This window comes from Acyrthosiphon pisum, chromosome A1 (assembly GCF_005508785.2).
Source record: "Acyrthosiphon pisum isolate AL4f chromosome A1, pea_aphid_22Mar2018_4r6ur, whole genome shotgun sequence".
In the NCBI taxonomy this organism is placed as follows: Eukaryota; Metazoa; Arthropoda; class Insecta; order Hemiptera; family Aphididae; genus Acyrthosiphon; species Acyrthosiphon pisum.
In genome coordinates, this window is record NC_042494.1 from 114,789,563 (window position 1) to 114,846,018 (window position 56,456).

The following is a 56,456-nucleotide window of genomic DNA, read 5'->3' on the forward strand; positions in this document are numbered from 1 at the left end:
TCCAGAATTCATTATACAGTATAAAATTGTTTGGAAATTGAATCCCATTCATGTGAGAGTCAGGAGTCTTTTATTGTTTTTTATTCTGAGCCAGACCTGTCAGAGAAAGCAGACAAGTTACGAACTTGAATTTATAAGCTTTTTAAATGACAAAAATAAATCACTGAGCTGCTTAAATAACTATCCAAAAATAAAATTATTATTTATAAATAATAATAAATATATTTCGCTGGATTTATTTTAGATATACACCATCAGCCTCACGATTACGCCCCTATTTCCGAATTCCTCAATATTGATACGCTTTCTAATCGGAGAATCACTCTAGGTTTCAAGTTTCTGAATGGATTGTTGTCAGGTAACATAGATTCGCCTTACCTTTTAAGCCTTATTAATTTTAGAGTACCTCAACGTTTTTCTCGAAATAATGCTCCTTTCTACATTCCTTCTTACACCTCTAATTATTTAGCGAATGAACCTATCACAAGATTAATGTCTCTTGCCAATGTTGACGCTTCCCGCCTCTGTTAATGCTTATACCATACCTATGTATATCTTTATAATTATAATGTTTTTTTTTTGTTATCTAGTACTTATAACTAGAATTTAATTGTAAATCTGTATATTATATCTAACTTTGTTTTTCCAAAGGGCTTGACCCGTAAATATAAATAAAATAAAATAAAAATAAAATAAAGTAAAACACAAGCCTAATTGCTTCAGCTTCTGTTCAACGGCTATTTGCATTTTCTAGGTTTATTCATTATCCGTGCAGATCTAGCATGTCAGATGAAACTTTCTAAAAATTAGTTTCATTAAAACGTCACCAAGGGTTTTTTTTCAAAATATGGGATATAAATAAAATTTAAACATTTATAGTTAATACCACATTGCACATTTATAAATTATTTTTTTATTGTATCCAAGGTTATTTAATTTAAAGTTAATAACTAACATTGCCAATTTATAAATATATATTTTTATTGTGACTAAGGTAAATAAATAAATATGAATAAATGTATATGGTATCTTGTAACTTATATGTATCTCAGATACATGAATCTTGTATCTTGTATCTTGTATTTATATACTTTTTTGAGGCATTTTTCCCGGCCCTGATTATACTCAATTCTTTGTATGTAAGTCAGCTTTGGTATCCCACTCCCCTACCCCATCTAAAAAGTCTACTAAGACATTTGTCATGGATAAACAAGTGCATCAGCAGGATACAATCCCACCCTGGGCAAGATAAAAATTACTTATAATCTAATATTAGCCATAGCAATATTGATATTAAAGTACATGCAGTTAAAAATTCCCAGGGGGGAAATGGCCCCCTTAGTGCCCATGTAGATAAATTAGGTGATCGGTTCCACTTAGTAGGTAGGTAACTACCATATAAAGTATACAATTATTTGGGAATAAATATTAATATACAAATAATATATAAGAATTATATTGATTACCTATTGATTTGTAAAATAAACGCGTTTTATTACATAATATTATTACAAATAATAAATGTGAGGGGGACGGAGTGGCCGAGCGGATTACTGCGTCGGTTCAAATTTCAAAGCTGTGTGGCTTTTCTATTTGGGCAGGCAACTATCTAGTGAGAGGCTGCCATCCCCCGACTAGGCATGGCAGAAACCTACGGGTGCAAAGGCGAAAATTGGAGGGGCTAAGCCCCCCAAACTTGGCCGTAGCTCCGCTAAAAAATCTAAAACACACAATTTAAAAATGCTATATTGCAATGGTCTGCTTGCCTTTAATATATTCAGCCCCCCCCCCTTTTGACCAAGTCAAAAGTTTAAATTGCGCCATGTGAACTTTTGACCAAGTCAAAAGTTTAAATTGCGCCATGTGAATAATATTATGATTTAAATGATTCCATATTTTTATAGATTAGGTATAGCACATAGTATAGCAGCACAGCAAAATTATCTTATTTTTACTATATAAGGTAATATGTACATTGTACATTTGTACCTACTACAGTGATGGCAAATTATTTTGACGTTATGTGCCAGAAATTGCTTTTTTTTCGAGCGTGCCATTAAATTAAAAATATATTATATATAATGTTAATGTATATGTATATTAAATTCAAAATTGTTAGAAAAATTTATTGTAAAATTCGTTAGCAAATTAACATTTTTTAAATCTTTTTTGAAAGACGTCAACGATACTGAAAATGTACTAACATTTTGATGTAATTTATTATTAAAAATAAAAATAATGTAAAATAAATATTTTAATTTTTCGCGTGCCCTCAAATTTTGTTCGTGTGCCACCTTGTGCATGCGTGCCATGGATTTGCCATCCCTAACCTACTGCCTACCCCAAGGGATATTGTTTCACGAGAAAATAACAATGTGCCTAATACCTACCTAAAGTTAGTGCATAGCATGCATGTACATACGACCTACGTACATTGATGATTGACCTTGTCACCTTGAAATGAGATAAATCTCGTATTCTCGAGTATCGGTAGGTAATTTAAATATGATAATAATATTCTGGCAGTTTCCTCGAAGAAGACTCATACTAGTCTACCAATACTAACAAATGCCAAATATTATATATATACCTATGTGAGCGGACAGCGGTGAGCTAAAAGGTAAGAAGAAGAAAAGTACTCTTCAAAAATGAAATATTAGTTGATTATTTATCATATTATTATGTTGTAGTAAATATTAAATAGGACAATTCGAAGAAATATATTATATTATGTAGTTTTTTATTTAATTTGTATTATATACAAACACAAGTACTTAGTACCTAGTGGATATTTCATATTTATAGGAGTCACAAGCAGTATTAACTAGGTAAGTAATATTTTTTATATTGAATTTGTCTAGTGCCCGTGGGGCCGGCGGGTAAGTACTTGAGTATTGTAACATTTCCGTATTTATTATTATTTACATGATGTCATCCGGGATATTATATTATGGACGACGGCGGTTGAATATATTATTATATTTATATGTTATGTGCATAATATGCATACCATTAGGTACTTAGGTAATACCTACTTGTATCTTAATAATATATATTATGTATTTATATGGCTACAGTAAAAATTTAAATAATACCTATACAATCTGGACAATCGGAATTAAATTTAGATGAGTTCTATCAGTTTAGAAATATTGTATTATATAGGTAGGTAGGTAGATAGTAGATACCTTTATTTTTTATTTTATCATTAGGTATACTTATCTACCAAGTTTAGTACAAGAGCGTAATGCCATGGTGAATGAGATTGATTTTCTAATCGTAGAACACTCATTTGGTTTATCAAAAACTATTGAGACGTCGGTTTAAAACCTCGGCCGCGGGCGGCATATTTCTTCGGGCAAGTCACGGTATCCGGCCGTCCGGGGAGAATAGTGCCGCCATCCCTCACCCGGGCATGAGTGCATGACAGATACCTACGGGTGCCCACTATAAAATCTGCCAAACTGTGTAAACGTGTTTAAACCTACAGTACCCTCCCACACAGTTAAAAACCACCCAATAGCCTAAGTTGCCGTGAGTTAACTAATAAAAAAAAAAAAAACTATTATTTTTTTCACAAAATTTTACATAGTTAAATTTTCACTATTTTCTATTGTTATAGTTATTTAAATTTTGAATGGCAACATACAATTTTAGTTTCATATTCCGATCAAAATATTATTTGGAGCACCTATTTAAATGTAATCAAATTTAATTTCTGACGAGAGTTTAGTTCAGTAGGTAGTTAGTTTGTACAATGAGTGCAATAGTTGGACTAACTTTTTGAAGTTATCGTCGACTTATGTAATGAATCGTCGTAGGTAGAAAAATAATGTCCAATAAAAGTTTAGTAGTGGAATATAGTATAATAACGTGTTCTATTATCATATTTGTATATTAATTTGTACGTAGGTAGGTAGGTATATATATATGTATATTTTAATATTTCACATATTATTATAATTATAATAAATTATAATATTATAGGTTGTATAGTATTACATACGTTCAAATGATTGGTATATTATACCTAGGTATTTTCATATAATTAATGTTTTTTTTAGTTAAATATATTTTATACTTTAGTTAACTTTCAATTGTGTTTTTCAATTGGTTTCGGGGCATGTAAAACGCGTTAACTGCGTGTTTTATAATATTTTAATGTACCTATCATTATTTCCAAGGTTGGAATAGAATATAAAATTATTATGGTTCATGATTTTAATATTAAAGTTAACAAATTGTACACAGACGCGCTTACCTATACCGATACGTGCAACATATAATATTATTTGTTTTATGTCAGTCGGTATATAGGTACCTACTGCAGAGCTGTGTGCCTGTGTGAGCTCTGTATGACTGTATTTACCTAAAGGTATACCTACATATTTATTTTATAAATACATTTGAAAATGACCGGGTCCATTATCATCCATATTATTATTAATATTTAATATACGGTTTGTACAATTTTTATGCAATGGGAATTTAATACAGGTATAGGTATGTTTCCATCATATCTATATAGTATATATAGTCTATACACCTACAATCTACATATTATAAATACTTATATATGTATATTAATATATTATATTGGTATCTAGTATACATTATTGTGTTCACATACCTATAATTATTACTGTTATTATTAGTTATGTATTAAATTTAAATAATTAAAATACCTATGAAATATTCGTACAGTATGAAGTAACTAGGTAAGGTAGGTACCTATAACTCTATGTATTAGGTTCATGTTTGGTCTCTTAAGTATAAACTATAAGACCAGTTTATAATAAATATTATATAAAGTATGGATATGAGTATTTGGATTTAAACGCACTTAAGTATTAGTTTCATAGATCCATCACCATGCAATATAGAATAATATTATAATACCTTGAGGCTATATAGTGGTGTAGGTACAATATTGACTATTCGATTAATGGTATTTTTACGATCATATTATAAGGACTAGATATTATGCAGGTATCTATGTCCTATACAATGTAAATATTATTTTATAAATACGCAGTAGCAGATCTAGCCATGGATGCTAGCATCCCCCTTGGTTTGTGTTGACCTTTTTGTTCGGTAAAAAATTATATAATTTATTATCATTTTTGTGCCTGATAAATGTGTAAAATTATAAGAGTCGTAGCATGAAAGAATTCTAGATCCGCCCCGAGAAAATTATAAATAACAAACTATCAACTACTTTTAACTACCTATAGTTTTAAGTTAACTCTATCATGTAATCGATAAGGCTTCCGGTCACAACGATGAACAATACGAATTTATTATATACACCCACAGTTGAGAGTGGTGGCCAAGTTGACGCTGTCTATACCGATCTTAAAAAAGCTTTTGATACTGCTGATATTAAAATATTATTATATAAATTATAAACTTAAATTAATGGGTATCTATAAATAAATAAATATGTATCTCGTGTATGTGTGTGATGAGGGACATCGTAATATATTACGTATATAATATTATATCTATTATTATACAATTACTGTACGAAGAGTGTTAGGTAGGTGCCAGGGCTTACTTGAAAGATTTTTATTTAGTAAACGCATGATTAATTTGATGCACCACTCGCACGGCCCCACGTCAACCCCACTAAACAAGAAAATACCTACCCATCACGCGCATTTTTCATTTAAATACAAGCAAAATATATCCAAAGGCACGTTAAAATATACCCTGTTAAGCCAGCTCACTGTTGTACCTACATCACACGTTGCAGAAGTTATTCATAGTTTGCAATTTCACATGTATAAGCTATGCATGTACCGTAGAACGGGGTGAAGTGGACCAGTTTTTGGTATATTTCTTAAGATTCCGAAGAATTTATTTGATCAAAACGATTTAAACGTGGAATATATAATCTATACGTATGAATAGGTACAACTACCTATTCATGATTATTTTGAAGTTTTTTATACTTTTTTTTGTTCTAAAAAGTGGTCCACTTTACCCACATATGTGGGGTGAAGTGAACCAGGTATTTGATTTTTATTAAAAACCACTTAGACCAATACTAGTTTCGAAGTGGACCACTGAATAGCATTTTTTTCAACATTTTTTTACACCTCTTTTTGAGCATTACAATTTTTTTCCCTGTTTATTCATAATATATGCAATAAGCTAAATTTAGAAATATAAAATTTTTATTTAATCATTTTCGTAAAGAAATTTGATTTAATTTCAAAGATTTAACTCTCAGTGTTAAATTTTGTTCTGTGTACTTCAAATTATAGCGAAAATTATAATTTTTCCTGTTACTTCTTGGTGTTTTGAGGGGGTCCGATTTACCAGGCGTTTTTAAAATTGTCTATAAATTGTTTCGCCAAAACCTAAATAACAACAAATTTACAATTATGATTGAAATAATAAATTCATATGAACTTATTGATAAGATTATTAAGAGTGAAAATTTTCAATTTAGTTGCTTACTTTTGAGATATTAATGACTTTTTAAAGACTTCCAAATAAAAACAAAAAAGTAGTTTTGGTATCAAAATTATTTTGATGACATATTTTTTACGTATTGTTCTTATTAGTATCAAAAATTGTTCGGTTACATATTGTTTTGTGGGTGTAGAATTGATTAAATTAATTTGGATAAAACTATGTCAAAGTTATGATGACAAACATTAAAAAAAATGAGAATGGGCCACTTCATACCAGCCGGTTCACTTCACCCCGTCCTACGGTACATTATGTTTGAACATAGTAAAATAGGTACATATTTAGCTACAATAATATGGCAGTGCCTTAGCCAGGATTTTCCTTTTTGTATTGGGGGGGGGGGGGCTGATAATTTGTCATATAAGGTAGAGCAAACTAGAATCCCTTATATACGTTTGGTATGCTGATGCCGTGGGTACATATCTATAACATTTTACAATTTTGCTGCAACCTCCATACAGTGGCGTACCCAGGATTTTCAAATGGGGGGGGGCTAAACAAAGTAAATCAAAATTTAACATCATCTTAACAAACAATTTTCAATAAAGTCTTATAGCAGTTAATTGTAATATTTCATTATTATATACTTTTTATAACACATACATAATATATTAGTGATATATTTAATTAGTAGGAAGTAGGGACTGATTTATTATAAAAAATATGTTATACGATTATTGCTTATAATAGGTCGTTGTTACTTAAGATAATAGTACGTTCAACGTTGTATTCAACACTGTTTTTAGGAATATAATGGTTGGTACTTTGTATTTTATAATATAAAATGTATTCCATAACACGGCCAATGGGGGGGGCTGAAGCCCTCTAAGCCCCCCCCTGGGTACGCCACTGCCTCCATATAAATTATAATTTTAATACACGGTTACGTCTAACGCGTAATACCTAACATATGCATCCATAGAACACTGAATGCATTTTGTAATTTTCCTAAAACTTCGGGGATGGCTGTAGGCTACAGCCCTCTCAGACCCTGTCTATATAGTGTGCTGTAATATGCTACCTACTATTTTGTTTAAAAGACTGTCGTGAGTATAAAGCTCAATTAAATATTATGATCGGATAGTACTAAACGTTACATAATAATTTTGTTATAAAGTCCAATGTATTTTTCAAAAATAAATCGATTATCGGTACGTCAGACCTCTACCTAGGTGGGTAGGTAGGTATATTGGTATATTATTATATAGGTACAGTTTAAAATTTTAATATATAGGTACCTACATGTGTTTCAGCAGCTAGCCAATCGTCATTGATCTTGACGATCACAATATATTATTATTTATTATTGTAATTCTTATTATCGAATAGGTATTGAAACCATGGGCGAAAATATTATCATTACAATAATTTAGTCCTTGGTAGACAACGATCGGAATGAAATGTGCGCAGATGATGCGATAACTTAAATAATTAATTGATTAATCCCCATAAACTATATTATATTATTTTGTACGTTTACACTTTATAGTACCTATGTACCTATATATATCTAATATTTAATGTTGTGTTGTTAAGCTATTTATTTTGGAGGTCACGTTGACAATTTCATAATAATATTACAGTATTCATAGCGTTAGTTTATTCATAATGATATTAATTTACATTACAATAAACATTTTGTTTAAACAAGCTCGGGATTAAAAGTAACATATAGGCAGATTAAATAATATTTTATCTACAAGACTACAAAGTATACATAATATATTATGTATATTATTAATGTGTTAAAGATTAATATTATGTATTTTACCTAAAGTAATATTTATAAGATAACACTTAGCTTTTGGCCGTAGCTGCAGGTTAATTATTTATATTAGTAACATGTAAAAATTAATATTATTAAATAAGTATAAATAAATTATAGATACGTTTTGAAAATTTTGTCAGAAATTAGAATATAGCTAAAAGCAGTGGACACCTGAGTTGTAGACATTATTATTATTAGATGAGTTATTTGAAAAACAAATTATTGATTATTTTATAATAAATGTGTCGTGTAAATATATATTGAGTACACATTAAATTATAATTTCGATTTAAAATTGCATTTCTTGATTTTAAATTAATCCAATAGGCACCTTTTAATTATTATATACAACATCTATGCTTAAATGGCATTTTAGATAGATTTTGAACTATTTTGATGTTTTTTAAAAAAACATTAAATAAGGTAGGTACCATTTTACGGTATATAAAATATAAAATATTTGTGTAGGACATAATCGTCATACACATTTAATTTTAGGTCAAAATAATTATTAAGGGTGAATACTGAATGTACCTACGTCATAGTGTCATACACATTTATACCGAATTTACATGATTAGAATGGCATAGAAACGTATTAAACGTAATGTTATATTTTTATGCTCTTTGCCGTTCTATTTATATAACATAATATAAATCAATGTCTAATTTTATTATTATTATCAATTTAATATTTTAATAATAATTTGTATGGTATCAACAACATTTTTTTATCTGTTTATTATTATATTAATGCTGAAAGTATTTGTTTAAAAAGACTATTATAACACTGTTAATATCAAAATTTTTTTATACACATTACATAATATTATATGATAATAATTAATGGAGGTCTATTATTTTAATTTGCCTATATAATAAAAATATTTATTTTAAAAATCGTATATTATGTATATTAATTAGATAATATTTTTTTTTACATTATTTATTTACTATTTTTTTTTTGTTTGATGCCAAGACATAATAAAATAATAAAATTGTTTCTATAAATAAATAATGAGAGTAACACATCGAGTATGTAATGTAGCAAGGTTTATTTTTTTAAAAAATATACAACAAAAGAAAAAGTATTACCTTTTTTCTATTAATAATATACACGTCGGAGTATTACAATATTATTTATTTGTGTAGTCTAAAACAAGTACAATTTTTTAAGTCCATATATAATAATAATAATAATAATAATATTTTAATGAATACAATTATAAACAATACATAATTAATCAAAATGTATAATATGAGAGTTATGCATACAACAAGCTTATGCTAACAAAAGTGTGTGTAAATAAATTAATCTAAAACTAAAAAAAATAATAATAATAATAATAAGGAAATAAGAACATGAAATACATTTTACTGGCCTAGTCCGTTGAGAATGTTTGTCTTTCAATAAATGATTTACAATAGATATTTACGTGCTAGGAACAGGTAACCAATACAATCTTGCCTTAAAAGTATGTATTCAAATGTTTTTTTTACTCCAAAACTACTCTTACATAATATTAATAATTATCATGGCAACCGCACGTCATATTTTACAAGCATTACTGTATATAAGTTTTTTTTAAATATTTTTTTAAATTTTTTTTTTACAACCTATTGTTAATTAATAATAACACATTTTATTGTCCGTCAGACATAGTATTGACACATATCAAACAATATATACACACTTATTATATAATATATAATATACATTATACGTAATATATTTTATACATTGGCGCTCATTGCCCACGTATAATGTCATAAATAATAGTATACGAATAATTAATATATTATATTATATAATATAATATACAAATATGTAATAAAAAACTACTTGTTGATTCACGTGATACGCGAGTAATGGCTTATAGTCATAGTTATTTTGACTATTATATTTTTTTAAATCATTTAAAAAACGTATATTACAATAATATAATATTATCTTCAGTAAATATTTGTGAATTTTGTTTTCAAACCGCTGACATTTCAAAATAAAATATATATATTATACTTTTTTTTATTGTATATACAGAAATCGAATGACGTAATTGCGAATATTTTAACGATTACATAGTGCGATATTTAAAATAATAAATATAATATCTATTAAAAATAAATGCTAGGACTGCCAATCGATAATATAAGTCTATGCTTTAAATTTACAATAGTTTTTTTTTGTTTTATTTTAATTTTTTTGTTTAGTTTTGTTGTTTTTTAATCGACGACCAACTCACATGACCACAAAGTCTTTAATACATCGGTATTATTGGATTTGTTCGCTATAGTTTATCTCAGTCTGTGTGTAGGTGTATTTTTATTCGGTTCGTTGCTCGATGACTAACGGCAACGGCTGCTGATCGATGGTGTTGCCCATTGACGAGCCCCCGGTACAATGGCTGTTCTTCACGAGCTCATCAATGTCTTCAACGAACACATTGTCTTGGTTGGAGTGGTCGATGGATCGCTTGTAACCACTTAGGCTCACCTGTTTGCAAAAACAAAAACCGTGACGCATTATTTATTTATTTATATTTTATTGTAATATTAACGCAGTTAATAATGGCAGTTACAATGTGGTAAGGAAATTTAATACAGTTGAAAACTTAAGAGAACAACTGTAAAATAATAAGTGCCCATAAGGATACATAATAATATATAATATATAAATACAAAAATAAGATTGTTCAGGCCATTCAGGGAGTGTATAGTATTGGATCTGAGGATGAGGTGAAGTTATGGGTGGTTATGGCCTTACGAAGTGGCGTGACTCGTGGTAGAGAAAGGAAGCGGAATGCGGGTAGAATAAGTGGGAATTCTAAATTATTATTATTATTACTACTACGATGTTAAAATACACCTCCCGGAAACCCCGTACTGGTATAACATAATTATAATTGTTATTATTATTATTGTTGTTGTTGTTAGTATTGTTGTTCTTACCTCGACGTTGTTGTTGGAAACTAACGGTGAATCGGGTGGTGACGAATTTGGTGACATGTCAGCCGGACTGGGTAGGTGCGAAGAGGCGAGTAGGGCGAACGCGTCGACACCCGATGAAGGAGAGATGTTATGTCCGGCGGCGGCCATCATTTGCTGCCGTATACCCTGCGCGACGGCGGCCACGGCGGCCGCGGCAGAGTTAGGCGACACGGGACCTTCAACCGACTGAACCGCGTTGTTACCATAGTGACCACCAGACATTGGGTCGGATAAACACTATATAAACATAAAATATCGGTATTGTTATTATAAGTTTCACGAGGGAAAAAATAAATCTTTTATAAAATATTATTTTAAATTAAAAACGTTTTTGTTTTTTTTTTTAATTTGCATAAATTTAAATTAATTTACTCCAGCCATATACTTTTAAAAGACAAATTGGATTGTATAATAAATTATTATTGGCCTTACTATTTAAGACATTACTTTAATGTAAAATAAGTATAATAATTAATAAGTAATAATAACAAAAAAATGTATTAATCTCGATCTAAATTTTAAATGTACAATAGGCGAGTTTAAATGAAGACTACAGGCATTTAAGTAAAAATTCAACTGGCTATTAACTGTTTTTTAAAATTGAATTTTTATGAAATTCTTTGTTAAGCAAATTTTATTTGTAAGCTTAAATTTGTTGTTTTATTTTTTTAATCTAAACAAAATTATTAAATACTAATGTCTATTAGAGTACCTACCTAATAAGTTACCATGATAGCTAATGTTCAATGCGTTTAATACTTTAATGTCATCATTAAACATTAATTTATATCTCAGTTTTGTTGTCAGACATTAATTGATAATTATAAAACCCATAAAACAGTGAACTAGAATAACATTTTACTGCAATAGGTATTAGGAATAGATGAAATTAAAAATAATAATATACAGTCGGTATTCAGAACAAAAACTTTATTATTTCAGTAAAACAAAATGACTAAAAATTAAAACATATTACCCAATTGAATAACTGTTATATTAGGTAAGCAAAAATGTTATTTTTATGTACAACGTTGAATTCACAATATTATAAATAATTTCTTTCAATAAGAAGTACTGTATATTATTTTTATTTTTCAAGTTGGATATTGTTTTAATATTAATTAGAATTGTATATTGTTTCTTGGAACAAAATTGATCATCAGGAAAATTAAGAAAATCATCAGGATATCATTTTGGGATTTAGTAAATGAAAATGCTTGGTTTTAGTTATGAAATACATAGGTACCTATATACACATTATAACTTGTAACTACTGTTAAAAATAATATGAAACATTTATCGGAGATAAGCTACTCTTATAACTTTTAACTCCGATAGCGTAATTCACGAGTGATGACTTAATACTTATTATTTATAATATGACGACGTCTAATCTTTCGTGATGTTGAAACATTTCATTTGTTTAAAAAAAAAAAATTTATACGGTATACACATAAGCGTGAGTTGACATTCGCGATAGAATGCTTATATACAATCCTGGATAGTCTCAACCCCCACTCCCTTACGATCACACCCTAAGCCACCCCAACCATACATGTATTAAAACAATACATTTGTTACTATGTTTATATCTGCGTATGTGTAGGTACAGATACCTATCTATTGTTGTGGAATAAAATTAAAAATTATTCAAATAATTATCATTATCGATTTAAAAGAAAACAACACGATATAGTTTGTTATTTCGACGTCCCGATAAAGTTGATGTAGATGTACATTGTACAGATATACTTGTTAAATATAGGTAATACATAATAGTATACAGTTTTGATGGTTGCACAAACTACTCGATGTTACAGCACGTTCGTCGAGAACTGTTTTGCTAGTAACCATCAAAATTCGAATGCATTATTAATTTGAAAAAGTTTTTCCACAAACCGCAGGAGGGACCGCGGCCCACTAAGCGACTTTTCCCCCTCACATATTATTGTGTAACTATTTGTAAATAATTTATTTAATTCCGTATATTTTTAATTATATTTAAATTAGGCTTTAGTCCATACATAGGTACACATATATATATATATACTGTACAATTATATAAAAAATAAAATACATAAATATAAAAAACCGACTCAATGGAATACTATTTCAAACACGCAACTGATGAAATTTACTTTTGATTACAAATAATGGTAAAATAAATAAGTAATATAACAATTATGTTTTCACTGTTTTTTTTTTTTTGTGACGTATTGTGCAGTACATTTATTATATGCCATTATCGTTGAATCATAAATTATAAGCTTTGCAAAACGTCCTTGATTAAAATTTAATAATGGTAATTTGTCAATATTTATTAAATTAAAGAATACCCACAAATTGTACACATAATTTATATTTTATCATACCTAAAAATATTTAAATCTGAAGAATATTATAACTATGTGTGAATATTTATTTTGATTCCAAGAAGTAAAATTATCTGTTTTCAATAGTTTACATTAGGCGCGTCCCCAAGGGAGGGGCGAAGGGGCGTCCGCCCCCATCATAACAATTTTAGATTCTGAGCAGAGTGAGGGATCTAGGGGTTTTACAATGGTGTTTATTTTTTTTTTTATTCTAATTTCTACTAGAAGGAGTGCTTTGATTTCAACATATCGTATCTTGTCTTTTAGCAAATTTGATCAAGATGATACTTTAGTGAGGTCATTTTTCGATTTTCACAATAGTTCTTAAATGCCACGGGAAAAACCACTGACAAATTACAAAAAAACCACTAAAATTGGAATTTTAATTTCTAAAGCTTTGTTTATCACCATAGAAACGAATAAAAATAACGATTTAAACTGTAATTTATAATATTAATCCAACTTACAGTCTATAATAACAATTTAAAATATCTAGACTGACAAACCTTGTCCGCTCCGAATCGTTTTTCGTTCAAATTTAATACAATCCATTATACAGTGACCCACTTGTAACCTACTGTACAGCAGATCGACGTCCACTTACCCGCTTTTTTTAATGTAAAAAATTACTCTCATTGTCAACGAAATAATAAAGATCAACATTTTAATTTACCATCATACCTATCTACCAAAGTAGAAAAATGAATCACCACTAAAAATTAAACATTAAAGGTGAATTTGTGAAACAATACTTTGTTACGTACACTTATTTGTAATGTAGTTGCATTAAAAAAATAAAACAAAGTCAGTAAAATGGACTTTAGTCTTAAGTTCTCCCAAACTATTGAAAAATACGCATAGGGTAATTATTGATTTAAAAAATAGATTCGCCCCCCCCCCCCTCTAGAAAACTATCTAGGGACGCCCCTGTTTTACATATGAATGTATATTATATAATTAGTATAGCAGACATATATTTTTTCTCGTATAAATTACCCCTATTTTAGGTACCTGACAACTATGGTTAAATATTACAGTTTTAATTAAATTAAAGAAATATATACATTTTTATATTCTTACCGGTATTCTTGGGTAAAGGTGTAATGCTTCTTCTTTGATGTTTTGTGCATCTCTGAACACAACAGTCCTGATTACATTTTGAATATGATCTTCTGGCCAAAATCCTAACAATATTCTTTGAGGACGTCCTCTGCCTTTAGGCCTTAAGTCTGTAAACATAAATATATATATATATATAAGAATTTTTACCTATATAATCTATTATTTTCTGATATATGTTATTATTTATAAAAATATAGAAATTATTAATTAGGACTTATTATATAAGTTAACTTAAAAGTAAATTATGTTCTGTGTTCAATACCTGTAATTATTGAAAATATTTTAGGTTAGATTTATGATTTATTAATCCAGAATGGTTCGTTGAATAAATGAATAGTTAAACAATGTGTGTGTAACTAGTTATTAATTTGTATTCTATCTGATAATTAAGTCCTAAGTTTTTTAATTATTATTTATAAAATAATAGTAAAGTATCTCAAAATATAGAATTAAAAATAAATAATAATAATTTAAATATATCCCAAAGAAAAATATTTTGAAGTATTTATTCGTAGGTATACAAACTACAAAGTAAAGTCAATATAGTTTTTCAAGAAAAATAATTACAAGTTTTATTTGATTGTTAATTTTTGAACAAAGTCATGCATTATTTATATTGACAATAATGAATTTTGCAAAAATGCAAACAGCAATTTTTCTCTATTTAACATAATTAGATACTTATAGGTGATGCAATTTATAAATTTGATCATTAGTTTCTTTAAGCGCAAAGGAGAATTACCGACATGATAGTCGACCAAAATGTGAAAAAATCATGATTGCTTTTATATTTAATATCACAACACACCACTATCCTGCGCCGATGTAAGTAGCGAAGCGAGTCGAGTGCCCAACACCCGGTGTCTGTATCCTGTCCGGCCTTTTCATATTATACATGTAAAAAAATAATGTATAATAATATAATGATTAATGAATTATAATTGTAATAAATTATAATAGTTATGTCAATTGGCATTGAACATTGAAAAATAAGATAAGCACATAATATTAAATTACACTTATTATTGGAAAAGTTTTTCAAACTATCCTTAAAAATAGGGTATTGATATATTTCATAGATAATTAATATATTAAAATATATTAAAACAATAAAAACACACACCTATTTAAAATTTTTTTTTTCACTTTGTAATTTATTGTTATTGATTTTTAGAGATATTCTTAGAAGTATTTTTTTTTAATTTTCTTTGAATATACAAACTATATTAATTAATTTTTATACACAAATTATCATTTAGTATGCTTGTTTAGTAAGCAGGAATGAGAAATTTTAATTGGAAGTATAAATCTTATTTCTGTGTAAAAAGATAAAATACAATTTACGGATAATGACAATTAATTTTCTTCGATTTGTGTAAACCACAAGAATAATTTTATTTAAAAATAAAAATCAATTAGTACTTCTCTCTATTTGAGTGTATATTTTTTTCTTTAGGTCTAATTATTTATTTAAAATAGGTATTAATCAATTATTAAAGTTATATTTGTTGTACCAACACAGATTGGCGGCTTTTCGAATTTTGATGAATTTCCGGGGAACCGAACAGCCAAGAAAAACATTAGTTGTTCGGGAAAACTTTTAATTAGAACATTTTGTGTTTTTAATTTTCTTTGCGAACACGGTCGGTAAAAAATGAATAAATCTTAAAATGTTTAAAATGAAAAAAAAAAATTATAACGGCGGTGAAGTGTGACAATATTTGGGGTTTATTTAGTGTCAACAACCGAGAACCACGGCTTTGGGCGATAGTCTGGCGGAGATTATATTTTGAATTTTTGTCCCTTATAGTTTTGAAACAAATTGTGTGCAACCGAAAAGAACATTACAAAAAATTAAAATATGGACAGGATATTTCTGGTATATTTCAGATAAAATATATAATATTTTAAAATTAATCTTATATTAATTCAAGGCTTCAAGAGTTAAAAGTTTAAAATCCAAAAATAAACATTTTATCAAATGAAATATAATTATATAAACCATGCAGTCCATGTACACAGAGTGTCGGACACTATTGTCTCTCGCCCTGGTGCTCACCTATACACTATGGTTTGTTGTGATATTAAATTTAAAAGTCATACAAATTACGATAGTATAAAAAATTGCAAGTCTTATAAAATATCATAAACGATGATGTATATATGCTTGTAAGTAAAAAGTTTAAAAAATAATAAATTCTAATACCGTGAGCCCAAGGTATACCTAACACATCCATAAGATATACAAGTAAATAAATAATCAGGGAAAAATTCAAGTTTCTATTATTATATAATTTTAAGAATAACTATAAAATTCCAACAAAAAATGTGTTATATTATACGTGCAAGTTTCAAAGGTAAGTACTAAAACGGGAAAGTAATATTAACGCGCTAGCTATATGTATAAAAACATTCGACACGAAATACGAAAATCGTGGTATATTTATTAATTTTTTTATAATTTATCTATGTAGGTACACAATATATATAGTAGACAGAGCAGATGCACTCGTATATGCACGGCAAGTTCATATATACATATAATATAATAATATAATAATACGCGGCCAAACTGCCACGACCACAGCAACGGGGACGCCGTGGGGTTAGAGTGGGACGGCGGCAAAACCACGAGGCGAGCTAATATGGTTAAAAATCGTACCGCCCCTATTTTCTATATATCATAACACACGCGACGGTGCCGGAGGGGATTGGGAATGATCGGTGGAGGGTGCATGCAGTAACTATACTCATTACACGTGTTCGTATTATACGTGTATGACGACCGACGACGACAACGACAACGATCCAGAGCATAATAATATATAATATTCTGCACCCCTCGCACATCATAATAGTGTATATAAATACATATAGGTAATATGTATATATGTGCAAGGGGGTATCGAGTACGAGTATAGCACGCGTGCGCACTGTTCGCACATATATATTTATGTATACCGCCATACGCCCTGGGGATTTTCGTAATACATATATGTATATTGTGTATATATATTTTATAATATATAGTGTGGTGACGTGGAAAAGTCTGGAAACTCGGGTCGTACCTATATACCATATACACAACTATACACGTCCTTATTATTTGTCGAATCGAAGGGTTTCGAAGATAAAAAAAAATTCGATAAGCTGTCCGCAGTATTTGGGTAGGTATTTATTATTACGTTACCAAAATTTGTTATATAGCTATAAAATATTAAATTATATATATATACGGGAGATCGCCCGGTTCTTAATAACAGCGAATCGCTGCCCCCCTCCATACTCGTCGACGAAGACGCATTATTTATATGAAATTCTACGATGCTCTTTGGAGTTTTACTCACAATAAACGACGACGATAATAATACATATAAGTACTTAATAATAATAATAAAAAGGATGAGTTAACGATCTGAAGAGACTAAAAATATTAGTGTGGTTGTCGGTCGAAGATGTCCGTAAAGTCTAAACGAATTAAATTTGATATAATATAATGGTTATGATGACCACGACGTTGTGAAGTTAATATTTTAATATCTAATGGATCAAAATGAATAATAGGTACCTAACCTATAATCTACATGGCTACATCATTCTAGCCTGAACAAAAAAAACACAAACGTACAAATCGTTAGGAAGATCAGAAAATAAAATAATTATTATATTACCGTTATTATACAAAGTAAATAAAGATTTGCCAAACATGCTTACCCCCATGTTTCCTTTAATAATGCATTTAATCAAATTTTTATTTTTGAAACTTTTAAGTATACTTAAGTATTTTAAATTATTTAGATTTTTATACTATTTAAGGGATGTCATGAAGCAATTCTTTTTTTATTATGAGAACCAACCTTTTTTCTGTAAATTGCTTTACAGGTGATTTTTTAGAAAATGTTGATGTATCTTAATCAAAATTCAAACGATTAGTATTTGAGGTATTACAATCTATATGCTAGAGATAATAGTCTTTAATTAAGTAGATTTAATATTGAATTTAGTATAATTTTTTATAGGTAATCTGACAATTTAAAAAAATTATAAAATATTGATATATTAATATGAATAACTATAATTTTTGAATTAAAGAAAACAGGAGGAAAGTAGGTAACCACTCTGTTGTATGATTGTACCTCGTCACTGAGTAGGTCACTGTAATAGACGTTTTAAATTTGAATTCAATCATAAATCATTGCACACGAAAAACTATTCTGAACGGGGACGGTCTGTCAGCCTATTATCATATAAATATATTGATATTAATTATTATTAATTATTATAGTAGTTTATTTTACTATTTATAGTAATATAGAATAAACTATAAATAGGCAATAGTATACAAACATAAAATTAATCTAAATGTTTGAAAATGTAATTGTGTACTTAAACGAAATATAATAATATTCGTTTAAGTATTAAATCACTAGGTACATAAAATATGATTAAATTATAACAAAATAACTAGAATTGTTAATGTTCGATTAAATATCAATTTTGTCAAGTTTGAACTTAAATGTCTATTAAAAAATCGATGTGAGCTACTCAAGCCTTGGCTATAAAAATCGAATTTATTAATTATTGTGATTTGACTAATTTTGTCAGAATTTGAATTTCAAATGCTTATAAAAAAATCTTGAATATTTATCTTTAATATAAATAGCTGTAACAAAAAATTATAAGGAATCTTGTGTTATAATCTTTTTTCTTAAAAAAATTGAATATTTCTGATGCGGAGAAAAAGCTCAAAAAGAGTTAAATATTTTGAAATGTTATTATGCATGGAAAATAATAATAGTATAAATAATATAGTTAGTGAATATTTTAAGTATCAAGGTTATTAATTTTGGAATTATAATAGGTATATCAAAAATTGATCGAGGAAAAGTAGTTAATTTACAGATTATCCAATGTTGTAAAAATGCTTATAAAAAATGTATGCGACTTTCCAGTAAACTTTTTTGTTTGTTTGTTATAAGTAGGAAAATTTATGAGAAATCTTATATAAAATATTGAAATCTTAGATATGAAAATAAAAATGTTTATTCAATAGTTTTCAAATTATGGTGATTTTGATAAATGTTATCATGTACTTATAGAAAATGCTTATATAAACACTTTGTTTCTACGGTCATTCGTTTTTGAGTATTGCAATCGAGTATTGTAATTTACAATTTGTAAATCAATTTCAGTAAAAGCTGGGTTTAAATTAATTTTGTTTTCTCCAATTATTTTGAAAAGTAGGTACTATTAATTTCTATTTTTATCTCTCAAACGTACCAACTAAATCCAAATTTCTATCAGAGATCGCCCTCAAAGTTTAAATTCGAAGCATTTTCCAAATACTTTTCGTGTTAATAGACAAAAAAACACTCTTCATTGTAAAATCAATATATTAATCATGGGTGTTTGATTCTCATATGAAAAAAATAGGTTGGTGTTACCATAGAACACACCTTAAATGGTATAAAAAAATCAAAATATTTGAAAATATGCTTCTTAAAAATTGTTAAAAATTACAAAACTTAGAATGTGAATTACCTAATTAAGTATTAAAGGAAAAAAAAGGGGGGTGAGCATACCTGGTGCCTCTCTGTGTAAGGCATTAGTCTATACTTTGTTCTCTATAGTTTTCATTATTTTTTAATTATTAGTAATTTAAAATGTACCTAATGGTCCTAATATTGTTTTTACTTTTTACAGAAGTCAATTTGAAATAGGGTACTCTAAGACAGCAAGTTAACTATTTTTCGGTACAGTTATGCATTTTCCTAAAGGTGTATTATTATTTATTATGTTTGATTAATATATGGATAAGTAAATATTGATTTAGAGAATTTTAAGAAAAACATTATAATTAATATTGCATAAGTTTTAAAACGTCTATAACACAATAATGAACAAAAATTGGGTTAAGATGAAAATAACTAAATAAGTCTGAAAATAATACATTAAAAAAAAGTATTTCTTATAAATGTGTACCAAAATAAATACAAAATATTTAACTGAGTCTTGTTGAGTATTATATAAATATTATACCTGTGGTTTAATATTGGTCTAGAGTTATATTTTCAAATAATAAATACATCTGTCAAATATTAAATCACAACAAAGCAATAATATAAAATATTAATTTATATATAAAGTATTTGCGCTTTACGGATTGGTTTGTTTTCTAACAATTCATTTCATTTGTTATTATTTTTTAATAATTAAATTGTTTAAATATCACTCAATGTTGTAGAAATTATTATTTCTCTTAATTCAGCTATGAGTAATTTTGAAAAAAATATCCAATAATATTCAAAATAATTCAAACACAATCGAATTATTAATTAAGAAACTCGAGGAAAAAATTCATAAATAACATGACCAGAATTATATAACTTTAAAGATCTTTGTTTGGAAATTCAACAGGAACATTTTTACTATATTTTATTATTATTTTGATTATAAGAAAAAACGTTGACATTTACATATTATAAAAAAATATATATTTTTTTAATAACTGTCAGCATACATAATATTAGTGTTACGTACACATTGCACAATATAAATTATTTATATTAAATCTTTCGAGTACAGAGTTCAAACGATATACTCGGAATTTTTTGTATACTTTTTTTGTGAATATAATAATAATATATTGTTATTGGTATTCATTTAAATAATAAAAAGAAATACGAATAATAGACCGATAGACGATAAGCAATGTCGTCATAAAATTAATAACATAAAAAAATTACATTAAACAAATTATAAAGAGTTCAGCGGTTATTATATATAATATATTATTATAAATATACAGAGTGTCTCACCGTGTATATCTCCATCATTTTTTTTTCAATATATAATATTTATATTTGAAATATAATTTGAGAAAATAAATGCTATACCTAACCACCAATACTTGAAATGAGTAAATATCCAATTTTTTGTTTTCGATTTTCTTGGCAATTCAAAACGGCCTAATATATACGGATTTATTCATTTCCATTGGGTAGTATTCGAATGAAAATGTATACGTTATTGGCAGGAGAATACCAACTATATGATATTAAATAGTATAATATATTTAATGACGTACCAGCCAGTATATACAGTGATACATATAAAAGGCGTACGGATACTACACACTAAGTAATATTTACATATTTACGAGGACAAACACCCTGTATATATTTTATATAATGTATACTATATACATGTATATAATATAAATATAATATATGCAATAATGATGTACAATATAACAAATTATGTTATTGTGCAATTCGATCTGGAAACGTTTAATTGTTCACATTATAATAATACGATGTATATAATATTACAATATAAACGTTATGAAATCGAAATATATATTATAATATACGAATCGCAGATATAATGATATACACGGTGCGGCGGCACTTTGATTACGAGAAGAGAAATTATAATATACAATAATAAATAATATTTTATATGTACATATACATATATATATATATTTAACGTGGCACGCATAATATACGCACACGTATATCGTATAAACACGTACACAATAATATATACAATTATAATAATTATTATCGTGTGGCCAGCGTAGATAGGTATATAATATTATAATATAATGCCCGGTCTACACGAGGCTATAGTATTTCAAGCTAGGATATAGTAAGGTAGTACCTATTTCCGGTGACTCTTCTGGCTTGGCACAGGCTAGAGTGGTTTAAAATGTTTACATCAGTCGCCTGATATTATAACTTATAGGAATTTCAAATCAGTGCGGCGGTGGGTATGTTGCTACTATAGCTCGAGTCTAGGTATATCCTGGCTTGAGACACTAGCTTACAAACGAAGCTAGTTCTGCTCAGCACTAACTTGCTATATCCTAGCTTGAAATATTAACCGCACGTAGATCAGGGATAATGGATGATATTATTGGACAATTATTATTTATTATGTGAAACGCGTCTGCAGCGCCGCTTACCTGCGCCACCATCTGCGGAGGGACCGAGCAAGTTGTGCACCCGGTTAGCGTACAGCACGAACGTCGGATACGGTATGTCGTACTTCCGAGCGGCCTGTGACAGCGACAAGCCCTCCTTGAGCACGGACAGTATGGCCTCGGCCATCGTCTCTGGTCTCCACGACTTGAGCGGACCGCGCTCTCTGAACCGTAAGTTGTGCACGAGGCTCTGGTTGGTGTTCCAGCACTTTTGCCACATGGACTGCAGTTGGTACTGGTAACTGTCGGCTGTTAACACAACGATAGAACACACCGGTTAGTGAAGCGCATAGGTATATAGGTATCTTTCCAATATTATTAACATAGATAAATTAATAATTATCATATCGAAAATTATTGGTTTTATAATACATTTTAAAATATTGTTTGACTAGAATTTATAAAACAATGAAGTATCTATATATAGATAAGTATGATAGGGTTTCCAAGAAATTTTCTTTTTTACAAGTTCTCAATCGCATACGTATTTTATATAATTATTCTTAACTAACATATATCTGGAAGAAACAATATAATATATATTAATATGTGAAATTACGCTCTGTTGAACTTACGCGCAACTGCGTGGGTTGTACGGGGTGGGAACTGAGCGCTGCAATAAAAAACGGACTGTACCTAATACATTAATATCGCACATTTAACAATATTGTGTGCTGCGCACGCCACGACGGCGGCAATACTATATAATATTATTATTAAAATGCCTATACATACGCGATTTACATTTAAGCCCGGATGTTGCGTACCTATACGTGTGTGCTAGTGTAATATAATATACGGAGATTTAAATTTTTTTCTTCAATATAAATATAATATAATATACGAGTCGATGACGTGCGAGTTTTGCGCACGTGCATGGCGGACGAGAATTTTTAAAATATATAATATAATCGAGACAGCCTAACCCCGACCAAATCTAAAACGTTGTACACTACTACACTATATAGTATATACTAACGTAAGCAAATAAACGACAAAAAACAAATATATATACACCATATTAACATCTATAAACATTATTTCGACTGTGGCGTGTTAATTTTAACAATGCAAGCTGCTCGTTTGTTGTCTATGTATATATACGTGACTGCGAGACTACGCACACACACACACATTTATGTTTATATTAACGTTGATAGATGAAGGGGGAGGTGTGGAGGTAACAGGAGGCGGTTGTAGAATATTGTCAATATACCGATGCACTACCACCGGGTTACAATATAGGCTGCGCTTTTATAATATATGTTATGCATAATAAAATGTATAGTAATATAATACATATAAGTTTCACTATATAAAAATATGTAATCTAATTATTATTTACAAGCATCGAGTGAACCCATAACTACAATGATTCAAACACTATGCAGTTACACAGTGCACACATACTCTGAGACAACAACCTGCAACATAATTCGCGGACTTTCGCCTACCTGCAAACGCTGCGATTGTTGTTCGTGCAAAAAAACGCGCGTAAAAGTCGAAAAAACGTATATAATTTAAATTTATTACAAATTATTAATATATACAGCGTGGTAAATAAGGGGTGCAAAAAAATAATAAAAACGGGATACAATATAATATACATATTATATACACGAGCATCTATAATATACATATATAGATATTATGCATTATACGTACACACGCAATTTTTTTCCATCGAATATACCGATATTATTTATAGCGCCGCGAAGGGAAAAAAGGGTCAGGATGGCTGTATTAAAAAATAATTGGTAATAAATATCTTATTAGAAATTTTGTGTCAATCCATATAACCAAGCTGTAGTTTATTGACACTGGAAAATAAAAAAGGGGCGAGTGTTTTAGAATTTAAATACAAATAAAGTCTAATGTTGTATGGAATGTAAACAATGTGACCGACCACACCAAGTAGTATAGTAATCAATATTTATTTTTTATTGCCTATTATTATCGAGCAAACACTCGAATGTATAGAATTTCTAGGAGAGTTCGGATGGCATTTATTGAAAAGCTCAAGACAATATAGTAAATAAATAATACACTAATACATTTTCCACGGAAATCGATGATATAAAAATGTATTATGATTTATTATGTTTCTATTTTTTGTGCAAACGATATTAACGAATTGTGTAACATGAATAACAATAATAATCATAATCATAATAATATACGCAAAGATTGGGGTGATTTTGTTGCATGAAATGCATATTTTGCTTTTATACGGATATCGAACCTATAGGTAGATAAATAATAATACGTATAAGTATAATAATAGATATAATGGCAGATGGATAGCTGATATATACTTAATATCATATATTGTATAAGCGTAGGTATAGGTGCCTATACGAATAAACGGCGTACCTATAGCAATATGTATATTTTATGCAATTGGAAAATAAATCGATCGAGTTTATATTATACATACCTACTATATGTAATATAGGTGCCCATATAATACGCACGTGGGAGTGGGGGGGGAGGTTCAGAATACTAAATTTTGATAATTTATTTACGACTCACGGTGAACGATTATACGTATATAAATATATTATATATTATATCCCATGTACGTACAAGAATATTTTATTTTATGCGTATGCATATTATAATGTAGAGGTATCTGCGATGTATGTATCAATATTTTTCTTTGAACGTCGTAGTATAATAATAACGTTTTCGTCGGGAAATAATATATTTCAACGAATAAAGAAGAAAAAAAATGAGAAATAATAACAACAACGGCAATAATATAATGTAAGCAACAGAATAATATGTATAAAATATAATATGTTACCGGCGTCTGCGCGCGTGTGTCGTAATGGCCATGTCCATTCATTAGCATTTCGTATAATAAAACAGGGCATTTAACTATTGTACAGTAAAATTATGTACTATGTAAATTGTTTTATGTAAATCCATCACAAGTCGCCGCACTATAATATTATAATATATATTATATATATATATATATAGCGCGTTCGCTATTATAATATATATATGATTGCTGGTCTACGCCGAACGACAAACACATTGTGTACGTATAATATGCCTTGTATATTTATTGGACGCACAATATACATACCGCCGATTTCTCCCGTCCGTTTACTATAGGTAGGTACTACACCACTTCACTTCGCCACAGCATGAATGTATAATATATTATTATAAGGTATATATAACACCCCACACCGCGACCACCACCATCGCCACCACGGTATAAGGCAAATAATAATAATAATATTGTCTCCCGACACACGCTGCACATACTTATTATTATAATAATATTCGGTTTCCTTTTCCTATATATCGTTACACACGTTATAATATCGTATCTTTATAATGGGTACATAGTTGTGTAGTAGGTATGTATATATACGTATAATATTATATAGGTACGCGTTACTATATTATAATATAATATATACAATAATATTATATATTATGTGTGTATAAACTCATTAACCTTTCGACCTCGGTGCAACGTTGCAATGATAATGGGTGTATATACTGTATACGGACGAGGAACAAAAAAAAAATAGGAGAAAAGGGCGAGAGAGAAAAAATACGGGAGGGGACAGTATATAACACTGCAGCGGGATGGGGCTAAGCCCGTTTGTTGTATATCCCCTGGGCCCTGGGTGGTGAATAATGTACGATAGTAGGTACCACCACTATATTACGCGCGTTTGACCGCTCGACTCTATAATATATATTATATAGTTAAATTTTTAATAAGTTCCCGTGTTATACGGAATTACAATTTATTCGCATTATCCAGAGGGGTACCTATATATAGGTGCCGTCTACAATATTATATTATACATGCAACAATACCATACGATAATAATATTACGAAAGATGATCATATTATATTATACAACGTGCAGCAGTGCGGAGTAGCCAGGATTTTGCTTTGGGAGGGGTTGATAATATTGTGTTATATAGGGAAGGCTTAACTAGAGTCCCTCAAAAGTTTGGTATACTGATGCCGTGGGTATATCACCACATTTTAGAATTTCGTATACTTTCATACAAATTACAATTTGAATATTTGGTCACGTCATTCACGTCGTAGTAATACGTAATACGGTCAAAACTCACAAAACACTGAGACCGTTTTAAATTTTTATGACATTTCGGAGAGGGATGCAGCACCATCAGCCATCCCTGGCTACGCCACTGCCAACGAGCAGTATTTCTCTCACGATCTAATATTGTTAAAAAACGGAATAAATTGCTTGTTTCTCGCACCTTCATATATCCACTCAGCAGACTAGCGAAAATTCCTTGAAACCGCCAGGTGGTATATATGTACACAGCACACGGTGCACACGATGTAATATTATTATGTAGGTAAAAGCATCGTATTGTCGTTAACGCGTGAGTCGCTCAGATTACAACTGTCGAGCGGTCGTAGTAACCGCGGTAGGTAGGTAGGTAGGTATTAATATTACTGTAATATGTATTATAATAATATCAATCGTTAAAATGTTAAATAAGCCATCGTCACGCGTGATGCGATACTGGTATAATATTATATTATTATATAGGCGTGCGACACCGTCATCGGTCTTTTAATTTAAGGCCTGATCGATTAATTTTCCATAATGTGTATGATTACGTTTTAATAATTTCTCAACAGTGGACGGGATGTCGGTAGATACCTAACATAATGTTGTATTGTAACGATATAGGTAGGTAGCGAATGAAATGCTGCAGGTATATACGAAATACTGCACATAAGTCATCGTTGGGCAGCTGAGTAAATCTACGCGGGACGCAGCAGGTCGCGGTGCAAAATTGCAAAATATAATAACAATATAATAATATATTTTATGTAGATATTTTATAGATAGCTCGTGAGGCATTTACTTTGAACCAGACCGCCAGCTGCAATACACCACAACACACGGTATAAATAAAATAACGGGCGAGGGGTGAAGAGTGGTGCAGCGACCGGATTTCGTTCATAACCATTCATCGACGAAATAGACGAATCGACGAAATTTCAGTACCAAAGTTGGTAAATAATTTGCTCGTTATTATAATATTATGTGGGTGATTATGTCCTATTATATAAAGGTGTAGATATATAGGCATCTGTAAATTAAGCCGAAAAAGAGAAATACAGATATGGCACGTATTTTTTTTAAAGGCACGAAAACGATCTAAAAAAAATATTTTAATATTATACAAATAAAATAGATAAAAACATTTTAAAACATTTCAAAAGTACGTGACAATAAAAAAGTACAAAAGATCAAATTACGATAGGAATATTTAGGAATAATGTTACATATTACGTCGCACTACGAGAAGTTATCGCTCTCATAAATTCATTATAATGGCAACTCAGTATATAGGTACATAAAATTATCTATAGGTAAGTACATGTATTTCATCATTACTCGATGTATATAAACGATATATAATATATATAATACATATATACTATATTATATTTAATGTTCATCATGTATTCATTGTAGATGTTCATGTTTATATAATAAAATATTTGTAATATAAGTGAATAGGTAGATTATTATTATTTGTTCGATATCACGATGTTATTGATCGGACGGAGCTCTTCCTCGGATATAGAATTAATTATTTTCAATTACTCCAAACTTAAAAGGGTAGGTGCGCATGTGAAAACAAGACGACTCTATTATAGAACTTCTCTCAGGTCCTATTATATAATAATAACATTATTGTAACAATATTATTCAAAAACACTAAAACAATTACCATCTAAGTTGGAAGTTTCGAGTTGCTAAATGTAATTATTGTATGCGTCCTATAATTTCACGATCACCACTATATAATACAGAATCTCTTCCCGCGCTGCAATAAGGAAATTTCGCAGGAAATGTACGGAATATACAACGGGTCAACCTGTCGACGGGGTGTCTTTTTTTTCTCCAACAGTACGGAAAAAATTCCGTAGTGAATTAGAAAAAACCCAGATGCAGTAGGTATAGGTATAAAACGGTCAATTGAGCGGCGCACAGGATCGAAGGGCAGAAAGAACGACACCCGATGCGCCTTCTCAGACGGGTGCACTACGGAGACCACGCGAAACGCATTTCCGACGACACGTCCACGTGGGTTTTTTCCCCCCTCCCACCCATTGCCGAACGGTTGTTTACAGTCACTAATCACACTACCGTTGACCGGCGCGGCGGCCCAGCGCCGCTTGCACGTGGTGAGCGGTGCCGTCAACAGATACGACGGCGGCAGCGGTGGCGGTGGTAACTGTAAAGTGTAAACGGTGGCGGCGGCGGCGGCGGCAGCAAACGGTTGTTTTTGTTGTTGTATTTGTGGTGGTGGTCTATGCGGACGGCGGCGGCTGTATAGCGATAATCTTCCGCCGCCGCTGTAGCAGAACGAGAACACCACCGCGCCGCCACTAGCAACGCGCGTCGAATGCACTTTTCTCGTATTGCACACAATCAATTGAATCGGTCATTTCAATAACGACATATTAAGTCACCGATTTTTCAATACCTATTGAATTTTTTTTAAATTTGATAATAATACACGTGGTTACGTATTCTGTGTAAAAACTACATATGTCAGACTAATATTTAATACACAATTTACTACGATAAACTATAATCACTGCAATAACTACTCAAGTCATTGACAATTGACTTGTGTAGTTATTGCTGCCATTCAAAAAAGTTAAGTTGTTGTTTATTTTAGAAAAAATATGTATTTCATCTTGTGTAATATTATTATAATAGTAATAAAACTACTAACACTTCGATGTTTATCTATTTCATTTTATTAATTTGACTTAGATTGCATATTATATTATATTATATTCCCTGCAAAAACAACGCAAGTCAAATATGTTTTATCTCAATTTGATGCATTTTGATAAAAGTTGGACTATTTAAAAATATGGATTATGAATATCAGAAACCATAAAAATAAATTAGTAAATAGGTGTTAATGCAAAAAAAGTTGAATTTTTGGAGTAGTTAAGTTTTTTTTAGTTCCTGTAAAGTTTAAATTTAATGACTTATGTCGTTATTGAAATGACCGATAAAATAGACATATTACATATTATTATTTTTTTTTTTTACACCGCCGGTTTTAATGAACACCCCCCCCCCCCTAATTCACCCTTTGTAAATAATGCTTTTGTGATGATAGTGGTTGATTCTATTTGATATTATAATATTACATAAGTAGTAAATAAATCTAAATATTTTCTTCTTCTTTTTTTCTAATCTCTATCTAATTAATGAGGTGGTCGCGCTTGGGTTTAGAACACCTCAGAAGCAGCGTATGCAGATACATAATATAATTTACTGTCCATGCTCTGCATATCTATTGTATATTATATTGTATACTACATCCATAGTTTAAAAAAATATCCGACGTAATGCCAAATTAAATATTCTTTGAATTTATTGTGTTAACTCTTATATAATTAAATGGAACAAGTAAAATTTTTTGACGTTGGATAATCAAATATTCTATAAAATATACAGTATTATAAAACAGTATCAACGATCTGTAATTCATTTTTTAATATATGACATATTATGTATAATAGAGTAATAGACAAACGAGTTTGAATCCATCTAAAAAAGATGTTCTTATGAAATATATTTAATATCTATACCAGAATAGAGAAGAGTAAAAATATTTAAGATTTGGTTTTTGATAGATTATATTATATAATCATATTAATCAGGCACATCGAATTAAATATATAATTATTATGATATGAAATATGGGAATTATTCATCAATATAAAATATATATAATTAAATATATGTATTATAATTATATATATAATATATTTAATACAAGTGTTGAATTATGTATAGGTAGTATTTAGATTATAGATATTCAGTCAATCCAAAATAAATAAATTCCAAATAAGATATTTCGAATAAAAAAATGTATATAATATTATACAATACAGAACAATGAAAATTGTTGAATATTGGGTAGAACACGACTCTACACCGAATGTATTTTTTTTACGAAATATAAACATGCCTTATAAATAAATAATATTATTGAAGCCAAAATTATTTTAATAACAACAAAAAGGCTTCCTAAGATAAATACTATACATATAATGTATGTAATATATATAAATGTAGGTATATATTGTATAATCATTATTCATTATATTATAATGCACCTATATATGATATAAATATTAAACTTACATGTCATTGGCGAGGACGTGGATGCGAGCCAGGCTTGAGAACTTTCAAACATTTTGGCCTAGAATCACAAAATAAAAATTGAAAAATAAAATTGTGTATACATATTTTATTGTATAACATTAATACATTCAGTCTATCATATGACATATATTTTTTAATACAAATAGTACCTAAGAAAAGGGGGTGGTCTAAATTGTAAATTAACTGCATTTTAAATAGCACATAATATAGAGATCCAACAGTTTTTTCACCCTGATAAATTCCTACTTAACCTATATGGACTTATACGTTTATTCACTAAAATGTGTAAAATACTTTACGATTAATTAAAGGTTAAAAGCAAAAAGTTCATGGTTAACCTCCGACCTCCCAACACATTAAAAATAACCAAAAACCTTTGGGGAACTGTGGCATCATCTCCCCAAGGGGAGTGGCGGAAAACCTAATAAGACATTTCTCACTCACCCTATAGGCTGTAAGTATGTCGTGGCGAGTACAAGTCAGTAATGCTATTTTGTGTTAACCTAATTCTTGTACCAGATATTATTTACCGTGTATAAAAAAACAACAAATACATTAATTCATGTATACAACCATTTTATCTCATTTCGTACTAATATAGGCATTGCATTATAGGTAGGTACTTTAATATTTCATGAAATCCTGGTAATATGTCTATTAAATAAAATAGGTTTACAATTTAAATTGTTTCATAATCCCGAAGCTTTTAGCGTGCACTGACGCGTTGTAAAGTCCTGAATTTACAATTGTAAATACGTAACTAGTATCGAGAACAATAAAAGATATTTACATTAAGTATAACATATTACACACATTTTTATAAATTCAACTATTACAGATTATATTATATTTATCTCGGCCCAGAATCTCAAATGAAGTATATGGCCACAGCCAATGACCTGGAGTTGTGCAAGTATATACTCACCAATTGTCGGTCTATGAACTTTTAAATTATTCTGAATATATTTTTACGAATTTGTTCACAATTCATAATATAATTCGAAACATGGGTACAACTACACTTGGAAATATTAATATGCAACGGAATATTCATAATCGATATTTATAATATATTATATAATATATATCAAAAGGTCATTTGTATACAATAAGGGTAAATGTCAAATGACCTCTTTATATAATGTCATACCTAACCTTCGAATACGAATAACGACATTACAATGGTTTATTTAATTATTTGTTTTCTAAAATTCGTTCGAATTGCAGAGAAAAATACCGGTGAAAAATTGTGATACTTATCAACACGGAAACACCAGTTTTCAATGTGTGAACATAGAGTTAAACCGAATAATACCAAAGGGATATGCGATTTGGACTAGAAAACAATTTATGGAGAAGGGTAGGTTAAGTTTGTATCAGGCTTACGAGGGTCAATGACGTGGTTGGGATGCACAGGTCAGAACTTTACGCGACAAAGGGTGTTTTATCGTGAACATACTTTTATTTTTATTTTTTCCGTATGTCTGGAGGCGTCGCCCGTCTCGACGTCGTTCAATTTTTCAACAAAACCATAAGGATGAAAATTGACGCGAGACACACGTCAATAAATATTTAAGTGCATTATTTCGAACGCGACAAATACTAGCTGGATGAAGTCATGTAGGTCCTACTATAAATGAATTATATATAGAATTAAACTATCCAGAAACAGTATGACGTGTAGAATACCTATATAATATTAAAAACACATATCTATAACTTGTCTATTATTCAAAGTTTGGTTATATATTTAGATTGTTATACATGATATGGAGGTTAAACTAAAAATGACTGGATTAATGATATTACAAAAATACTAAGGTTAGAATAATATAATTGCAAATATTAAATGATAATACATTATAAAAGTAAAATAATGTTAAATTGACCGCTTGACAAATTAGTAATTGATAACCAGTATTCGCCAATACCAACTCTAAACATTTATAAAACCTAGATTTAAATTGCAAATTAGCTAATCACATATTGTAAGTAAGCAATGATAATGTATAATGTAATTAATATACGCAGTACACTAGTACAGCAGTGAACATATTAAATACAATATGCATGCAAAAACGCTTATACAAACATGGTGTTATAACAGCCGCTAATATAAATTTCTTACAAAATAATATATTATTGTACAATAGATATGCTTAACAAATTATAAAATAAGTATGCCAATATAGGTAGTCAAGCAATTATAATTTACAATATTGTAGTGCTAGACGTTAGTATTGTATTACAAGTATGAAGTAGGTACTTAAAAATATATACAATTAAATAAGTTAGTTATTAATTATTATTAATATTAATTATTAATAATTAATAACTTGTTATATTAATTTTCAGTGATTGTGATAAAAGATTCAGTCCTTTTTAATTTTAAAATATAATATGTTATATCAACGTAACTTGGTAAGTTTCTAAAAAATTGTACTTTTGTGTGGCTAAAGAAACGGCTGCAATGAAAAAATCAATAGTCAAAATTTATCATCCGTAGGTACCTACCGCAGTAAAATGATCCCTCCCTTTAGTTTCAGAACGAAATTACATTTATTTTTCCACTGAACGGGACAGCATTTACCATTTTTCCCCATTACAAGATAGTCATCGATTTATTTCCCTGACAAACGAGACTCGGAGAGAGTACAGGAGAGACAGAAAAGAGAGAGAGGGGAAATACACATACACAAAACCGGATACTATTGTAATAATAATAATAACAATAATAATAATAATAATCGTAAAATATAATATTAAAAATAATGATAATAGCATATACGATATACACGACGCAGTTGAATGTTATTTAAAAATATAAAATACAATATTTTGCCACACGAAAAAAAAAGGATCGATGGAACAGAACGTGCATGCACACACACATTTTGTTTCACACAACCACAATAAATATTAAAGACTATGGTGTGCACACATACACACACATATACATATAATATTATATATATATATATATTATACACATACGCCGAACACAATAGTATGGTATTGGTTTATATTGTATAAATATAATAATATAGTGTTATGCTGAATAATACATTTTTATTATTATTGCACACATACACTAAGGCATTCTCGTTATTATCATTGTGCTGTTACGATTCCACCAAGACCCCCTAGCAGCTATTATTATTATAGTTATGGGTTATTATTATTATCATTATTATTATTATTATTATTATTATTATTATTATTATTATTATTATTATTATTACTATTATTATTATTATTCCGACTGTACCCCAAAGCAACTGCTACATTAATAAAATAAGTCTGATGTCGGAATAAAAATATATATTTGGTAACCCTCTTCCCCTTCTATCCGTTCATACTGTATTTATATATATAGAAAGACGGAAAGATATGAACAGAACCGAGGGGGGCTATAATAATAATAATATTTAACTATACAGTCACGTAGCTCCGCATTAAAGTAATTATTATATAGGAATATTATGTGTCTTTTTGTTCTATTCTCGTCTCTAACAGAGACGGAAGACTGGTGAGTGTGTGTGTGTGTTGAGAGTGAGAGAGAGAGCGCGCGTGAGAGAGACAGTGAGGCACGAGAGAAGGGAAGAGAAAATGTATAATATAATATCTGATGGCGTATATTATGTGTACACATTATAATAATATACCAAACGATTATTATTTTATGCCTGTGTATGTGTATGTGTCGGTTTTTGGGGCCCACCTGGGAACTGGTTAGCGTTGACGGTCTAATGGATATATTTACGGTGTATGTATGTGTTGTGTGCACAACCGGAATAAAATAAATATTAATATTTAAACATGGGCGCACTTCGCGAGATAATACTTATCTATTAAATAAAGGGTGGTGGAAAACACGTAAATAGGCAGGTAGGTTATAGTTTTACTGTGTCTTGAACGGAAACTGTCGTTGTTAACTTGGACGAGAAATTTGCCAAATCAAAATAAGTAAATTACTAAAATTTGTTTAATGTATGATATTTCAATAATTAGTAGTTATAATGGAAATATGAAAATATTTCTAATATTACTATCGGAGGTTTATTAATCTTTCATAAACAACAACTTTTACTGGCCTACTTAATTTTACGTTAACAATACCGTATAAAATGCAAAATATGCATAAATAAATTGCAATTTAAACAATAATAATACTTCGTGCAAAATAAAGTACATTTTCTTGGAACAAAATATACGCCGCTTAATTTAAGGTAACGTAATTTAAAAATTGCGTAATATATACCTACTTATATGCGACAATCAAAGCTGATCAATAACTTCTCCCTTACATAAAATTATGGACAACGATTGCGTACAATATATAATAGACAAGTATGTAATATTATATATGTAATTATCTATATATAATTGGAAAAAATATATTTCCCTCGTGAGATTTTATTGTGTAGATATTCATAACCTTAACTTTATATAACCCTATGCTTCGTTACAACAAATAATTATAGCGTACCTACATTGGAAGATAGGCGTATAAAAAACGAAATAAAAAAACTCTATCCTATTATCATAGGTAATAATATAATTCTTTATAACCTATAATCTATGTATTCTAGAATTGAATGAGAAAAAATAGTTCGGTCGAATTGAAATGAGTAATTAGTATACAACGCGTAGTTCCATTAGTGAGTTTCCAATTTTATTCGTCTCTAAAAATACCAATGAACATCTGTTGTTTTTGATATTTTCTCATTTGTCAATTTTTATTATAAATAAAAACATCTGTTTCAATCAAATAATATAGGGGCCATATAATATCAATTAAATTTTATATAATAAAATACATAATGCACGCTACTATAAAATAATAATATACGCATATTTATTTTAGCCAATAGTTCAAAATTTAACCCCTATATTATGTGGTCATATCACACCCGGTGCTGGTCCAGGTCACGAACCGGAGAAACAAATGGACAAAGAGGGGAAATAATGGGTTCTGAGCGAATGCGATAGAGATTAACTGGTAGATCTCACCGTAGAATAACATAGTACTCAACTTGAATACAATGAATAATTCCAAACGTTGATCCTCGTATGTTCTATATCTATGTAATATTTGTGATGACGTAATAGTATAATAATAATAATAATAATAATAATACATACATACTGGTGTATAGATTTAATATAATAATATATAAATCCAATAAATCCAATAAATCAACACCAGTTTCCTATCGTGAAAATTATTAATAACTTATAATATTGCACGCATCCGTAATAATTACGAATATATTATAATATATAATATTATATGTTATTATGTATTTAAATTTCAAATCATGGGTCACATAGAAAGATATACGTATAGTAATAATATAATGAATTGGCTATAATATGTATAGGTAAAACCTATTGAAAAATATTATTTTATTATATACCTAAATATTAATAGTATATACATTATACAGACTTATAAAGGATCCAAGAGTGAAAATGTAATAGGATAAAAAAAATTCAATTAAAAATGATTGTAAAAATAATATACAAATATATTGGAATTGATTATTATTTCGTTTAGCTTCTGGTTTAGATATCAATACAATTGTAGATATGATAATTGAACAAATAATATATTTCAACTATATCTATACTTATTCATGTATCAAAGTAATTTTAAACAATACAATGCAAAAAAAAATTAAAAAGCTCCACTATAGTATTTTTTTATTTTAAAATCTATGCAATGGTAATTATTTACAGATAAACACGTAAAACTTTGGTGTTAAAAACATTGTTTATTAACTTTAAGAAAATATATTCTTTGTTGTTATATAGTAAAGTTGTCCTCTTTTCATTATGTAAAAATGTCTTACCTAAGTTGTGAAAAAATATAAAGCTCTTAAAATATAAACGTTTTTCTTGCAGTTTTAATGGGATATGACATTTTAGTATTAATAATAAATTATATTATATAAATATATATTACAGTATATATTAATGGTAATGCATGTAATAATTTATTTACGTCACAAAAATTTACAGCTTCAACCAATATCATTAAATAATTGTATTTCCATAAAAATAAAAATGTATCCAGTTATTAACAGGCAAAAATTAAATTATAATTTACAGTACCTAGTTATTATTTAAAATGAGATTAAATCATGCACAAAGAAATATTTCATTAAATTACTATAGAAATGGACAGCAGATAGTTATAAATCATTACTAAAACATAGTATTCAGAGCGTATGATAGTTTTTTTTAAAAGAAAAGGAAAAAATTATTTTATGAAAAATACAATAAACAAAAACACGGCCGCTTAGCTGTTCTAGCAGTGTCAGAAAGTTGAGGAGGAGTCGTCAATGTCAATTAGTCTAAAAATTCATATTACGTCATATTTATAACCGATGCAACGTTGAAAGGGGTGTACAGGTTTAATAGTTAAAAATCAATCATCGTTTTGTGGTTCCCAATAAAACTCGAATAATCATGCAGACATTATAATACATAATTGGTGTTATACGGAAGATCTACAGGGCTATAAGGGCACCATGGTTTCAGAAGCATGGAAAAAAATAGTATGTGAAGTCTTTTCCATTGAAAAAAGAACCAGTGCAAAAAAAGGCATTTAATAAATGCTTTCAGGTAAGCGAAAACAAAAGTAGAACAAAAAAAAAATTGTTTGATAAAAAAAAAGGCGTCTACATACGGCGTATACAAGGGTTCCACGAAAGCATCGAACACAAACCCATTTTGTAACCTTCGGCGGCGGTAGCTAATATGATATATTCCAAATTCATAACTAGACGGTTGTGGTGCTTAATTAATGTACAGAGAGAGCTTTCAGTATTCTAATCGATATTTACAGAGGGTTCCCTATGCCCCGTGTCCCTGCGCCGCATTGTGCGTAATATTATTATTATTATTATTATTATTATTATTATTATTATTATATTGTGTTCAGAAATGAATAATGGAAACTATTACTGAAACACCATTCGGCCCCACGTAGAGACATTAAAACTATTTTATGTGCACATTTTATGCACAATGAGTAATCGTGATGTTTCCAGTTTTGGATTATTTTATATAGATAATATGTGCTGTATCCAAGCAACATAGTAACATACATCTCGAAATAATATAATTGTTCGGAAAACAAACGGACACTCTGATCGCACGCACTCGCAGTCGCCCAAAGAGTGTAACTAGGAAAAAAAGAATTGAGAAAGGATTATTATAATATCGTTTTTATACAAATGAATCATATATTATTATATTACTTTTAATTATTCATAGCCGTGTTTTTCTCGGTCTAGCTGCAGAGAACCATTATAATTTATAACGCTACTTTCACCGATATTTTCCCATTATTTCTATATGTACTCTAATATTAATAATTATTTTAATAACTTAGACTCGCGATATTATAAATAATATTATGTACTAGGTAGGTACATGATAATTTTATAGCACTTGCAATCGTTGGTACAAAGGAAAATCAAACATAAAAATAATAATATATATAAAATATTTAAGACAACCTATAATGTATACTTAAATACTTTAACATTATTACTCGTTTCGACAACTCGACGTACATAATAATATATAAAATAATATAATATTATAAAACACATTATCACACACACGCGTACACGCAAACGACACACACACATTGTGGTACACACATGACACATCAATTTATATACAGGATGGTTGTAACTCTTCAAAAATAATACATTAATATTATTTTCTTTAATAATGAATTTACTCAAATTTTGGTTTTTGGAATTTTCTAGTATACCATTTAAAAAATGTCCTGTGGGGATACAACATAATTTTTTTCAAATGAGAATTAATCTTTATTATCGTAAATTATTGTTAAGCGGATGATTTTTTAGGCACATTAGCCATGTACTCCAAATTTAAAATGTTGAACTCAAACTGTTTTGGGAAATTAGTTCTCGATTAGTATCTATTTCTAACTTATAATTCGAAATTTGTCAGCCGAAATTAATATTTCTATAGATATAAGTTGTTTCTGAATTACTAAAAATTGTTCATAATATAAAGATAATCGTTCTGAAAACGTTTACAAAAATATAATAATATATTTTTAATAATTATTAATTAATTTATACATAATAAAATATACTCGGACAATTTTTACAAATTAAAAAACGTTAATAGATCCAAAAATTTGATTTTGAATAAATTGACCAAAAAATAGTGGTAAGAATGTTCAGTGAACCCGGTATATATTATATATATATTGATATTTTTAATATTACTATTAAATGTATAAATAAAACTGCGCCTAATTAATGTTTCTACTAGAAACGATTGTCAACAAATATAATTATTATTTATGTGTTTTATGTATATGGAAAAAAAACATAAATTTATATAAATATATTATTATACAATACAATATAATGACAGGAACGAAGGTTTTACGTACACGATGATGACGATGATAATGATGATAATAGTAATAATAATAGTAGTAATAATATATTATATATTATGTAGAGTATCTTCTCTGCGTGTGTACTGTTTTGTGTCTGTGAATGTGCGCTCGCGCGTGGTGTGTGTATATATATGTGTAAAACCACTTGGGCACAATAATATATAATATGGATAGGTAGGTATATATTATAATGTATAATACGTTTATACGTACATACATAAATACGTATAACGTATAAATATATACATGTACGCGCTTAGCACAGGCCATTTAAATCCCGTTTATTCATATACAAACACACGTGTTCCATTACATCCGCATGTACGCAATGTATAAATAAGGCCGTTATTTACGATATTATAATATTGTGGCCGACAACAAGTCCGGCCATTTGGTCTCTATTGTTGCGCAAAATTCAAACTTGGTGCGTATATTATTATTATTATTATTATTATTATTATTATTATTATTATATTATAATATATTATATGAGTAGTATAACTATAATAATATCGACCTCTTTAAAACACGCGGTACTACACCGCCGCCTCCGCTGGTACCACTTCCTTCACCATCATATCCACCTCCACCATAGACGCAACCACACCACAACTACCTCCACCACCGCCGCCGTCACCACCGAATGACGGTGGCGTAGCTTAAGTCCGCCGAATCGAATGAAGATTGTCTCCCTGGGCTTACCAATTGTATATAATATGTATATCTATGTATGTATATAAGCCTCCACTACACACACATGGTTATATGTATGCGTACCTATGTATTATTATTGTGTATATACGTATATGATATGCCACACACTTCCACCTACGAATTATTATTTTTCTTTTATTTCATAAATTATATAATCATAAAAATAAAAAATAAAAATAAATAAACCTACAAGGCGGAATTGTTATTTTTATAATTAATGCATTTTTTTTACATTCAACCATATGTGTGTTTGTATTTTTTCTCTTTTTATTATTATTGCGAATAATACTAAAAAATATACATTTCGTTCGTGTTCGTGTTTATAAATAATATGTTTTATTGCCTCGCACGGTGTTATTATAAACTTTGTTTATTTCACCGTTTCCTGTTGGTAATGGTATAAAAATGGTATTTAGACGTGCAGGAGTCTTCCTCCTTTTAAATATATTTATATATTTATTTATAATATATGTATAATGTACATATAAAATATATAATCGAAAAACATCTTTATGGTATGGGGTAAAAATAAACGGCAAAACTTTAATAAAAAAAAGGGTAGCTAGGTAGGGAAATGCTCTAGAATTAATTATAACATAAATATTTCACAATTTGTTTTCGTATATATATAAAAATATATATGAATATAATATTATAATATTATATAAGCTTGACGAAAATAAAACGTCCTGTAGGCGGAAAAACTTCTGTAATATTTTCGGAGGCGTGCCGGTGGAAACTTTCATTTCTCGCCATTTTATGCAAATAAATAATTTCGAAAAAACACTCAGACGTGAAACAAGTACGTGACGGGTTCTTTTCTGGGAAACAAAAAAAGGGTTCCAAACAAATAACTCCGGGACACGACATAGAGATTGAATGACCCAACGTGTGTTATTCATATTATAACATTATAACGTACATCGATCCGCTGGAAATTAAATAACGAAAAAATATATATTGTCAGAGCAATTTTTAGCCCCCTGATACATACGCGCGTGCGATGAAAACACACGCACACACACACACACACACACACACACACATAAACACGGGCATTGGGCAATGTGAGAGTTCGAAAATTCAATTTGCGGCCCTCCATTTTCTTTTATTATTTTATTATAAGGACCGCCTGTGCGCTGTTGCAATTTCAATTAAATTTATCCCCAACGTATACACTATACAGTCTACTTATTATTTTTTTAATCATACATTTATTATACTAGTGTATACATATTATATATGTTTTTTTTATTTAATAATAATAATAATATAATATGGGCCCCGCATATGGGGGCCTTAATTATACGGACTCCTTTCCTTTTATGTTCATTCCCTATCCCCCTCCCGAAACCAATAGCTTATCATTCAGAATCCGTTACAAATACACTGAGATCTAATAATCTATGAGCAAAGGTACTTGCCTCGGCTTTGAGACAACCGCAACGGCCGGCGTGGTGTCATCCGTGAAACAATTGCCTATACAATAATATAAAACCAGTCCGGGGGAAAAATTATAGTTCATAAAATGTTATATTTATGATTTATCTCTTAAGATACATGTGTAGTACTAATTCTTACGTACACGCAATAGTGCATATTTTGATAGATTACAAGTATAATTGTATTATAACTGTCTTGATAACAAAAGATTATTATAAATTATATTATACATTTATAAATATATATTCGCAAATACATTATACACTTATGCCAAGACTTTACGTTCCAACTTATAAAATTACGACTTAAACAGTACCTATATTTAGCAAATGTTTTCGTATAATTAATGGAAATCTGTAAATATTTAAGGAATACAATATGATAACGAAACTTAAATATCCAGAATTCAACTGATAACCAAAGAAAAAAGTAGGTAATAGAAAAAAAGATGACATTTTTCATATTGTTATAGTTACAGTTTCGTCAAGTGTTAAAAAATATATTTTCGGTATATCAGTTGAACATATTTAATAATATTCGAGAAAATATTTTAATTTAAGAACAGATAAGAAGAAAAAAGCATAACGCCAACGTTTATGATATAATGTTGCACAGAAATATATTATATTTTGAAACATTAAATTAATATAAATGGATTTAGAAAAAAAAGGTTACATATAATATATTATGTACAAAAAAAATAACATATAATAACATAGGTGATACACCTCTTGTACGCCAGCTGTAGTTAATGTACCGGTGACCGAGTATAAATAAATGAGACGGTACGATCGGCTTTAAACGTCTATTATAATAATATATTACGTGCTTTTTTTTTATTATTATTATAATTCCAACTGTTACCACCACGTTCCACCTGTCTGTATTATTCAATCAGACGAGTGCATGGAGAAAAATATTTTTTTTAACATACAATTTTATAATATCTACATGATATTATTATAGAAAGTTCATATGATTACCATGCATAACCCAAAGACAATAATTATCTGGGTGGACTTAGTGACGACGACGGGTATGTTGTACAATATTAAAATAATGATAACAATCGCAACATTATACTGTAGTTCTTTTGTATTAACCTAATATTTTTTTCTTATGACTGTATTAATTGTGAAATCAAGTCACAGCGATTATAGGGTATTATTTTCCTGGTCATTTTCTCGGTGTAAATTAAATTTACTGTGATTTCAATAATAATTTTTAAAGTTATATTTGAATTATTACCATAACTAATACCAAATACAACAGTTTTGATATTTTTCAACAAAATATATAGCAAAATATAATGAAAAAAAAATAATTAGTAAGAGTACCTAACGAATCCAATGATTAACTATATAAGTAATTTGTTAATACATTTTCACTTTGTCGTTAACTTTAAAAAAAATATATTTTATAAATTATAATATTTTCTGGACGATTTTATAGTATACTATTTTTTTAAGTTCTATTAGGACTTTACATGGATTCCAAAAAGCAATAGCATGTATTATGAACAAGTTATGATAAACGATTTGATTTTTATCGTAGGGAGGGGGAAGTGGCCAATGGGGTTTCATAATGGGTGCTTATTTTTATATAAACCACCGATATTGTTAAGTAATTTAAAGACTTGGTTTAAGTTATTACTTAATCACATTGATGGTTGTAATTTTCAATATAATTTATTGATATGACTGATTTATCAAAATATGTTATATTTTTTCGCAATCTTACTTTAAATAAAATGAAGTAGAAAATTGTAAGTTATAAAACTTATAATATAATTTATTATTATATAAGTATATGTAGGTACATATACTAAAAGTTATACTCGTTCTACCCCTTCCTTCAAATATCAATAGTTTTTTTTTTTTATATTGACGTAAAGGGAACGCATAACATAATTAAACTCTTACTAAATTAATGTCCCTACACGTAAATTTAAAGATCCTAAGTCTACACAATAAAGTATATGGACGGTTAGCGTGTTTGGCGTAAAATATCGACGATGAATAATTACAGTGTTTGGCCAGTTTTTTATTATTATTATTATTATTTTCGAAGTGAGGGGTGCGCGCTTATATCGAACAACACACAAGCCTTTTTTTTTTTGACAATAAATAATAACCAAGGGACTTCCTCCAATTATACAAAGAGTGCAGCCGTCGCTTCTGCGTTCGCAATTTCCTTTATTAAATGTAAATCGATCGTTAATTGTTTATTCGGTCGACGCTCATAGCTCGTTTTCCGCCCCGAAAACTTGTATATAACTGAAGAGAATTATTTATTGGTTTTACCAGTCGTAAATTTTAAAAAGAAAAGTTTTGGCTGCCGCCGGCATTTGCGAAGTCCGCTAAGCCAACGGTGGCCGGATAGGGTGAGTGGTGTAGAGAACAGAAAATGGTTTAACTTAATTCGATTAATTAGTATTGGTAAATAATAAATTTAGAACAAAACTCGCCACCTTCCGGCATATCTACTGATGGCGGTGAACTTGCTAAAAGTTAGGTTGGGTCGACTAGAAATGTAGCTTATTATGAAGGGTTGTTATTATTATTTTTCATTTCACCTTTATAAGATTGTTTTTTCTTTTTCTACCTAGGAAATTATTATCCTAGACATATAAGAAGAGTTTTTAGAGACACAACAGTCGACGACAGTGGTAATTAAAATAATCCAAACAGCCGGAAGAATGAGGGAGAGCATTGTTTCGCATATACGATTGTAATAAACCCACATTTCCCCTTTCCCTATAGTTACTACGCCATAATACGTATATAACCTGCAAGATCAACCGTTGTTTTAAGCAATGCATTTTTTTTTAAATCATACTGAATGAGCGTGAACATATGAGAACATCAACACTAGAGTTCCTAATTATAATTTAAAGTATTAAATTCCTCACAAATGATGAGTACACTAATTTAAGTTCAGTTTTCAATATTAACAAATATTACTTCTATATATTATATCCTAGGTTAATATTAAACAAGATTTGCATGAACTCAACATTTAAGTTAATGAGGAAATTTAAACGACCGTAGGAGTTTTATTAGATGAGATATTTAATACAGTTTTCTTGTAGTGGATCGCAGAAATATAAGATTCTAGAAGGTATTATGTAATTAATAACTTGGTAATATTTACTAATTGAATAAAAACAATATAAGAATATTATACAAAAAATAAATATCACTGAATAATCGGAAGATGTTTATTTAAGCATTTTAACAAGCTTTATAAGCCCATTTAATTTTTTAGGTAACTTAGGGTATTAACTTTTTTATATTATAGAAAAAATAAGTACCTATTGAAAAAATAATTGTTTCATATGTAGGTAATATTTATTTATTGATTTAGAAACTTTAGGTATAGGTATTATACAAATTTATGTATACATTTTTTAAAGAATATTGTTTGCATTGTGTAATAAAAATAAGAAACTCTAAAAGAGAATTGCTATCCGCAGTGTGACATAAATGTATAGTAATTAAAATTAATGCTGGACGTTTTTTTAAATTTTTTTATTATTATTCTTTTATTGGAAGTAATTAACTTTAACGAGTTTAATTGTTGGCACAAATGTCACATCCCCGTTTCGCCATCCGCTTATTATTATTAGTTGTTTTCTTTTAATTGCTAAGTATAAATTAATTCCAATTAATATAATAAGAGATCATAAGGAGAGCGCGATATAAATCCACACAAAAGCCTACTACTTTATTTTGCTGGGATGTAAAATTTGTTTTATAGATTCTATGGTACGTTTATTTTTTGGTAAGTTCATAATTTAAAATTTGAAAATCTAACGATTATTTTCAGTTACATCATGGCATTTAATATTTAATTATTTTGTATGACTCATAAGTAGGTACACATTATTCTGATTATTCTGTGCAAAATGCATACGATTATAAATATAGTTAGTTAAAATGGAATTATATATTATATTATAACCAATAATAAAAAAGAAATTTTTTTAATATAAATAAATCATTTATAAGAAGATATAATATAAAACAACTACAAGGAAATAAAAGATAAACGTATGTATTGTTTTATTAGGTACTTATTAGATATTAGTTATTATTCCTAGTATTAACAATAATCCTTATGGTAAAATAAATGTATAAATAAAAAATAAATTATATCTTTCAATAATTATTTTTATATTATTTTATATTCTGACATAGGTATTTGTCGTTAAATAGTTTTCCAGGTACCGTATGAACGACAGCATTAGTAGCAATGAGAAAAATGATGATTTATAAATGTGCGTATATTTTTATTGACAAGCATTTAATTTTTTGACACGTGTCAAACAATTGACAGTAGTATAGACAACTCTAAATGTATTAGAACATATGCGTACCAACCATGAGTTAAATTAACATTTTAAAGGCATTTTAACATTTAATATTATATGAAATGAAATAGGACGTGTTTGCAACCAACATCTTAAAACAATCCTCAAATTTAATTAACATAATATTTTTATTTTATTTTTATATTTGAATAATATTACAATGACACTAAAATAATACAATCTAAATTATTTTATGATTCCTTATCTGTTCTACTTTATATACATGCAACCGCCTGGGGCTTTAGGGATTTATCATTTGCTATGAATTTTAACCAAGTCTAAAGTTAAGACCGATATTCACAGAACACGTTTTCATTCTCTTTTTCTCTCTGAATATAGTTATAATAATAATAATTATTATTATTATAATGAAAACATTCAAAATCCACATTTATAGTGACAACAATAATGGTGATCAATGAATATTTCGGACAAAAGTAATTTAACGGCAACAATGTCCTCGGAAAACAAGAGCTGCATTCTAAATTAATCGAGGCTAATTTTTGAACAGAATATAAATAATGGAAAAACTTGTCATCCACTAATGTCCTCTTATAGTAATAATAATAATAATAATAATAATAATAATGATAAATTATTAATTAAAAATCACAATCATAAAGGCTAATCGGTCTCCACGTAACAACAGTTATATTTTATGGTTTTATATGAATTCCCTACACAAACTACGCCGCTCACAGCCATTGTCATAAAAATATTTATCAATGTCTGCCATGAGCTTGGTAAAAGAAAGTATTTACTATTTAGGTATAATATGAATATTTCAAAATTAGTCTTTATACAATTAACATAATTTAAATGTATTATTGTTAATCTATGTAAATGGTTTTAGTTATTAAACCCGTTGGGTACCTATTTTGTTCAGAATAAAATCGTATGTTGTGACATTTTATGTCTATGGTACAACGACGCCAGTGAGTTCTTTTATAACTTTAGACGACGAATATATTATTAAATTGACTATTGTCACGCCAAAGTTAGTTGCAAAAGTTGAAAGTCTAATCAAAATGTGACAAAAATATAGCCAGTAACCTACTATATATAGGTTTAATGAAACACAGCTTATCGATTAGAAAATTATGGAACAACAATTAAACTAATCTATATATTAGAATCTATTTCTCTGAATTCAAGAAAACTAAAGCAACTTTAAAGCACATAATCTCTACTTGGTTCTATTCTCCTTTTTTTTGTAAATTTAAAAATGGCTGTCCTGTAATCAATATGTATTATATTCTCTACAGTATATACCTACATTATAATATATATATATTATATTATATACGTTTTCTGCTGGGGACAACGTGATAATAAATATTTATAATATTCATCACACTGAAGCATGGATTTGTGTATAAATCTGAATAAAATATTCCACGAAAAAAAATAAAACAATGTTTTAATTAAAACTATAGTTGGTACCAGCCTTTAGGGGTTTTAATCTCTATCACTGTGCCGGGAAACGGCATAGCCGAAGGTTTGTTTTTTTAGTTTAAAGTTTTACAAATTCCAGAAATTAAGTTTAATTTGTTTAAATAAATAAGCCCCCCAATCAGCTTTTACGAGAAAAGAGAACTGGTCGAAGAGATAATTGTATTACAAAAGAAAACTCTTCGTTTTTATTCCGTTAAAATTATAATAAAATTTCCAGATACACAACCAACCCTCCGTCCAGGGATTCGACGGAGAGGATATTATACTACAGGCATAGGCTAGGTATAAATTAAATTTATTGATCTTTGCGTATTATAATAATATTATACTATTATAATTTATAATAAAAATATAAAAATAAAAAAATGGAATGCATGGAATTCATCGTGGTTCAAATAACATTATAATGTTCCGTACAGCCATCATATACATAATAATATATAGGTACCTACATATATAATTTAATAACTTGTGTTTCACACTTAATGAAAATGAGATTTTAAAAATTGAAAAAAATTAAAAATTATTGGGTATTAACTATTAAGTTTGAAATTGACCAGCTGAGTCCAATATACGTAGGTTGTAATCTACGTTCTAACAATTATTTTTTTCATCAGGACTTAGGAGACCAGCTTCGTGATTTATTCTTTATAGTAAGTATTATATTTTACAATTACGATTATTATTTTTTATGCCTGTATAATATAAAACAATAAAAAAGAATTCAATTTGGATCTGAAACGTTAGCATGTAAAAATAACTATATTTTTTATGAAAATGGTAGAAAAATAAGTATATAAGTATTAAGTACTTACTGGGACAACTCATTTTGGATCTACCATAAAAATATATAAGCATCATAAGTGCATATATACAATATTTATTTATTAGGTAATATTACACATTAGTTTTCGGCAAAATATATGAAAATTAATGTCGGCAGATAACAATATGAAAATGAATGTAAACGCCATTTGTATTTTGTTGGCAGCATAATTTGTCAAATATACATACCTTTAGGTCATAACAGCCTAGTAATAAATGTTCTGTTTCCCACGAACATAAATATAAAACAATAGGCTATGTATTATTATTATTGGATTGGCCTACATTGTGGTATTGCAAAATACTTAACATAATAACAATGATAAAAAAAAAATACTTGGGCTACCGGAGATTTATAAAATAAATTATTTATGAATTTTGCTGATGGCTGTGTTTATAATAAATTTAGGCGTTATTTGCAATCCGAACGGAAGTTTACTTATTCTTAGGCATTAATTATTTACGAAAAACACAAAACCGATTCGTTTAGGTCAGTACAAAACAGCTCGATATACAGACGTCTGTCGTATTCCGTTTACAACATAAGGCACATATTATATATTTCCTCTTTTTCTCTCTCTCTCTCTCTCTCTCTCTCTCTCAACCCCTCTCACTCTCTCTGTCACACGCATACACGCACTTCTCTCTTGTTTTTCTTTCATCGTAAAAATAAATGAAACGACTCAACTTAGTGATTGATTTTCATAAAGAATGGATCGTTATCAAAATATGCATTACATATTATATTATGAAGTATGAAAACAAATGATTGCATTTAATATTAAAACGATTATCAAATAATCGTCACCACCGGTATTCAAATGAAAATCCGATAATTACATAGGACTAGGCTTATAACATTTTTGTTTATAGTTTTTTTTATCTCGGAAAAGATGTAACAGAGGCTCAAAAATTACATATTCATAACCGGCAATGAATATTCATTCTTTCGTAAAGTTCGGGTAATGTCGACTTTCGCCAAATGATAATAAAAATTATAATAAAAATGGAGTAATGCTTTGTATAGTGATTGCACGCATTAAATATATATGTATAATAATAATATGATGACAATAATAAAAATATAAGCGTTTTTGTCGTCATCGAAGTGATTTCAGGAAAATATAGCTTCTGTTCCTAAACTCTGTACTCACCTCTTTCCACAGCAGTTTCATCCTTTTTATTTTGTTTGTTATAAGTTATAAAAGAATTAAAAATATCAGATCAAAGTATGGAATTTGAGAATAAAAAAATTGTTGATAAAGTATCAAAAAAAAAAATACATAATATATCTTTTGATCCATCCAAAAATTATAAACCTAATTAGAATATGTATGGAATCCATTATATTATGTGTATTATATATCCATACACACTTTATAGACGATTAAAGTCAAGTATGTACATTCATTCAGAGTTAAATACATTTCATGATGAAAAAAAAACGTGGAATCAAAATACGAAGTTTACAACCGCAACTTGTAGGTCAGGGGTAAACATGCCGGGAAAGGGGATGCTATTTCCAAACTTTTAAGGATCCTTATAGCTTTTTCTACGCAATTCATTTTATCTTGCCTTGTAGAGGTGTTTTTACAGCCGGCAGCTTTTTTAAATTCGTTCATTTCAATTTGACGCTTAAAACTATAAAATCACAATTATTTTATACAACAATAAAAAATTAAATAGTTTACAAGGCTGCATTTTATTTTTTTTTTTATTTTAACAAATATGTCAGACAACATTTTGTTTAATATAATATACATAAATATAGTTTAACAACTAGTCATTAAGATTTAAAATTCACTCGGAAAGAGGATTTTTACCTTTAGCACATTATCTCTCAGGTAGGTTTAAATTACCATCCAGTGAGCATACCTATATAGCTACTAAATAATTCAACGTAACACACCACACACGACAAGTGTATTGTTCAACGAAAAGTTTAAACGCTTCATGAACACATTCCCGAACCACTTAAAGCAAAAAGAATAGCAACGATTTTTTGAAAAACTGACTTTTATTATATGCTAATCTTTAATTGTTTCGGTATTATATTATACAGGTATGTATAGTACCTATATACATCCATTTTTTTTCTGTATAAATACGGGTTACAAAATATTTCTAAATCAAGTACTTAATTGTGGAAGAGATTAAATAAAATTATGTACTTTTCTGAATTATTATAAAACTTTCTAGAAAGTACTTATTTTGGTAATGTTAAAATAAATATTTTGAAATCTACTATATGAACCCTCAACAAGTTACTCGGCAAGAAAAAAAAACGCAACTCTTGAGAATAATAGAATACATAAAAAAAACCGAACAATTTGACAATTAGTGTAAACTGCATTGTCTTCTTACCGACTGTATAAAAAACACATTGCATGGATACTTAAGAATTAAAAATAGAAATTTTTTAAATCGGCTGCGAGTGCTTAAGCCCGAAGATCGTTAATGGACATTAATAACGTCAAAGACTTATAATACTGGATGTATACAATACAGCTAGAAAAATGATGAAAATTGTATTTGTATTATTGCAAGCTTAGAAAACAAATGTATCGAAAACGACAAAAGAAAACCATCAATGCATACATATGATAATGAGCAATTTGCATAATATCTATATCATGATATATAAATAATATATATAGATCCCGATTTATTATATAATACTAGCTGATACCGTGCACATCGTTGCCCGTTAAATGTATCAACTCTATATGACTCAAACTTTGTTCAATTCGTTATTTAATATTCAGTGTATGGTGCTCAAAATGTATTTTAACTTTTCTGTTAACCGAAATAAAAATTCTGGTTCACAGCAGTACATTATCAGGTAGGCAATCTACCTGCGGTAGATCGCGAACACCGTGCTATTTGTACGTAAGTGTATGATTTAACTCTTAAGTATCAAAGTTATACCAAGTTTGTCGTTTTCACTTAATTCCACCTACGGTGGATTAATACAATCAATTTATACAAAATCCTATCCTAACCTAACCGTACTAAAATCTGATGAATAAAAAAAAAACAAATTTACCCTTTGTAAATTAACCTATTTTCTTCCCAGAGGTCTAATATACCCACAAACATTAATTTATATATATGTGTATATATATCTAACTATATAAATACATAGACTACAGCTCTGGAACTACTATTATCAGTTCTTCATGATAGTTCCAGAGTTTAGCCTGTACAGAGATTTTCATTTCACATTTTTGGACCAAATTGCAGACAGTGTAAAAATTCCATTAAGATCGGTAGTTTCGGAGTTTATCCCGGACAAACACGTAACACGAGATTTTTATATATAATATATATATATATAAGAAGATTATGTTCAAGAATCTGGGATACCACTAATAATAACATAATAATTCAATGAATTTGTTATTTTATCGATATAATTTAGCGAATAATTTAATTGATAAAAAATTAAAATAAATACTTTTGATAAATCATAAATAATTACGGAATTATATCTCGTACACATGTACCTTTATCGTCAGACATTTATATATTAAATTATTATTTTTATCTTATACATTAATTTTAAAATAAATATTTTCTATATTATTATTTATAGTGATAAAAGGAAGAAAATGCGGAGGAACATGCGTATGCATACAATTTAAATATAAAAAGGCGGAGAGAAAAATTAACATTGCGGGGTGGAATGGGGGTTCGGGTGAAAGCTTCGAAAAGTTGTGTGAACGAAATTACGGTGTCGGGGGAGGCGTCGGTGGTGGCGAGCGGTGACGTCACTATATACACGGAGGCGCATTCTGCCATTGTTATTGTTATATTAATAATAATAATAAATAGGGTTAACGGGCGGGCGTGCGGGCGGGCGGGTGGTTCAGGCAATAAATTCAACTTGCCTCATTTAACTACGACTAGCGAGTGAGGGGGAGTGTGAGAGGCAGGCAGGCGGCGTGAAAGGGAGGGAAGGAGGAAGAAGAGGGAAAGAGAGAGAGATAGAGAGAGATGAATATATATATAATATACATATTTTATTTATATATATAAACAGTGAGAATGAGGGGAAGAGGAGAGTATGCTCTTCAATCAATAACTCCTTTTAAACGTGTTATTACATATTACACACACACACACACTCACACTGTGTGGTCCGTTATTTATACCATAAAATATAATATACATTATACGTAATATATATATATAAAGATATAATATATATATATGACTAAAATAGATGTTGTCCCGGACGGGAGAGAAATGGGTAAAAAAAAAACCTTCGGAATAAAATATTAATAAATAATAATAAATGGTAAAATATAATGCTAAACGAGACGATTGTATTATTTAGAAGAAGATAACATTAAATATAAATGTGGTTGAAAATAACTCACTCTTTCTTCCTCGCGTATCATCTCGGCGATGCCTGGCTTTATCTCCATATCGTCAGCCACGCTGCTCGGCGGTGGTATCGACGACGATGACGACGACGACGATGAAGCGGACGAGGCGGACGGCGGCATGGCCTGTGGTGCCGGTGGCTGTTGTGACGACTGCTGCTGCTGCTGTTGCTGCTGCTGCTGTTGTTGTTGTTGTTGTTGATGTTGCTGCTGCTGATGTTGCTGCTGCTGCTGATGTTGTTGTTGTTGTTGTTGTTGTTGTTGTTGTTGTTGTTGTTGTTGTTGTTGTTGTTGTTGTTGTTGTTGTTGTTGTTGCTGCTGCTGTTGCTGCTGGTGGTGGTGGTGCTGGTGCACGTGCGACTGCACCTGCTGCTGGTGATGAGGGGCCGGGGGAGGCGGCATGTGGTGCAAGTTGAGCGGCGTGTCCGCGGCCGACGATCCCATGTCGGACATTACCGACTCTGGGCTAGCCACCGGTGGTGACAGCCTGTGCCGCTTGCGGGCCGGCTGTTTGGGAGATTCGGGTGATACTGTCGTGGGCGTCACCACGGTGGCCGCGGCCTGTGGTTCACATCCACCGCCGCCGGTGAGTTGTTCGTTGCTGACGTCGGCCAGACCGCGGACTTTCAGCGTCTCAGCAACGCGTAACAGTGGGCCAATCTGTTCCTGGTAAACGTTTATCTCGCCCTTGTACATAAAATCGACGACGGCCCTGAGCTCAGGCCACTGGACGTCTTTCAGTATGACGATCGGGTGCTTACACTTATTCTCGGCCAGCATGCTCTGGAAGTACGGGCTGCACGCGGACAGCACGATCTTGTGTGCCTTGAGCGTGTGACCGTCACAGGCGATCGTCACATCCACGAACGTGCCGTTCTGCAGCAGTTGGTCGAACACGTTGGTCAGGTTACTTTGGTAGTTGTTCCACCGCAAGCAGAACTGCTGGTTGCCGGAGCTGCCAGTCGCGCCGCAAGTCTTCTCGGCCGCCGCCGAGGACACGTCTTTGGAGCCGTTGCTCGGTTGCATGGTGGCGGAGGCGGTAGAATGAAAGTGCTTCAGCAGTGCGTATACGCGATTATTCGGACGGACTGTCGAGAAAAAAATTTCGGCGCGAAATTGATAAAAATCACGAGCTTACAGATAACGACGGTTGCGGGTGGTAAACAAAAAATATTTAAATAACAACGTTCGATCACCTTTGAGCACACGTTTTTTTATCAACGCGAAAACGCAGACGTAAGTGCGCGCGCGTGACGGACGAGAGCACCGGTCGCGGCGGAACTGACTGTAGTCGCGTCGGGTGCCGCGTTTGGCAGGCTGGTAGGCGGGCGGCTGGCTGTTAGGCGGCGGCGGTGGCGCGCGCTGACGAAAACGCCGGCCGCGGCGGGTGCCCGTGCCACGGCCGCAGTGTGACCAGAGGCCGCCGAACGAAATTACAGTGAATTCTCTATATACCGTATTGCATAAAAATAAATTAAAAAAACACAGTCCGCGTTCTGCAGCTCCGTTATTAATATTTATTTTTATTTTCATTTTTATTTTAGTGTAACACGCCTTGCCTTGTTTATAAAATTACCCTCCACCGGGTTGGTTTTACGATAAAATCGTTAATTGTTATACGAATCAAATAATAAGCGCATATAAATAACTCACTATACAGTTGTTGCTATATAGGTACAAGGACAAAAATGTATTACTACATTAATTAAATGTAAAAAATGTTATTTTCCTGTGCAGATTTTGTGTATATAACTTTATAACTGTAGGTATACTTTTTATTAAACACGAGCTTCGTATAAGTACCTACATGTCATATAAATATTTCAAAACAAATAATTTTTTTCAATAGATAACATTTAAAACTTGCGACATAATAAAAGATAATTTTTGTAATACAGGTATGTATACGTTCCAGGTATCAAGAATTTGTTCATTTACTTAAAAAAATATATATATGTTATTTAAAATTTAAATACCACAACATGCAAATAAAACTCACTCATATAACATTGCATGCACCAACACATAAAACTTAATTTTTATACCTAAATAAATTATCAAATAAATTGAATTTTAACTGATTTTTCTTAATTAATGACAGAAAGCTATAACAAACAAAAATTCTGTATTTTATAGTAACAAAATATTCCTATTATAGTATTATATAATTGTATTCAATTGTGTATGGGTAACGCGTATATTTATGCATTATTGATTTATTATTTTAAATTTAAACACATTAAAATAAAAATGTTATAAACGCATACTCCAAGTTTTTTTTTTTTAAATGGGTTCTATTGAAATATTATTAAAGAGTAAAAAGAGTTCCAGGAATTTTGGCAGAATTGTATTTTAATCGGATTTATTTGGAGTGAGAATTATAATAATTGTAAAATATAATATTAATTATTAATATATTATACTATAATTCTTAACTTATTCAAATGTAAAATCGTATTCCCTAATTTAAATTACAAATATCTACATAAAATATAAATTTTAAGATAATTAACTTTCGAAGAAAATGAATATAAATAATTTAAAGATAAAATATGTCAACATTTCATTAAAATATGTTTTATTGAGCAAACGAAAATATTTGTTTGTAGCTAATCAACATTTTAATATTGAATAAAAAGCAAACCATAGACATTAGACATCGTATTTTAACTGTATTTTTTACAAAAATGCCAAGTTAGAAGGATTATGTAGGCACAATACTATATGGAGTATGGATATTATACTACACGATATACTATTAATTTATAATAGTTACCTAAAACTTAAGAAAATGCTTGAATATTTTCAAATCCGATAACAATTTTTGAAAAATATTCTAATTTTTAGGTATAATATATATATTAGTATATAATATACTCAAATACACAATACATATTACATATTATTATACATTCAAACTAAACATTTATTTATTTTAATTACATAAATAGGTACTTATATTATACCTATATAGTAATATAATATTAAATAAACAATACAATTAACGCAAATTAATACAAGAAATTGTAGATATAGCTATATATTTTTAATAACTATATACATTTAAAAATTAAAAATAACAGTTTGAAATTTTATAAATTAATTTTTCTGCGATAAGTTTTTTTATATTGTTATTTAATTTTTTTACATTGTACCTATTACAAAATGTCATTGTTGAGATTAGCAATGGGTGTGCATACTCAGCATGAATAAACTAACCCAAACAAAACAAAAAGTTAAAATTATTAATGATGTTGTCATTTACAAAATTTGTTTAGTTTTATTCTTGTAGATAATAAATTATTTATATATATTTTAAATATAAATATTCCATTTTAAAATAAATACAATTTTGGAAGAGGTAATTAATGTCTCAGGTATTACTCGGAGCTGCTATATGAATAATAATATATAGGTACATATACAGTTTACAAATCAAATATGTTTGAATATTTGAATATACAATTTTATACCTACACAATATATTATATTATACAATTGTTTTTATCGCGATTTAATTTAATTTAAAATTGCAATTTTTAATTTTGTTCACCAAATTTGAAAATGTATTATATAATAGCTTATTCCTAATAATATAGTATATTTTTTTTATTTATATATATATATATGTAATTATAAAATGTAATTGTCTATTCAGTCCGGTATCATTGAGGTTGTTCGAGATATCTGGGGATGGCTTCTGATAGTTTTTAGTATCAATTTTATTTCAATTTTAAATAACTGTAAAAAAGATAGTTTTAATTTACTGAAAGTTATATTACGAAAAAAAAAATGTCGTAAATAAATATGTATCATGTTTGGGTATAATATTATACTCATTATATACTTAAGTGGTG

At 29.3% G+C, this 56,456-nt stretch overlaps 1 protein-coding gene across 1 annotated transcript; it reads right to left on the minus strand.

The window, feature by feature from the left end:
* Window positions 1-9,283: 9,283 nt before the first annotated feature.
* On the minus strand, window positions 9,284-53,915 carry LOC100163259 (protein bric-a-brac 1). The gene is made up of 6 exons (XM_016802429.1): window positions 52,594-53,915; window positions 30,924-30,981; window positions 22,699-22,965; window positions 14,688-14,836; window positions 11,197-11,472; window positions 9,284-10,741 (listed from the first exon to the last, which is right to left on the minus strand). Exons 1-6 carry the CDS (start codon window positions 53,623-53,625, stop codon window positions 10,571-10,573), a joined length of 1,953 nt encoding a protein of 650 aa, XP_016657918.1. The 5' UTR covers window positions 53,626-53,915; the 3' UTR covers window positions 9,284-10,570.
* Between the last annotated feature and the right edge of the window lie 2,541 nt (window positions 53,916-56,456).

Bases quoted from the DNA above. Each gene is read 5' to 3' on its own strand.
- LOC100163259 (XM_016802429.1), bottom strand. From the start codon at position 53,625: ATGCAACCGAGCAACGGCTCCAAAGACGTGTCCTCGGCGGCGGCCGAG. The intron at 30,982-52,593 runs GTGAGTTATTTT...TTGTGATTCTAG, and splicing joins TGATACGCGAGGAAGAAAGA to GCCAAAATGTTTGAAAGTTC. The intron at 10,742-11,196 runs GTAAGAACAACA...TTTTGCAAACAG, and splicing joins TTTCCAACAACAACGTCGAG to GTGAGCCTAAGTGGTTACAA.